This window comes from Euphorbia lathyris, chromosome 2 (genome assembly GCF_963576675.1).
Source record: "Euphorbia lathyris chromosome 2, ddEupLath1.1, whole genome shotgun sequence".
Taxonomy (NCBI): domain Eukaryota; kingdom Viridiplantae; phylum Streptophyta; class Magnoliopsida; order Malpighiales; family Euphorbiaceae; genus Euphorbia; species Euphorbia lathyris.
In genome coordinates this window covers 24,740,017-24,812,105 of record NC_088911.1, presented here as the reverse complement: position 1 = coordinate 24,812,105, position 72,089 = coordinate 24,740,017, and the positions used below count along the sequence as shown (strand labels likewise).

Below are 72,089 nucleotides of genomic sequence, written 5' to 3'. Positions count from 1 at the left end.
TAATTCTTATTATGTCAATCAGTTTAAAGATATATTGAGAATGTCAAATAAGAATACATACTGAAAATTAAGATATAAATGGAAACAAAATATGCATCACTTCCATTCAACTCACATTTGAAAGATTTTTGTTTTTTTATTATCTAACATCATATCATGAAACCTTAACTAGCAATAACTACATTGTTTGAATTTTTGGTTTTGTAGACTGCAGAAAATCATGAAGCTCCAAAACTCTAATGAATTTTTGGTTTTGTGGAGTCCATTTAGTTACCTTCTCCACCAAGCTCATTTAGGGGACAAGAGCTGCCATCCAATAATTACTGTTTTGACATTAAAATATTTACTTTTCTACCTTTAACTCTTTTTACCCTTTTGCCATTTACACCTTTTACTCTAATCTATCCCTATTCTCCCCTTCCTTAGCTGTAACCCTAATAAGGATATATTAATATCTTCACAACATAAAGAGGAGTTCCCCTAACATAAAGAGGAGGTATATAAGGTCCTTATTCTGTAATGAACACAACTTTTGATTAATATGAAATTCTAGCATTCATTATTGTGAGCTTTCTATGTTTGTTTGGAACTCTTTCAAACTTTGGTTTGAGAAGAAATATTTTTGTAGATTTACGATTAAAATCCTCAACTCGTAACCGATCAATTCTGTAAGAAAAAACTATGATCCAGGAATTTACAATCGTATTAATCAAAACTAAAAACAATCTCATAACTTTGTCCAACATTAAAAAAATATATATAACTCTTTCATCTTCTACTCCACCTCCTATAATCCATTTCTTTTCAACTGTCTTCTATAATTCTCTTATTTCTCTGTAATTGTTCTTTTAATCATTCTTTTACGGTAATCATTTTCTTACTTTTTTTTTTTCCTTTTATTGGTTCAATTTTTTTACTACATTGCATTGAATATTGTTTATCTCGATTGGTGTTATATAAAAAATCCTTCACAACCATGTTTCTGTATTTCAAGTTTTAACTATATTGTGCAATAAGTATGATTGTTATAAATGACATGTTAATAAAAAAGAAGACGTGAACATGGAGGGGATAGAATTTTAAGGTTTGGGCTGTTGAATGTATAGTTTGATATACGAGAATATTATAGAGATAGAGAGAGATAAGTAATAGCACAATATTGATTTGAATCACCTTAGTGATTATGGCTCAGAGACCTTGTATTTATAGTGAGCTAACAGTAGTTTGTATAGGAATACAATACACAAATATAATAGTATTGAGACTCTACCTAGCTAGGGATATAGACAAATTGAAATTCTAAGTAGATAAGAATCTATTTATAGAGATAATAGGAACATTATCTCTAACACCCCCCTCAAGCCGATGGCGGGCACGAACAAAGAGGCGAGAGCGTAGCATCGTGAAGCGAGCAGGAGCTAGCGGCTTGGTGAGTATGTCTGCAACCTGATCATCGGTTGGAATAAATCTGACACTGAGAAATCCTTTGTGAACTTGTTCGCGAACAAAATGATAATCTAGCTCAATGTGCTTCGTACGAGCATGAAAAACTGGATTTGAAGTGAGATAAATTGCTCCAACATTGTCACACCATAACTGAACTGGGGTGGGTAGAGGAAAGCCCAGATCCGAGAGGAGTGATTTGAACCATAGGAGTTCTGTCGTGGCATTTGCTACTGCCTTGTATTCACTTTCTGTGGAGGATCTGGCTATTGTTGGTTGCTTGCGGGTCTGCCACGCTGCAATGCTGGATCCAAGATAGACACAGAAAGCACCCGTGGATCTTCGATCATCAGGACACCCCACTACAAGAAATCCTAATATACGTGACAATAATATAATTGTCATACAAATTGTTGTAACAAAATACTTATTATTTGTTATAATATTTTTTTAATTATCACAAAAATTCATTTATGACGAAAAAATGTTTAATCGTCACAAATAGATTCATGATTTTATAACAACAGTTGTTTACTTGTAACTAAACTTTTACATGACGATTAAAATTGTAACGATAAATATAAAATATATTACAACATATTTATAATTGTCATAAATATTAGCTTATAACAAATTTAAATAAATTGTCACAAATATTTGATTAATTTTGTGACAATAAATTTTAGTTATAACTAAAATATTTTTGTAACAGTTAATAGTTGTAATTAAAAATTTAAAATATATAACAATATATTTATAGTTGTCATAAATATATATTTATATGACAATCTAAAATAATTGTCACAAATGATTTATTAATTTCGTGACAATATTTCTATTTGTAATTGAAATATTTTTATTATAATATTTTTTAAACGAAAATATTTTTACTATATAGTTGTTGTCACAAGTATAGCTATAATTGTAAAAAAAAAAAATTAATTTTGCAAAATTTTGTTAGTTTAAATTTGTGGAAAATTAAAATATGTTTATTATAATTAATAATTATAACTAAAAATTTAAAAAATTTAAAATATTTTAGTTCAAAAAAAAATATTTAAAATATTTTACTATATTTTTAATTAATATTTTAATTTCAATAATGATTATACCTAAAAAAAATGATCAAATAAATTTTTAATCCGTTAGAATTTTTATTTAATTTTTACCTTTTTGAGTAAGCTTTTGTCTTTTGATTATCTTAAATATATTTTTATATGGTGCACATCCATTTTTTCATAAACCCACCATCCCTAATTTTTCTCCATTAGAACTCCCTCTCTCTTAGGAGCGGCCTCTTGCCAATTAAATTGGCAAGGGAAGGCTTGCCCCCAATACACCCTTGTGGTGGGACCCCTCCCCGGACCCTCGCTCAGCGGGGACGCGTAATGCGACCGGACCGCCAAAAAAAAAAAAAAAGAACTCCCTCTCTCTCAACTACCTCTCCATTTTCCCGAATTAGTTATAATTTTCTAATATATCAGCGCCCAAGCAGCGCAATTCCCTTGTCTTCCGTGGCGATTTCCTTTTGCGATTCGGATCACCAGTCGTTCTCGCTAGAGGAGAGAACTTTTGCTGCTAAAGACTTGAAGATTAGGGGTTCGATTTTTGGAGATGTCTTACCTGCTTCCTCACTTGTACTCAAAATTGGTCGTCGATCAAACCACTCACCGAGGAAGAGTGCCTCATTGTTATCCGTTTCAGCCAGGATTGATATGAAGCCTTCATATAGTTTAATTGTTCATCACTTTTGAATTCTGGTTTCTACTGATAAAAAAAATGTATAGGTCCAATGATAGTCAATGCAACAGCCCCAAATAAGAGTTCTATGAATGGCCATTTTCTATGATTCACTATGATTTGTAATGTTACAGTGCAGGTTCTATGTTGGAAAAACTTGGTGGTTGCTTTTTGTGTCATTAGAGTTGATCTTGAATATGATCACCTCATTCAAGAGTGTTATCCTCCTAGGCTTCTAAGAGTTAAAGTTGAGAAGAGTGTATAGCAGAAGAAAAGAGTTAAGGCGCCAAGCGGGTAGAATCATCAAGTTGGAGGGCAAAGAAGAGTGCATAATAGAAGCTTGGTCTACAGATTGATATTCTTGTACCTGTCACATATTGATGCGAAAAGGTGTTTTAGTACCAAATATGTCATGAACGTTTTAATTTGTTTTCATTTTATAGTAATATATTTTTGTTTTAATTACAAATTTGTAACAAAACAATTATTGTATTATTTCAATTTTAATCAATAAAAATATTTATTATTTTATATAGGTATATATTTACTTCATTTACAATTAAACTAGCTAATACAAAAAAATAATATAAAAAAAAAATTCTAATACGTGACAATATAAAATTGGCACTCATATATATTACTTGTCTTGTCACTGCATTTTAATATTTTGTGATAACTAAACAAAGTTATAATAGATATACTATTGTTATAATAAAAAATAGTGTTACCGATATATGTCACAATTTTAATTGTCACAAATATGATTTTTTGTAACAACTAAGTACAGTTGTCACACGGTTTTAGTTTTAATTGAAAAATAATTTGTGACAACAAACTCTGTTTGTGACAATATTTTACTTTCTAGTTACAATAAAAATTGTAACAGTTAAAAGCAGGACCGATCTTGAGATTTTAGAGGCTCGGGGGCGAATTACCAAATGGGACCCTAATAAATAAGTGGAAATAAAAAAATAACTAGAAAAATAAATTGTATAAAAGAAGATTACTTAAAAATGACACTTTTCTTATTACATTTAACAAAATATCTAATAAAAACATTTTATATTGCATGATAACAACATTTCTTATACAAAATGATGTCTATCAACATTTCTAGAAGTAAATTTCTTAAATTTAATAAATTATAAAATAGTTCTAATAGATTTTATGCTCTTTACGATACAAAGCATGATAACAGAAAAATGAAAACCCAAATTGGAAAATCACATCATTTAATGAGGTTTAACGCCTAAGTTCTTGGAAAATTTGAAGATTTTGATACGTTTTTCCCAAATTGTTTTTGAAGACCGAGTAAATCAGAATGTAATAGAGTTACTCAAAGACAACAAAAAAGACTATTAGTAATTGGAAGTTTCACACTGAGCTGATTAGAAAACAAATTTGATTATATAGCCGATGAATTGAGAAGATGAACTGACGATGTAGGATAATATTACTGTTTAATATCCTTTGGGATTGAAGTGTGATTAAAAAAGGGAAAGATAAATTTTAATTTTTGTTGGGATTGATAGGTGGGAAAGATAATTATAGAAATACTTTGAGATAAATTAGAGAATTGATGCCCAAAGTTTTTATTAGGAAATTTGAAAAGAATCCGAGATAAATTAGGGAATTTAGAAAGACTATTTAATAACTGATACCAATGTTTTTTATTTGGAAAGAATCTAATGCCAACGTTTTTAATCAACTATAATTTTTTTTTTTGAATTTAATCAAGTATAATTTAATAGGTACTAATACATTACTATAATTGGGCCCTTTTCATCCTTGGGCCTTGGGCAGACGCCCCTCCTGCCCATGCTCAGGGACGGACCTGGTTAAAAGTAGTGTGACAACAAACGTATTATCACAAAAAATAATAATTTTGTGACAATATTTGAATGTTACATATGTCAAAAAAGTATTAGCAACGGAGTTTTACGTGACAACTCTCGTGACACCTTCTTATTGTCACATATACTATTATGTGACAACTTTTTTAGAGTTTGTGACAATACTTGTTGTCATAAACAACCTGATTTCTTGTAGTGCCTTTCCCAATCACTATCTGAGTAACAATGAATGTGATCTATTGGTTTGATGGACATGACTATCCCAAAGTCTGATGTGCTCTGATACCATGTTGAATGTATAGTTTGATATACGAGAATATTATGGAGATAGAGAGAGATAAGTAATAGCACAATATTGATTTGAATCACCTTAGTGATTATGGCTCAGAGACTTTGTATTTATAGTGAACTAATAGTAGTTTGTATAGGAATACAATACACAAGTATAATAGTATTGAGACTCTACCTAGCTAGGGATATAGACAAATTGAAACTCTAACTAGATAAGAATCTATTTACAGAGATAATAGGAACATTATCTCTAACATGGGCTTCATATATGTTGTACAATACGTAAGATTGACATAAAATTATGTATTTTGCAAATATTAAAGATTTATTTTGGTTACTTTTTAACGAAAACAAGTTTGTTAAGCAGTATCATATTATTCCGCGCAATGCGTGAGTCTTCAACTATATCTATGAGAGAAATCGAGGCACAAACACAACTATATCTATGAGAGAAAGCGAGGCACAAACACAACTACAAAATTAAATCAATAACTAGAGAAAAATACAAAAATAAAACTTGTGATTTGACCGATTTACAAGACAGTCCATATGGTTTAAAAATTTGTAAGCAGGGTCTGTACTTTGTGAATTTTCAGTTAAAAGATATGTGAGTTAATTTTTCGGTAAACAATATTTGTTGTTTAGTTAATTTGCAAAGTTAGACCATGTACTATAGATAATTTACAATGTCAATCTTTTTAATTGCTCCAAATCGCTCCATTTTGGGGTAAATAATCACGACAATAATAAAAAAATAGTATTAGTTCCCTTGAATCAAATCAATAATTTGATTGATTCAAGGTAAATTCATCAGCGAAAGATTTTCAATCTGTGAAATTCATTCTCAAGTGAAAACATTCTTCCAGCAATAACCGAGTTTCTAAAATGCAAAAAGCACATACCACTGTTTGTAAATTTTTAAAGTGAATTTACAAATTATATATCAATATCAGGAGAAATTACAGATTTCAATGAAAATTTGAAGTGAAATTTGCAAATTACATACCAATAAAGGCGAACTCGAATCTCAAATCCAATAAGCATAGACATCAACTCTAGATGTTTATTACTACCAAACGGCAACTAGATATGCAAAATTCAATTTTATTATTCCTCATAAAAAATAAAGAAATGAAGAAAATTGCAAAAGTGTGACAAGTTAGGAAAAAACTTTGTTTTCTCTTAACATTTTAAGATGCTCTAGAAAGGGTTTACTTCTTATCTTTTCCTTTTTGCTATATTAAGTAAGTAAGAAATCACACACTAATTTTGTTAAATCCTTCTTATTATAGACATTTCCTCATATTAATTCAAGACATTTCATTTCGTATGGGTATCAACCTTCCTATAACATTTTGGGCTAATGTTTAATTTCAATTATTAGCTCCTCTTTCTAACTTTGTCACATAATTTTATATTGATGAACCATGTTTCCCATTAAATATATGATAAAAATCCAATATCCTTTCCATTATTGTTTATACTTTAGGACAAAACAAAATATATTTTTTTTAGGAAAACAACATATGTATAAATCAAATTAGATGGATATCAACAGATAGTTTGGGTCACCATTATTTATTATTCCTTTATTCAAATACAAAAGTACACAAATTAGGGATTTCATATCCATTGGATAGCACCTAAAGCTTCTAAGGGCATAATACGTGGAAGTTGAAAGGTACAAACCCTAGCATTCTTATAAATCTTACCAGGTTTGCAGAAATAGCCCTTGCTTGGGGTACAATGAACATCCTCCGAACAAATACACAATCCTTCCAAAGCACAACCTTCCTTTATAACGCTAACTTTGCCTTTCAATCCAAGGACTTGATCCGTCCACTCATTAGAAAATAACCCATTTGGATCATACTTCTCTTTCACCTTCAAAAACTCATATGCATTTCTATATTTCTTAATAACTCTATCAAATGCCACATTCCTATTTTTTCCCCAATGTGGTAATGCTTGGTACTTGAACACACCAATTTGCTCAATTTCTTCAAGTATGTCTTCATAAAGTCTAGGTGTCATAGGGTCTTTGCTACGGTAATATGTGAAATCAAAGTCTATTCCATCTTCTTGTTTGCCCAAGTAGGCTGAAGATGCTTTAACATAGCGCATTAGGATACCGTTATACTGCTCTAGAACACACAATGATTTAGGTTCTAATTTGACTAGTTGTTGCACGTCTTGGATGAAGCTCTTGACATCTGGCATTCTTATACTGAATGCAGTTTGGAAAAAATATGCACAGTTGATTCTTGGATCCCATGGACAGACCGTAGATAAGTCATCTTCTGGACTATCAAGGCAGCTTCCTGATGATTGGAGGTTGTTTTGGTATCCAATTACGGGATATCCCGTAAATTTGGGACCTGTAAGTAAAACCATCTCCAAAACTTCAATATCACAATATCCGTGTCCGTGCACCAGACCAATTATTTGATGTCACTATCTCAACCAATGAAATATTAACCTTGTGTAATTAACTAATTACATATTTGTTAGTTAATTATTTATATAAAAAAAATAAATTACAGTAGGTTTACCATTCATAACATTGTTCTGTAATCCATAAGCATTAAGCTTGAACTCAGTGGTAGTCAACTTTGCAATAAGACATTTGCCCCATGAAAAGCCCCATGATTCTTCTAAATCCTCTATTTGACAACATTAAACATCCCAACACCATTAGAGGCAAAATGTTGTTAAAGAAAAATAAAATATCAAAATAGGTCTATGGTTTTTTTAGGAAGCATCGATTTAGCTCTACTTACAAAATAGCATCAATATATACTTAACATTTAAAAAAAGTACCAATTTAGAAACGAGACACGTTATTGATATTACTATGTTAAGTTCTGTCAATTGTATATGGAAGTAGAAATCAGAACTTAAAAGTAATAATAAGAATGACTGTCCAACTAGTTTCTAACCTGTGGCTCTAATGATTTTCAGCAAATGTGAAGATGTAGAACGGAATGGCATAAATTCATAAACACCATCGCCAGAAGTATGAGAAGAGACACGATCATCGCGTCGATAGATTGCCTTTCGCTGACTTGGGTACCACATTATATCGGCGAACTCGTGTTCTTCGCCAAAGCTAGCCGCTTTATCTCCCAAGTCACTGTCCTCCTTCTCCTCGAACCATATGGATCGCTTGAACATTGGTTCTAATTTCAAAGTTACCTGTTTAAATACGAGAAATTCTATTATAGTCCCGGTACAAAGCAAGACACCGATACCTAGCTAGCACATATACCTTATAAATAACACCAAGAACTCCAAGTGAGACCCTAGCAGCATCAAGTTCAGCATTAGTCTCATCAAGAGTCCTGACTTTAGCATAGCCATCCTCATAGCTTCCCGGGCTAACCATGGTTAATTCGGCTACATAATCATGAACCGAGCTCCCTTTTCCTTTGAGAGTGCTACCATGAGCACCGGTGCTAAGTAAGCCACCAATTGTCAAACCATTCCAGTAAGGAGTATAAGGAAGTGCAAGATCAAACATGGCAGCCTTTTCAATAATCTGTCTCAATGTGACACCGCTCTCTACAGTTATTGTCTTAGCTTTAGAATCAATACCTATTGAATGGTTGAGTTTAACTGTGCTTATGAGCAGCCCATCTTCACCATCTGGACAAACTAGCTTAGGGATGCTATGAGAATATTGAGTTGCTACTTTGATTTTCCTTTTCTCCTTTGTTGCTTTGGCTACTACTGCAATTAGCTCTTCTTCTGTTCTTGGGTACTCTACTTTTGCTGCTTTGCATATGCTTCTATCAGGAAATGTTCTGTAAGAGTTTGTGATGGTGCAATTTGTGTTTCCTGAAGTGCATATGATTGGATTCTCTGGTGGTGAGGAATTCACTATAATTACTAGCAAGAACAAACTCACTGTTGATAAAAGAATAAATGGCTTGAATTTTCCCATTTGGAGGTTAACTGTGAACAAGGTTTCAATTTGCAATGGTTTGCTTTCATATATATATGAGGAAAAATTCAATATCCTGTACTCCCTCAGTAAAAAATGACCAACTATAAACGATTTCAAAGTTATCATTATCACACAAGATAAAACAAAGTTTAAACGGTGGATTGTATTAGTGGTAGGTATATATTATTTTGTGTGATTTATTTGTTGTCTTTTATTGATCCAATTGAGAAGTTCATTTATATTTTTAGATACATCATTTTATTAAACTAGATATTTTTATTGTCTACTTTTTTTGAGGAGCAACGAAAATGTACACTCTCTCTTGTCACCTCTTGAAGTTGATTTTTATTGAAACGAAGCAACTTCAATTCACCATCCATATATATATATCATGGCGCTTCTTTCTATTTTTTCGTTGGTCGTTCCACATGATCACACACAAAATATGGTCGGTTGATATACTACTACTATTGAGAAACAAGCACATTGTCAAAATTATATTTAAGGAAAAAGAGTCAAAAGTATCATATCGTTTTCGCAATTCAAACAACTGCGGGAAATACCAGAAAACTGCAAAAACAATTTGCTTCACATTCAAATTAACTGCGAAGTCAATTTTCTTCGCAGTTAAATTAATTGCGAACCCTTTTCCTATAAATCTAAAACATCTTCACTCTAGAGGTTTTTGCTTTTCACTTCACGATTTTGTGGAGGTTTTTGCTTCGCAGTTTACGATTCTGCAGAGCAAAATCGCCAACTACGAACCCATCGGTAGGGGTGGAGCCAGTCCAGGGCTCGGGAGGGGGGAGGGCAGAGCCCTCCAGCCACCGACTCTGCCCTTGAGTACTTGTTGTTTTGTCCCCTGTAAGCCCCCTAAAATTAGTATACATTGATTCTATGTAGTATTTTTTCAATATTTAAAGATGGGTGACATGGTTAAGGATGCATGCTTTTATTCAAGAGGTCCTAGTTTCAACTCCCTCCAATCTTATATGTTTACTCTTTTCACGTTGAACACACCGTCATTTTTACAGTTTAACGCGTTGGAGGCTAAATTTTTTTTAACTCCCTCCAACCTCATCATTTTATTTTAGAAAGTTTTTATTTATTTTAACTTTATTTTTATTTTTAATTTATGAAAAATATAAAAAAATTAAAAATAAAAACCGTAAAAATGTTATAATTTTTTAGAAACTAGCATTAAACTAATAGAAAATTAAATATGTTTACTCTTTTCAGGTTGGACACTTTTAATGTTTTAGCGAACACTCCGGTTCAGTACTAAATTGAAATACTGAAATATAAAGGGTTAGTTACATGATGGGGTTCAAACCTTAGACTCTTCAACTACACTACACACTGCTTACCACTGAGCCAATTGCTTTTTTTTTTTGTATATTATGTTGCGCGCTGCTTGATATACTACTGCCCTTTTAGCTTCTATTGTTTAATATTTGATGCATACACTTATTAATATCAATTAAATGTGCATAATAATGAATTATTAATAGAAAAAAAAAGAAATATGCATAATAATGAATTATTAATAGAAAAAAATCCAAGAATATGCTCTAATTTCTTATTTATTTAACTCATCTATATTTTTATAATTTATATTTTAAAATGTTAAGGACGATGTTCTAAATATTGTTACGTGGTAAAGGCTATGGTTACTTTGTTTTTTTACAAAGTAAGTCTTACTTTGTGTGTTTTCACCGTTGGAAAATTATATATGTTCTAAACTTTATACTTTGTGTTCTAAAAATTAAGTATAATGTTTTAAAAAATTAGTAAATATATGGAACATTTTTGCATTTGTTCTATAATATAGTTTATAACTCATATTCTAAAAAACATAACGTATGTTCTAAAGTTTATATTTTGTGTTCCAAAAATTAAGTATAATGTTCTAAAAAAATCAGTAGATATCTGGATCGTTTTTTCATTTGTTCTATAATATATTTTATAACTCATGTTCGAAAAAACATAACACCTGCTCTAAAAAACATAACGCATGTTCTAAAAAATATGTCGTACGTTCTAAACTTCATAGTTCGTATTGTCAAAGTTAAAATATATGTTCTAACGTATGTTTTAAAAAATATATAGTTTATGTTCCAAAATTTAAGTATAATGTTCTAAAAAAATCGGTAGATATCTGGATCGTTTTTTCATTTGTTCTATAATATAATTTATAACTCATGTTCGAAAAAATATAACACATGTGTTCTAAAAAACATAACGTATGTTCTAAAAAATATGTCGTACGTTCTAAATTTTATAGTTCGTATTGTAAAAGTTAAAATATATGTTCTAACGTATGTTTAAAAAAAATATATAGTTTATGTTCCAAAAATTAAGTATAATGTTCTAAAAAAATCGGTAGATATCTGGATCGTTTTTTCATTTGTTCTGTAATATAATTTATAACTCATGTTCGAAAAAACATAACACATGTTCTGAAAAACATAACGTATGTTCTAAAAAATATGTCGTACGTTCTAAACTTCATAGTTCGTGTTTTAAAAGTTAAAATATATGTTCTAACGTATGTTTTAAAAAATATATTTTCTTATATAATATAAATTACAAAAATATAAAGGAATTAAATAAATAAGAAATTAAAGCATGTTCTTGGATTTTTTTTCTATTAATAATTCATTATTATGCACATTTCTTTTTTTTTTCTATTAATAATTCATTATTATGCATATTTAATTGATATTAATAAGTGCATGCGTCAAATATTAAACAATAGAAGCTATTAGCACAATGATATATTAAGCAGCGCGCGTGATATAATGCACAAAAGAAGCAATTAAGTATAATGTTTAAAAAAACCAATAAATATATTGATCATTTTTGCATTTGTTCTATAATATATTTTATAACTCATATTCAAAATAACATAACGTATGTTCTAAAAAACATAACGTATGTTTTAAATTTTATAGTTTGTGTTCCAAAAATTAAGTATAATATTCTAAAAAATCAGTAGATATCTGGATCGTTTTTTCATTTGTTCCAAAAATATAATGTATAACTCATAGTTCGTATGTTCTAAAAAATATGTCGTACGTTCTAAACTTCATAGTTCGTGTTCTAACATATGTTTTAAAAAATATATTTTCTTATATAACATAAATTACAAAAATATAAAGAAAATAAATAAATAAGAAATTGGAGCATGTTCTTGGATTTTTTTCTATTAATAATTCATTATTATGCATATTTAATCGATATTAATAAGTGCATGCGTCAATTATTAAACAATAGAAGCTACAAAGGCAGTGGTATATTAAGCAGCGCGCAACATAATACACAAGGGAAGCAATTGGCTTAGTGGCAATCAGTGTGGAGTGTAAATGAATGGTCCAAGGTTTGAACCCCAACAATTGCAATAGCGTGTTTTTTATTGTTTTTTATTGATTTTCATACTCAAAACGACGTAGTTTTGAAACCCTACTACTAGAACCTTTTCTCTCTCTCTTTCTTACACCCTGGGTTAGTGACCAAACTCCATCTGAATCTGGGGTGGTAATGGTTTAGTCTAGGAAATATGGATGTCAAAATGGATAATCTTGTTATGTGGTCTATATATTTCACACCATTATATATGATATAAATGACAAAAATAATAATCATGTCAACCGGGTTGTATCAAACAAGTTATCCCTACAAATCATGTTTTTGTGTTAGAAATTTTGGTTCCGGTCTATATGGATTCATTAATTATGTTTACTTTTGAGCAGGTGGGTTCTTGAGGAGAGATCCGAGTGTGGTGGAAAGGAAAAAACCAGGAAAGGCAAAAGCAAGAAAGAGTTTCCAATGGGTAAAGCGTTGAAGAATGGTTATAAAAAGGTCGTCCTGCTGTTTTGTACAATAAAATTTTGTATGGACATTTGTTTTTCACATGATTACCAATTAGATTGCAGGTTTTTTTTGGCTGCCCTGGGATTTCATTTTATAATGTAACCATTTTGTTTATTTTTAGATGTGTTGGCAATAAGAATGTTTTGACTTCTTTGTAAATGTATGTGCCTGGATAACCAAGGGAAGAAAAGCAGGATTCTTCCTTTCTTTCTGATATAGAGATTACATTTGTTGAAATAATAAACTTATAATTAATAGTCTTTAATTTGGTTCAGTGTATTATCCAAGAGTCATTACTGTATCTGTATTTATGGAGAGCTATTGTGTTTATGAATAGTCATGTCTGTAATCTATAAATACCTATCAATACATGTAGTAAGGCAAGAGAATTTTCTTCCAGCAATTATACTCTTCCTCTGTACCTCTAGAAGTTTATTTATTTGATCCAACAAATTGGTATCAGAGCCAGCAAAAATTCTCTACAATGATGAATGGAATGATCCCATACAAATATCCACAATTATCAAAGGAAAACTATGATAATTGGTGCATTAGAATGAAGGCTTTATTGGGTTCTCAAGATGTGTGGGAAATGGTAGAAGTGGGATATGTTCAAGAGAATGAGGCGGAATTGTCAGGTCCTTAAAGAACAAATTTGAGGAATTTAAAGAAGAAGAACCTGTGGCTCAGGTGTTGCAAGAGAAACTTGATTTGAACGATAAAGAAGAAAAGAAGCAATTTGTAGGTGGATATGGAAGAGGAAGAGAAAGAGGAAGATCACGAGGTAGAGGCCGTGGCTGGAATCGTGGATATAATGGAAGAGGTAGAGGTGGCAGAAATTTCCACAATAATGAAGCCACAAATAATCAGCAATGGAATGCAAGAGGACGTGGTAGAGGCAACAATTTCCAAGGCCGTGGAAATAATTGGCATGGTTGTGATAAATCTCGTGTGCAATGTTACAATTGTCAAGAATTTGGGCATTATGCTGCTGAGTGTAAATCTAAACCTTTTAAAGATGAACAAGCCAATTTTGTCGAGGTTGATGATGAAGAATCAACTTTGTTACTGACATGTAGCGAAGATGAAGCAAGGAGCAAAGAGTCTTTGTATCTAGACTTGGGAGCAAGCAATCATATGACGGGAAATAAAGAACTTTTTTTATAAACTTGATGAATCTAAGAAAGGAAGTATTTCTTTAGGTGACAAAACAAAAGTTCCAGTTGTGGGCAGCGGTGACATTCTTATCAAACTGAAGAATGGAGATCATCAATTTATTTCTCATGTTTATTATGTTCCAGCTTTGAAATCCAATATTTTGAGTATTGGACAACTTTTGGAGAAAGGTTATGAGGTGGAGATGAACAAGAATGGGCTAGTTATGAAAGATGGAAAGAAAAAAATGATTGCAAAAGTTCCTATGTCTGCAAATAAGATGTTCAAATTAAAAATCAATAGTGATCGTCCTATGTGTTTGAAAGCTTCGTCAGATTCTACATGGTTGTGGCATCTCAGGATGGGTCATTTGAATTTTGGTGGACTGGAGCAAATGTGCAAGCAACAAATGGTGCAGGGTGTATGTACAGGAAGCAATCCAGAAGGAGATTTCCAAAGGAGTCTTTGTCAAGCACATCAAAGCCACTTGAATTGGTGCATGCAGATATTTATGGTCCCATTAATCCGAGTTCACATGGAGGAAGCCAGTATTTCTTATTATTTATTGATGATTATACTCGCAAAACATGGGTTTATTTTTTGAAGGCAAAATCTGAAGCATTTGAAGTGTTTAAAAAATTCAAAGCACTAGTTGAGAATGAAAACGGCTTGAAGTTTCAATCATTGCGAACTGATCGAGGAGGAGAATTCACATCTGAGAAATTTAATCAGTTCTGTGATTATAATGGTGTTCGTTGGTGTGTTAAATACGGATGCTAGCAAGTATACTAGGCCGTGTGTAGTGTTGGCAAGACCAAGTGTCGTATTCCACAGGGATTGAACGAAACTAAGAAGAATAAGTTACCTTAAGTGTTCGATGCAAATTCTTGAGTGTGTGGTAATAAAACTTTAACATAAACAGAGACTAAACAAACGAAATAGTAAATGAAGTCAAGATAAACAAACACATGCCTAACCATGCGCCTAACGAACAACTGTGCCTATCCCTTATCTTGTGAAGAAGTAAATCTATATTCATGAGTTGGGTCTCTCTCTCATCGGTCACTAAGGTCCGGTGTCCCATTTCCAAAGATCCTAAGTAAATGATATTAGCCAAGTGTCATTGTGCTAAACCACAAACAAGCATTAAGTGAAGGGGAGCATTCATAAGGAAACCCCAATATGTGGTGATTTTCGTGTCCGTCTATCACAACATATGCCGATTAGCTATTTCCATTATGTCGGAGCACCGTCGTGTCATCCTCAACAACTAGAAAATAGATTTGATCCTAATCTATTCATTAAGCATGATAATAACACTCAATCATGGATAAACATACTTCATTCATTGATAAGGAATACTTACAATCGCCGTTTAAATGGCTGGCTAGGCCTGCAAAGGGATTACTCACTCATTGCCATGAGTGAGCAGTTTGTTCTTCCCAAAATCATTCTTCCGATCAAAATAAAAACAAAATAGAACTAAAAAAGGGTGGCGGTAATGTCGAGGTACCTATTACAATAACATTCTCCCTATTTATACTCCCCTTACAACAACCCTAATTACAAGAGCAAAAAGTCACAAAAAGGTAAAAACAAGGACAAGTAAATAATCCTCCTACACTTGGCGCAAGATGGAAATCTGTCTTGCTTTCCACGTTTTTCTCTCTCTTTCTCTCTCCTGTAACTTATTCGACCCGCGCGTTTATCCGTTTTCCTTCCAAATGACCCGTTAGATGCTGTTGATTAAGCTGTTCTGTTCTACTGAGAGGTTGTTCGTGAAGATTCCTGCTTGAACTGTGAATTCTGGCTGTTTCTCCCATTTTTGGTTGAAAACTAGGACTTTGAAGCTCTTTTCCATGAATGATTGTCTTCATAATTTTGCTCTTTTTACTCGCATTATTCGTCGATTTCTTACTGTTCCAAGATCTCCTCAACAAAATGGTGTCGTGGAACGGAAAAAAAGAAACCATTCTTAACATGACTCGAAGCATGATGAAGTGCAAAGGTATGCCAAAAGAATTTTGGGTAGAAGCAGTAACATGTGCAGTCTATTTAAATAATAGAAGTCCTTTAAAGAAGCTTTTGCGAAAGACCCCTAATGAAGCATGGTGTGGAAAGAAACCAAATATTTCTCATGTAAAAGTATTTGGTTGTTTTGGTTATGTTCATGTTGCTGATGAATTGAGAAGCAAATTGGATGATAAAAGTGAGAAGATGGTGTTTATTGGCTATGCAAAAAATTCCAAAGGTTATAAATTTTATAATCATCGGAATGGAAAAGTTGTGAAAAGCAGAGATGCAGAATTTCAAGAAGAAAGCTCTTGGAATTGGGAGATTCCAGAAGATGAAAATTATGATTTTCTTCCTGTATATGATGATGATTTTGCAGGTCAAAATGAAGATGTAAGTATCACACCACCGAATTCACCTTCCACATCTCAAACAAATATGACAGACTCATCCCCAGAAAGTTCATCAGAAAGGCAGCCTCGAATGAGAAGCTTGAGTGAGATTTATGCAGAAACTGAAGAAGTAGATAATGCTACTTTATTCTGTTTGTTTGCTAATACAGAACCTGTGCAATTTGAAGATGTTGTTCAGGAAAAGAAATGGAGACAAGCAATGGATGAAGAAATAAATTCCATAAAAAAGAATGACACTTAGATATTGACAACATTGCCAAAGGGGAAAAAAACAGTAGCAGTGAAGTGGATTTTCAAAATAAAGAAAAATGCCAAAGGAAAAGTGGAGAAGTATAAAGCTCACCTTGTTGCAAAAGGTTTTTCTCAAAAGGCTGAAATTGATTATGAAGAAGTTTTTGCTCTGGTGGCTCGAATTGAGACAATTCGATTAGTTATTTCTTTGGAAGCTCAATAAGGATGGAAAATTCACCAAATGGATGTCAAGTCAGCATTCTTAAATGGAACTCTTGAAGAAGAAGTTTATGTCAATCAACCATTGGGTTATACAGGGAAAGGGCAAGAAGATAAGGTGTTGAAGTTAAAAAAAGGCTTTGTATGGCCTTAAGCAAGCTCCGAGGGCTTGGTATTCTTGCATCGATGACTATTTCCAGAAGAATGGCTTCACAAGATGTCCATATGAGCATGCTTTGTATATCAAGGAGAATGAGGATGGAAAAGTAATGTATGTATGCTTGTATGTTGATGACTTAATTTTTACAGGATGTGATCACAAGATGATTGGAGATTTTAAGAAGTTGATGACAAACAATTTTGAGATGACTGATTTGGAACTGATGTCATATTATTTGGGCATTGAAGTTAAGCAAAGTGATGCAGGTGTCTTTTTTTGTCTCAAAAGTCTGATGCAGAAGCTATTTTAAAAGAATTCAAGATGGATAAATGCAATTCAGCTTCTACGCCAGTGGATTGTCGAAATAAGTTGTCAAAGAATGATGATGAAGAAAAGGTGAATCCAACTTTGTTTAAAAGGTTGGTTGGAAGGCTGAGATTTTTAACATGTACAAGGCCAGATATCTTATATGGAGTTGGACTCATTAGTCGTTACATGGAGGTTCCAACTTTGGCTCATATGGAGGCAGCAAAACGAATACTTCGATACATCAAAGGTACATTGGATTATGGTTTGTTTTACTCTTCCCAAAACAATTTCAGATTGTATAGATTCAGTAATAGTGATTGGGTAGGAGATGTTGATGATAGAAAGAGCACAACTAGTTTTGTGTTTTTATGGGAACTGCTGTTTTTGCTTAGAGTTCTAAGAAACAAGCTATTGTTACACTTTCAACATGTGAAGTGGAGTATGTTGCAGCAGCTTCTTGTGTTTGTCATGCAATATGGTTAAGACGGATGTTAAAAAGTTTGAAGTTTGCTCTAGATGGAGCAACTGATGTTTTTATTGATAATAAGTCAGCTATTGCGTTGGCTAAAAATCCGATCTTTCACGATAGAAGCAAACATATTGACACCAAGTATCACTTCATTAGAGAATGGATTGGAAGAAAAGAAATTCAACTCAAGCATGTACCATCCAAAGATCAAGTTGCTGATATTTTTACTAAATCTTTGAAGTTAGAAGATTTCAGCAGATTGAGAGCTATTCTTGGTGTTACTAACTAAGGGATAAAAAATTATAAGTTTAAGGGGGTGTGTTGAAATAATAAACTTATAATTAATAGTCTTTAATTTGGTTCAGTGTATTATCCAAGAGTCATTTCTGTATCTGTATTTATGGAGAGTTATTGTGTTTATGAATAGTCATGCCTGTAATCTATAGATACCTATCAATACATATAGTAAGGCAAAAGAATTTTCTTTCAGCAATTATACTCTTCCTCTGTACCTCTGAAAGTTTATTTATTTGATCCAACAATATTGAATTTTTAATTCCTCACAAAAATTTGCATTGAAGTTTTTTTATTTAGTTTATCCTATTCAAAACTGGTGATTGAAACACATGAATACTATTTCATGTGAATACTATTGTGTTGGCATAGAATTTGGTGTCCATTTATCTTTTTTTTTTCTCTATTAATGGACTATTGTATATGAAAATTTGATATAGTAATATTTGTAGCGATTTAATCAAATATATGGATGATTTACTCCAAATTATTAAAAACTTGTTTTAAAAACTACGTTTTGAGTTTTTTTTTTTAATTCTGATCATCACAAGTAAGATTTTTAAACCCTCTATTGCTTGTCTCATTTAAAATGTGAACTGCTATATACCGTTCCTAATTTCCTTTTCACCGCTCCCTTTTCACATTTATGCCCTTTTCATATTTTCAACCTAAAACTCAAATCCTCCCAAATCCTCTCTAACTTTTTAGGAATTTCAAAAACCCGACCCAAATCAACATGCAACCAAAGCAAGGAAAGGGGAAAGGCTTCATGAAGGTTCCGGTATGCTAATTTTTCTAAAAATTCAACGAAAACACGAGTTCCGCCTCCGAAATCGGAGGCGGAAATCGCAGAAATAACCCTAAACGGGTGCGGATCCCGTTTCCACCGTGGGTGTTTGGCATTTGGCCAAGTGATTTATCACTGTAGATTAGTACTTTTATTATATGTGTACGGATTAGACATATTGTACGGATTAAACTTACTGTACGGATTTAAACTTATTGTACGGATTAGACTTTTATTATAGTTGTACGGACTAAACTGTAACATTCCAGTTCCTTTCAGCACTGTTACACAAATCACCTATAATACAACTGTAACTAAACTGTAACATTCCAGTTCCTTTCAGAACTGTTACACAAATCACCTGTAATACAACTGTAACTAAACTGTAACATTCCAGTTCCTTTTAGAACTGTTACACAAATCACCTGTAACTAAACTATAACATTCCAGTTCCTTTCAGGACTGTTACATAAATCACTTGTAACTAAACTGTAACTAAACTGTAACATTCCAGTTCCTTTCAGAACTGTTACATAAATCACCTGTAATACAACTGTAACTAAACTGTAACATTCTAGTTCCTTTCAAAACTGTTACACAAATCACCTATAACTAAATTGTAACTAAACTGTAACATTCCAGTTCCTTTCAGAACTGTTGCACAAATCACCTGTAACTAAACTGTAACATTCCAGTTCCTTTCAGAACTGTTACACAAATCACCTGTAATACAACTGTAACTAAACTGTAACATTCCAGTTCCTTTTAGAATTGTTACATAAATCACTTGTAATACAACTGTAACTAAACTGTAACATTCCAGTTCCTTTCAGAACTGTTACACAAATCACCTGTAATACAACTGTAACTAAACTGTAACATTCCAGTTCCTTTAACATTATAGTAATTTACAAAATATATAATAACTATAACTACAAATTGCCCCTAATGTTAACCAATCTGATCCACTGTGCTGCCCTATCTTCATACAAGCGCTCCCATCCTACAACGCTTCGATCACGGTTCTGAAACCACCATGCTAGTATAGGGGGTATCGGAAAATTAGGAGTTAAATTTAACTGTATATAGTGTCGGCAGTGATTCCCTAAATGAGCTATACATATCTCTCGTGCTGGTCTTGTAGCAGTTGATGCGGCATACAAGGGTAAGACAGTACCACAAAACTGCAATGTCTTCCCACCAACAAACCCGAAAAATATGACTGCAGCATTATACGCTGTAGCAATCAGCCACAAGTCATCCTAAACGAGCATCTAATATGCTGGTGGCCAACCTGCACCGTCCCAACCTAGCCTATGTATAGCCATATCAACACTATCAACAAACACTCGTTTATATGATTGTGCTTTCCAGTTTCCCCAGGCTTAGTCTGTATCCCCCATCCAGAAAGGTCTGTATATTGATAGGCTTTAATCTAAAATTTACATCTACACGCTTTAGTTTTACTTTTTCTTATTGCAGGATCTTCATCAATTCTCACAACACTTCAATAGCGTTCACCCCGTGAACATCTCAACAGCTTCTGTTTTCCTCCATGTTTATGTGAAGATATTGTAATCTCAAAGCCATTCTGAATAGCAACCTTTTTTGCCCAATCAATAGCATCTTGACATGAAGGAAAAACTGTATCCGTTATGAAACGAGGACTGTAATCAATGCCATCGGGATTCTAATCTTCCATCGGTACCTGAATATATCAAAATTGCATAACAGGTTAACATAATCTTTATGAGAATTAAAAAAAGAACAGTTCAGGGGCATTTCTGCCCCAATTTTTGCCTGAACGGGCAGGCTGCCCGTTCACCCATGGGTGGGAACGGATAGGATACCCGTTCCACCATGGGTGAAAACAAGCAGCGTACGCTGCCCGTTCCATAGGTGGAACGGGCAGCGCGTACCACCCGTCCCCTAGGAGGAACGGGCGTCGCATGCTGCCCGTTCCATTGGCCGAACGGGTAGTTCATCTGTTCGGCCTACAGAACGGGCAGCATGCGTCGCCCGTTCAAGCAAAAATCATAAAAAAAATTAAAAAATTTAAAAAACGAATAATTTCTCAATTTTAGGTTTGTAGTATTACCTCGTGTTCGAAATCATAAGTTTCGGGAACGCTCGGATCCATTTTCGTAAAATGCGGGTTTTTGGCTCGGGAGAGAAGGAGAGAGAGGTTTTAAGGTTTTGGATGAAAAAAAAATGAGAAGGGCGATATGGTAAAAGAGGGGGCAGTGAATAGTAATACCCTTTAAAATCGGCACAACCAAAGATATAATCCAATGTCTAAGCAGATGTCTTAACTTTTTATTAAACAACTACGTAATATAATTTTTATTAAAATTTGAATAGTAGTTGTAGTTTGATGATATTAACATGGCAGAGTTTTAGAGTGAATGAAACACCAAAATATATAGAACTTGAAGTTGGTAATATTAACTGTTTTTTTGGATTGTGAAAAGTTAATCAATTATTCCAGTTAAAAAAAATCAATTATTCTAAAATTTAAATATAGAGTAATGAAGGTGGATTAAACCTGTATTTTTTGTTTTTTTAGACAAATCATGCATTTCTTTTTAATTGAAATTTTAGAATTACATTTATCATTCTCCCACCTCTAATGTACTTCTGACTCTAAACTTAATTTTACTATTGAATATTCAATGTCTAACATTTTTTTTCTCTCTTAAGTAAAATTATTTTTCAGTATTTCAACCCTTACGAGGGAGAATCCAGAAGCAAAGTAAGTTAAAACTATTATGGGAGAGTTTAATATTTTGTTCTCAACCTCTGAATTTTTGCCAACATCAAAATGGGGGGGAGTTTGTTGAAACACAATTTCCACACTAATTTTGATTATAACAAAAAATATTCAATAAAATTAATATTCCCATAATTAATAACACATTAAAATTAAATGTTGATTTATTTGGACTAATGTGTTTGTTGAAGTGTATGTTTAATTAAAGTATAAGTATGAAAGAAATAATCAAAGTCCTTAAGAATGGATCAAAGGCCCAATGATCAACTTCAGCCCAATAGCAAGAAGGATCCAGAAGCACAAAGTCATGCCTATATGAAGAATCATTTCGAAAGACAGAAGATCAAGGCACAAGAGACAAGATCAAACGTTGACTCTGTCCAACTGACAATTCATCAACAAATAAGGAAAGAAGCAGAAGCTCCAGAAGGCCTGTCCCCTGGTCAACTTGGAATCTTTGCCTCATTTGGTTAGACAATCAGTCTGCCTTTGTCAAGATGCAAAAGCGTGGCATTTTGAAGACAAAACGGAAAAGAGAAGAACAACCATTGGCTAAGGACACTGTCTAATGAGGATATTCGAAATAATCAGCCTCAAAGTATCACTATAAACGCCCCATCAATTGCTTCATTGATCATCAACACTGAATTCAAGAGAGAATCATTATTGAAGTTCCAAAAGCAAAGCAAAAATCATATACACACTCATTGTATTCATTTGTGTAATAGCTCTAAGTTCATTCATTGTGTTCTGACTTAGAACAAAAACTATCAATAGCTTAGAAAAGTTCAGAAGCTCTTCTGTTTGCTTCGGTTATAAGTAGACAGCAAAAGAGGAAGATAGATAGCTGAGTGTTGAGTGTAAAGGAAGGTACTTTACAGAGCCTATATATCTATTGTAAGGGTTTGTGCTCTACCTATTGGAAAGAGTTCACTAATTGGATTAAAACTCAGAGAAAGGTACTCTGGGGACTAGATGTAGGTAGGAGGCAGAACCAGTATAAATCATTGCGTAACAATTTCTCTAACCCTTTCCTTTTGATATACTTTATTGCTTGCTTCTGTGCTTAAAATTGTTTAACTTGCGCTTCTGACTATTGTACTCATAGTATATTTAATCAAGTCACACGGTGGCTACCCCCGTTGTGTAGCCCAAGTGTTTAACGTTCAGAAGCAGAATCAAGCCTAGTTCCTGTTAAATACAACAAACAAAGTTTTCCTCTGATTCCGAGCAGTCTTGTGCTATTGAATTAATTGTGAGAAAATTTTATAAAATCTTAAATTTATATATAGTTCCATTCACCCCCCTTTGAACTAGATTCTATCTCACACGGGACTAACAATTTCATCATATGTAATGAGTGTAAACAAAAACGCGTTGCAAAATGTAGTTAATAGTAAAAAGAATCAAAGAGCAAATGCATTCTATTAAAACACATCCTTTTTGCTTTAAAATGTGCATACTTCAACAGTTCGTCGGGTAAAGAGTTCATCAACTGTGATAAACTAGATCAACTGTAGTAAAGGTCTACATTTCCATCAAAATGATTACCCATCCTCTAAATAACACATTGAATAATTGAGCCATGAAAATAAATCCATATAACATGATTAGCTTATGTGTATTTCATTAATAAAAATGACCAAAGAAAACACGTATTGCATATAAATAATACATACATTCGATAATTGAATTGTGAAAGCATGTAGTCTTTTCTATATAAACACATGCTTTTGCATTATATAGTGCATACTCCAATCATTCATCAACTAAATAGTTCATCAACTCTGATCACCTTAGCCAATTATAAGGTGGGGTTCAAAATTCCCTCAAAGTAAATTTCCTATAATTCCAGAACATAATGTGAGATCCAAATTTTCTATATTTCTATACACTTAGCTTTTTTTAGTATGGAAAATTAGTTGGGTACCCTTTGACATAAAAAAAACAAAATCAATCATCCAGTTCAGCTGATACAATGACAATTAGGAAATATATATATATACCTCTTCATACCCGATGTTTTCATTATGTGCCATTTGCCTTAGTTTGTTACATGTTCATTCACCTCTTCCTCCATGATTCACCTTTTTTGTTGTTTATTTTTTTTTACTACTACCTCTTCTCTGGTGGAGATTCTATTTTCCCTTAGCCTACCACGTGATCGAGTCACTAAAGGATCACCGATAGGTCTCCTTCATTGCCACTATTGTTTGCATGAACATTTGCTATCGCTGTGTGTTAAGCCCAAAATATACCTAAAATATCATTAATATTTACATCAATTTTGCTAAAAAATCGTGCTGATTATATCTATTTAGAGTACTTTTATGTCCGAATATGTTTCTGTCATGTCCGAATATGTTTCTTTCATGCTAGGTACCTAAATATTAGGTAAAATCCAAATAGGAACGAAAAGAGGTCAAAAACGAAGGAAAAACCCTACGAAAAGAGCGAAAGATGAAGAAAATCAAACACATCGAAACGAAGACGGGAAACGAAGTCGACACCGGGAAATTCAACCCTTGTCGTGACCGAGATTCCCTAATCTCGATCGCGACATACGTCTCCCAGACATCCTCCCTTGCGTTCCGAAGGCTGAAATTTTACTCCTCTCAATCTCGGCTGAGATTCTTGAATCTTGGTTACTTCATATTTTCTGTCAGCATGGATTTCACATGTTTTAATTCAAAAAAACGCGTCCGTTCAGGTGGATAGAAACGTCTCTTCACAACGGATACGACTCTTCACAACAGACACGACCCTTCAACCATGACTCTTCAACATCTATAAATAAAAAGTTGATTTCAGAGTTGAAGAGAGAGTTAGATTTATTAAGATTAGTACATAATTTATGCAGAAATTCTGAGTCAGAAATGATTCAGAGTTAGAAGTTCGATTTTGTAAAAGCAATCTGATATACACACATTGTTTACTAATTAATTACAAACACAGTAGCAATTAGATTTAGATTAAGATCTGTTCAAAACTAGTTTACATTTCAGTAGTTGAAATACCATCTCCATTCCAAAGATTCAGCGAGAAAATTAAGTAGCGGATTTGACCCTAGAGCCTGACAAACTCATACGAGGTTTGAGGAAAGGATTGACAACCCACGACTCACTAATCCCTCTTGAATGCTTCCATGCTTTCTTTTCTCTGTAAACTTGTATCAATTCACAATTCATCTAATAAAAGTTCATGCAATTCAATATATTTTTATGTAGCACTTCTGTAAATGATCCGAAGTGAGTTCTGGTGTTTTCATTAAAACGTAGTTAAATTCAAAATCATTACAAGGAAACTTTATTGAACACTTAGGCAAATTCATTCTTAAGGACGATATGATCGTTAAGTCGGCTTATCGGAAATAACTATTAATTTGGTTAAGGTAGCAATCTTGCCCGACCGTAGGAGGATTGTCTGCGGTTCAAAGCCTTTTAATTGAAGGAGTTTACGTTTATTACACATTTATAATTTTTACAAAGTTTAAAGTTGTTTTCTTTGCTTAATGCAAACGAGTATAATTATTCTCTTATTTTAACACTAAACGTTTCTGTTTTGTAATTCATACTCAAAACAGAATTGATTTCTAAACATTCTACATATATTCTAAACTGATTCTTAAATAACTTTAATTACATCTCAAAACCAATTTCAAATAACGATTATCTATTTTATAAACCTTAAGTCGTATTTAAACTACATTTAAATAAGTTTTTGTTGAAAAACGTTCCATGTGGGATCGATATCTTTTTATTACTACAAGCGAAACCGTGCACTTGCGGGAATCGCTCAACACTGTGTCGTTCCAAGCTAACAAATTTTCCTTAATAGTTTTCTCTCACATGATCTTCTTTGCAACAGAACTCATACACAAATATGTGCAATCATGAAATTCACGTTCTAGTTCTTTGTACATTTTGTATTCTTCAATCATGTGCATATAACCTTTGAAGAAGCATATCTTTGTGTAGCACTGAATTACATCCTTTCTCCATCGAGAACTAATATAACTTTCATCAATTATACTTATGTTTTTTTAAGAACCGTGAATATAATGGATACAAGGATATCCCCAGACTCGAATGGCTCACCAACTTGTATATACTCAATAGTAAATTTGATTTCCTTGTTATTTACATATGGTATGTGCCTCTCCAAAACTGTGATATTTCTTCACTCTAGGTTGTAATACATTAGGATAACTTTGGACACAAAAATAGTAGTAGATATGTTGTATCTCATTTTGCACTTTATTAAACATTGCATTAGTGAACACTTGTTGAAACTATTTCTCCTATTCATAATCAGTCATGAACTTTAGGAGTTTGTGTTTACTTTCATAATCGGCTTTGAAATCTTTATCCATCTTGTTGGTCATAGCAATATTGTATTGCTCGATGAATTTCTTGAGTCAAATGTATGTAACCATCAATATACGTATGGATAATCTCGAATCTCTGTGTTCAAACCATCCCAATCCAAAAATATATCCTTAAGATGCACTAGGGCCCAACTTTCCCTCTTATTGTACATCTTCTTTAACAATTGATTAAGCTCTAACCACGACTATGCACAAACTCCTCCCATTCTGTTTCGAATACTTCTTTAGAGTAGCAGTTATAGACTATCGCCTTAAACTCACTGCACACTTTATCAAACTCAGCAAAGTTCTTAAACTTTACATGCAATTTGGACATGATGTGCCACAGTGAGAATCTATGAGTTGCATTAGGAATTAAATGTTTAATAGTTGCTCTTATACTCTCACATTGATCTATAAGTATTGCATAGGGTTGTCATCTCATTACTGCTATCCAAGTGGAGAAAATCCACTTGAAAGTATCAATATCTTCATTAGACAACAAGGAACAACGAACAACCTAATAGAATCGATTGCCCATGATGATTGATGCCCATAAATGTATCAAATTGGATTTTATATCGGTGACAAGATACATTGTGTCAAAGCTCATAACATCATTAAATTCTTCAAAAGCTACTCTTGAATGAGGATGAATCAACAAAACATTCTTCAAAATTCCTTTATCATCATTCCAAATCAGATGGAAAAAGTCCTTATCTTTCTCCTGCATATTCAAGAGCATTCTATTTATTGCCTCAACATCATCATCATCGAGCCTTAAACTCCTCATACTTTCAATGAAATTTCTACAATCTCTTTGTGAGAAACGTGTATTTTCTGGTCAACCATTTTGAACTTCCAACAATCTATGGCTATTGCTTGTCCTTAACTATGCTATATCAAACACTTATGATTGCCTTTTATCATGAGTAGTCAAATTCCTTTGGCTAGGCATCATTATAATCATGTCTAGAATCAACTAATTGTTATGGTCATATACTACTTGAGTAACTTTCCAAACATCATTGTTGTTTGATGCTCTTATTCTTTCTAGGCATTCTATCGTTTTAGCATTTTTCTAACCTTCTGATTTTCTACCTCTGTCACAATAGAGTTTCCTATATATGATGAACCAACCTCTATATTTACTGCAAGATGATCTAAAAATGTAGAAACCTTTTACCTTACCATATTCTTTGTATGTATATTCCAAAGACTGAAAACTCGGATATTTCGTACCTACAACTGGATGCACTACCACATTTGGGTTGTTATTTGCTTCAATGTAATCTTCGCATATCAAACCACCATCTTCCAAGTTTTCATGATTAACATCTTCAGTATCATCTTCATGGTATCCTGATTCACCATAATTAACCTCGTCATTATCACTTATACATTATGCATTGTAATACTATATTGATGTTCTAAACAAGTCATGCATTGAAATATCCATTGTAGGTTTCTCATATTCCTCCTCCATTGTAGGTTGCTCATATTTATGGTGTCCTGAATCATCCATTTCCATTATGAATACAACGAACTAAGCAATTTGATTTTCACGAAAATAAATCTTCTAATTAACAAATCAGATATTAGCTGTTTGAATTGGTTAAGAGGAATTACTTATAGGTTTATATAGAGGAAGTTCGAAAGATATTCATTCATGCATATTTTTTAAGAGTGATTGCAATTTTTGAGAATATATTGATTGCACATTACAATTTACCTAGATGTAACTGGTATAAAAGAAGCATATTGTAATTACATTACTAACTTCTAGTAAGCTTACAACGTTTTGTCGAGATGTAACAACATAAAAGAAATGCATTGCAATTACATTACCAATATGTAATGGGCATAAACTAAGCCCGTTGCAAAATCTATTTTTTGGTATCGCATACTTTGACATGCCTATTATTAAAACATGTTGTTTTAATGGCTTTAGTAACTTTCCACAGTTTGTAATGGCCTCATACATTAGTTAAACCCCCATTTTTTTTACCGTTATTGCTTTCTCAACCCCTTCTTCAGGATATAAAGCCTCAAAGAGATAATGTAGTTTGAGGTTAACATGTTAATCTGTAATTTGTTTTCGGCCAATTATAGCTTTTCTTCAAGAATAAAGAGTATTAATTGGAAGAATTTTTTGGTGACCGTGGTTTTTAGCGAGGGAGGAAGCTGTGCAAAACGATAGTGAGAGAAGTTGGAGTTTCCTGCCACAAAAATGTAATTTGGAGGCTTGGTTTAATTAAGGGGTAAATTACACCAATGGCCACTGAACTTTATCAATTTTTATGATATGGCTACTGAATTTTAAAATGTAACATAAAAGCCACTGAACTTTACACTTTGTTATACCTGTGGCCACTAAACTTTAACTAACTTCAATTTAGCTAAAGGGGTTGCGTCAAACTTAATTAGCAACTTGTGCCAAATATCAATACTCTTTTATTATATGGATCAACCAAAACATATATGAAAAACATTTTGTTTTTGAATTTTTGAAAATTCTGTAAAGCATTACATATGTTTGTAAACATCATAATAAAATCAACACTCGTTATGGGTATGGTTGTATCCAATTATTAGTCTTACACTCTTTAAATTGCTAAGCACCATATAATTATTATAGAATACATGTGTATTACACATACAATTAAAGGAAGGATTTTGGCCACCATTGCCTCTATGAATAGTCTAAATTTTCTCTTTGATTGGAGGGACAAAAGTGCAAACTCTTGCCCTCTTATAAATTTTTCCATGCCTACAAAAATAACGTTTCTCCGGAGCACAATGAACATCTTCTTTTATAACACTAACATTGCCTTTTAATCCAAGAACTTGATCTATCCACTCACTAGAAAATAACCCATTTGGATCATACTTCTCTTTCACCTTCAAAAACTCACCTGCATTTTTATATCTCCGAATAGCTCCATCAAATGCCATGTTCTTATTCTTTCCCCAATGAGGAGATGCTTTATACTTGAAAAAGGCAATTTGCTCAATTTCGTTAATTATGTCTTGATAAAGCCTAGGAATCATTGGGTCTTTGCTTTGATAATATGTTATATCAAAGTTTATTCCATCTTCTTGCTTGCCTAAATAGGCTGTTGAGGCCTTCACATATCGCAAGACGATGCCATCATACAAGTCTAGTACACATAAACTTTTAGGTGATAATTTGACAAGTTTTTGCACATCTTTTATGAAGAATTTTACTTTTGACAACTTCACATTGAATCCGCTTTGGAAATAATATTTGCCCTTGATTCTTGGATCCCATATGCAGGTCACAACTTCACATTGAATCCGCTTTGGAAATAATATTTGCCCTTGATTCTTGGATCCCATATGCAGGTCATAGCTAATGCATCTTCAGGACTATCTAAACATGTTCCGGTCGACTGAATCCTATTTTGATATCCTATTATAGGGTACCTTATAAACACAATACCTGTAGTAATACAATGGTTAGTAGTAATAGTATTTTACCACAACCTTATAAATTGTATAATTATACCCCTAAATTTTACTCGTAAATATAATTATATTTTATAAAGTTATGAATCTCGTTTTGTTCATTACACTTGTATGTCATTTTAATTATCACTCATCAATAATGTTGGCAAATTAAATTAACACAATTATATTGATGAGTCATGTTGTTTAATGAAGAGTCAGTAGGGGTGTTCAAAAACCGAACCGGACCGAAATAACCGACCGAACCGATGGATTTCGGTTTTTCGGTTCGGTTTTCGATCTAATAGGTTCGGTTTTAGATATTGAAATATATCGGTAATATCGGTCTGTTCGATTTTTTTTTATAAAATAACTGAAATAACTAAACTGAACCGAAATATGACTATAGTTAAAAGATATATACAGATTAAGTTTTAGATTCTAGATGACTATAGATAAAAATATATATACTAACTAAGTTTTAGAGTATATAAGTTCTTTCAAAAAAAAAAAGATTTTCATAAAAAAAAATCTTATATAATTATCAAAAATAAAATCTATGATTTTTTTTTTTTAAGAAAAAATCTATGATTCTTAATATTATATACAGTAGCGTAGGGTACTAGATGGCATTACTATTTTACATGTATTTTTTTAATTTTTACATTTAAAAAACCTAATTTAGTAATTTTTTTCTTAAATTATTATAATCAAATTAATTAGTAAATTGTTTATAGTTGTGATTTAAACTTTTATTTATTTTATAAAAACTGTTTGAAGAAATGCTATAACCGAAAACCGAACCGAAATACTCGATTCGGTTAGGTTCGGTTTGTAATATTATTCGGTTAGGTTTGGTTTTAATTTTAAGGCTTATTCGGTCTTCGGTCTTCGGTTATTTCGGTTCGGTTCGATTTTTAGAGCGAACCGACCGTTGAACACCCCTAAGAGTCAGTGAAGAGTCGTGTGTTTAGTGAATAGTTGTAGGGTTTAATAAAGAGTCGTAGTTTTTAATAAAGAGTCAGGTTGTTTAGTGAAGAGTCATCTTAGACTATAAATATCTATATTGTATTTCAGTTAATGTACTGCAAAAATTACTATAGAAAACAATCCATTTTCCTCCTTAATTCTACTTTGTTTATTCTCCAAAATTTAATTTATCTTTAACAAATTGGTATTAAAGCTCTGTTCGATTAGAATCAACAAATCTATTCCTCTCTCTTGTGTACCTTAATTAACCAAAGAAAATTATGGTAAATGGAATATCCAAATGAAGGCTCTTCTTGGATCTCAAGAAGAATGGAAAATAGTTGAAAAAAGGTATACTGAAGTTGAAGATGAAAATGAGGAAAGATTAACACAAGTTTAAAAGGAGAGTTTAAGAAAACCAAGAAAGAAAAACCAGCAAGCTTTGTTTTGGATATACCAAGGAATGCAATCATATGAAGCAGTTTGGGAGAAAAATAGATTATGCCCCTTCGGCAAAGCAAGCATGGGAAATTTTGAAGAATTCTTTCAAATGAGATGAAAAAGTAAAAAGGTTTCGGTTGCAAACTGTTCGAAGGGAGTTTGAATGATTGCGCAAACTGGAGTCGGAATCTATTTGTTATTATTATTTGCGGGTATTGTCTATAGTCAACCGGTTAAAAGGAAATGGTGAAACTATGGATGATATTTGTGTCATTAAAAAAATCCTCTGATCTTTAGATTCTAGATTTGACTACATTGTGGTATCCATCGAAGAATCTAAAGATTTGAATGTCATGACCATTGATGAACTCGTTGCAAGCTTATGAAGAAAGATTAAACAGTAAGAAAAAGGAAGTAGTTTTGGATCAAGCAATTCAGTCAAAGTTGTCTCTAAATGAGAAAAGGAAGATTTTAAAAACCAAAGAGGTAGAAATCGTGGTTGTGGAATAGGGGGAAATTTCAGAGGAAGCGGTTTAAATGATTATAGGAGAGGCTATCATGCAAGCAAGGATAATGGATGGAATGAAGAAAATCAAAGTCATGATTTTAGAGGTTCACAAAGAGAACGTGGATATGGAAGTCAAAGAGGAAGGGCTTGTTTTATTTTGAATGTTATAATTGACACAAACCTGGTCATTTGGTCTATGAATGCTAGCGCAAAGAAGAAGAAAAACATGAAGCTAATATGGTGTAAAAATCAAAAGCAAAGTTAAGACACTTTATTGCTTGTATCTCATGGTGGAGATTGTGAAGATGTTTGCTACATAGATAGTGGTGCTAACAAACATATGACAGGTAAAATAAATGTGTTTTCAAAGTTATTTGAATCTGATTTGGAGAAGTAAGGGTAGGAGATGGAATAACATACAAAGTTAATGGTGTTAGAGAGTTGGAGTTCAAAACAAATCAAGGAAGAATTGAAACAATGTCTGAAGTCTATTTTGTTCATGGTCTAAAATATAATTTGCTTAGTGTCAGATATCTTTTGAAGAAGGGGTTTGATATTTACTTCCATGACATGGCTTGAGATAGTGCATATCGGAAGGGCAGAGAAGGATTTGCTTACTCTTTAGGTAGGTTATTTGTTAAAGAAAAATAAGATTATTGCTAGAGTTGGAGTTACTTCTGTGACGTAACAATTATTTTTTCTCTTTTATTGATGATTACTCACGGAATGTTTCAGTGTATTGTCTAAAAGAAAATTCAGAAGCTTTCTAGAAATTCAAAGATTTCAAGGTAGAAATGGAGAATTTTATTGGACTAAAAATCAACACATTGAGAACTGACCATGGAGGTGAATATCTCTTAAATGAATTTGAGACATATTTTAGAGATGGTGGTATTTGGCATGATAGTCTTCCATACAGCACAACAAAATGTTTGTGAAATAAAGAATAGAACGATTATGGAGATGGTTATATGTCTTCTTAAAAGGAAGCGATTATCAAGAAGTTTTTAGGCTGAAGCTATTTCTTGTGCAGTTTATCTCATAAACAGGTCACCAATAAGGAGTCTAGAGAATTGCACACCACATGAAACATGGTATGGCGCAAAGTCTAGTGTTCATCATCTAAAAGTATTTAGGAGCGTTTCTTACTCTCATATTCATGATGCAATGAGAAGGAAGTTGGATGACAAGTCAGAGAAATGTATTTTCATTAGCTACAGTGAAAGAAGCAATGCATCCAAGTTGTATAATCTGGTGAGAAAGAATATTGTGATAAGCCGAGATGTCCGGTTTGATGAAAATTCCTTGTTTAGGGAGAATGAAGTTGAGAAAGAAAATTTGTCATTTTTTCATTTGAAATTGAAGAAGAAGAAGAAGAAGAAGAAGAAGAAGAAGAAGAAGAAGAGGCAGTGTTTGACAATGCTGAAAATAATGCTCAAACATGAAGTCCTCATACTTCCCCAAGTTCTTCATCAAGTTCGCCAAGTTTATCTTTCATCTACTCTAATAAAGAAAATGAGAAGTCTCTAGGAGATATATGAAGAAACTAATGAAGCTGAGAAAAATGATGCTGTATTTTTTGCTTTTTTGTAGGAGAAGATCCAATATCTTTTGATGATGCTTATCAAGAAGAAACATGGAGGAGATCCATGAAACAAGAAATTGACTCGATGGAAAAGAATGATACGCGGGAACTTATAGATTTGCCACCACACAAAGACTCTATTGGAGTAAAATGGATGTACAAGACAAAGATGAATCCAAATGCCTCTATCAACAAGCACAAGGCAAGGTTGGTTGCAAAAGGGTACAATCAGAAAGAAGGAGAAGATTTTATAGAGGTATTTTCTCTCGTTGCTCAAAAGATTAGAAGTTGTTCCAAACGGACGGGAAATCAGCATTCTTGAATGGTGTTCTAAAAGAAGAAGTATATGTTGATCAACCACCTAAATTTGTCAAGAAAGATGAAGAAAATAAAGTGTACAAGTTGAAGAAAGCTTTGTACGGATTGAAGCAATTTTCGAGAGCTTGGTATAGCCGCATCAATTCTTACTTTGAGAAATATGGATTTCAGAAATGTCCCTATGAGCATACTCTCTACATCAAAGATGATTCTCAAGAACGATTCATGATTGTTAGTCTTTATATTGATGATCTTATTTTCATAGGAAACGATGAGACGATGTTGAATGAACTCAAGCCCTCGATGATGGTAGAATTTGAGATGACAGATTTGTGAAAACTTCATGATTTTCTTCGCATTGATGTTCATCAATCAAAGAAAGGTATATCCATTTCACAACAGCGTTATGCAAAAGAAGTTCTAAAGAAGTTCAAAATTGATAATGCTAATCGAGTTTCTACTCCATGCATGAAAAGATTGAAGATATCTAAGGAAGGTGAAGGAAGGCTTGTTAATTCTACCATGTTTAGGAGTCTTGTTGGAAAATTCATGTATCTTACTTCCACAAGGTCTGTCATCGTGTATGTTGTTAGCATGATGAGTAGATTTATAGAGAAATCTTATTCCAATCAATGGGAGACTGTTAAAAGAATTTTGAGATGTGTTAAAGGAACTGTTGATTATGGAATATTTTATGAAGCGAATGCACCTGTTAATCTCATTGGTTATACTTATATTGACTCAACTGGTAGCATTGATGATAGCAGGAGCACTTCTAGATATGTATTTCATCTTAGTAGTGGTACAATTTCATAAAGGTCGAAAAACAACCAATTGTGGAGCTTTCTACTACAGAGGTTGAATATATAGATGCCTCTTATCCAGGATGTCAATTGATTTGGTAACTTGGCATTTTAGAAATTCTTAAGTATAAGTAGAACAAGCTAACCATTTTATTTTATGACAATATACTTCTACTATTTTGGTAACAATGGATCCAATTCTTCATGGAAGGACAAAACATATCCGCATTTGGTACCACTTCCTCAAGGAACTTCTAACTAAAGGTGATGTTCATATTGAGTATTGCAAGACGAAGAATCAAATGGTAGATATTTTCACAAAGCCACTTAATAGACAACTGTTGGAGAAAAATGTAGAAAGTGTGGGAGTAAGGAGCAAGTTTAATTTAAAGGAGGCATTGTTGGGGGATTAAATTAACTTGAACACGATTATATTAAAGAGTCGTGTTGTTTAATAAAAAGTCATAGTGAAGATTCGCTGCGTTTAATGAAGAGTAATGTTGTTTAGTGAAGAATCATGTACTTTAGTGAAGAGTCATTGTAGATTATAAATTTCTACATTGTATTTCAGTTAAAATACTGCGGAAATTACTAAGCAGAAACAATCCATTTTTCTCCTTAATTCTGCTTTGTTTATTTTTCAAATTTTGGTTTATCTTAAAAAAAATATAACACATCAAAGAGACATTATACGTGAACAAAAATAATCAAAAGTTTTTTAAAAAAATCTCATGTGTACACGTGTCTTTGATTTAGTGTAGAAGATAAAACATATTTTTGGCTTAATACATTAGGTGCTTTCTGAACTTGTCCCAAAAAACTGATTGGCCCTCTAGATTTACAAAATATCTTGTTAGCATCTTGAACTTTCTTAATATGACATTATTAACCCCATAATGTAAGAATTTTGGGAACTTAAAATGTATATTACTTTAAGCAAGTTTATGGGCTAATAGCATTGTAAACAAGTTCATAGGGGAAATAGCTCACTTTAAACCAATTCAAGAGGCCAGTAGATCATTTCAAACAAGTTCGGAGAGTTAATGAGACACTCTATAAGTTCAGAGAGCCCAATCAGTTTAATGGACCAAGTTTAAGAGTCCTCAAATGTACTAATCGTATATATGTTTTCCACGTATATATACATTTCTTTTGTCAAATTGAACTAAAAACTTAAGCTGATAGGTGAGGCACAATAGTAGTTTTTATATTAATCTCTAACACCATCCACACATAAATTTTTCTAAAGCTTGAAACGTGTACAACACAAGCCCTTCTTACCATGTGTTGAAATTTAATCAATAAATGGGGTTGTCAGGATTCAAACCCTCGACCATTTGGTTTAAGAGTCTATGATACCATACCAAGGAACTAATTAAACTAAAACTTTAAGATAATAGTTAAAGACCAATGCTAGTTTTTATATTATAGTCTCTCACATCTTTGATATGTTGTAGAATAAAAGGTATTTTTTTTTTACTTTTTAAAATATTTTTTTGACATATATATACACATGTTTTTGGTTTGTTATTGATAGTTATAACATGACGTACAAGTAAGGTAGAGATAACGAGATTCATGACTTTGTTACTAATTACTGAAAATTGACCAAACCATCCAAAATCATGCTTAAAATTGATCTAACTTGCAAACATTACGTATATATAATTGTGTCATTTATTATGTTAGAAGTAAAATTGGTCTTAGTTGATAACATTTGCCGTCTTTATGCAACTTATTCCTATATTAAAAATGTTATCTCATGTTAAACGAATTAAATAAGTTAAATGAGTCGTGTTATTTTTGACTCATAATCATGTGGACCTATGATAACACTCCCTACATCACAAAAACAATTCCTTTTATATTCTTTTGGGAAAAGTACAAAAATAAACCTTGTGGTTACACCTGTTTTCGAACAACACCCATGTGGTTTAAAAATTTGCAAAATGGTACCTTGAGGTTCATTCTGTTAGCAAACACATACCAAATTGACTAACGGTGTTAAAAGTCAAAGGAAAAAAAGCTAATTTGGTCCTTATATTTATTTCTTTTATAAATTAAACCTCATTATTATCTAATTATCACAAAAAAAATCCCAAAATAAAAAATAAAAATCAACATAACACCATCTTCTCTATCTCTCTTTACATTTTTTTCCTCTTTATCGCTCCTCTCTCTCCTCTAATTGCTCTCTAAAATCATTGTTAGTATTCATCTGAGAAAGGTATGGCTGTTGAACTTAATAATGCATAAAGCTTTCAAATATTCATCTGAGATATTACTATCAAATTCAAGGAAACTCAATCATTTTGGAGAGAAATTAACAAAGAGAAGAGAGGAGAGAGAAAGAAGAAAAAAAATAAAAAATTAAAGAGAGATGTAGAAGATGGTGTTATTGATTTTTATTTTTTATTTTGAGAGTTTTTTGTGATAATTAGATAATAATGGGGTTTAATTTATATAATAAATAAATATAAGAACCAAATTAGCTTTTTTCTCTTTGACTTTTAACACCGTTAGTCAATTTGGTATGTGTTTGTTAACGGAATGAATCTCAATGTACCATTTTGCAAACTTTTAACCCACATGAGTGTTGTTCGAAAACAGATGTAACCACAATGTTTATTTTTTTACTTTTTTTTTTTTATTGTTGTTTGTAGCAGCCAAACAACAATAAAAAGCGAAATCCCCTACATTCTCTATAACTATTTTTTTATATACTAATGACTCATACCCTAAATACTAGTACTAATGTTTTATACCCAAAATGCCCCTATCCCATAAATCTCACACCTTTCCAGAATGTTCCTATCATTAGTCTGGGCCGTTCTCTATCGAAATCAGTGTTGTTAAAAGCGCCAGAGGTGCTCAGGCGAGACACCAGCACTTCAGACCACCAGGCGCCTTCAATGGGGCGCTGCCTAGGCGAGTGCTTCAGCCCAGGCGCTGGGCATGGAGAAGGCGAGCTTCTGCAATTTTCAAACTACTTCTAGAAATTTTCAATGCTATTCTTGAAAGGAAAGTAGGAAACATTAATGACAGGAGGGATTTGGAAAGAAAACACATAATTTAAAGGAAATAGTATTGTTACTTTTGGAGAAAACTACTCCAATTTATATGTTGAAAAGATAAAGACTTTATATACAAGAATGAGTATAGGAAGTGGACAAATATATTAATCCCTATAATTCTTTTTGTTGCTCCTGAAATTCTTCTATTACAACAAGCTATGTTCACATTTGTTCATACTATAACAAGTATCATAAATATTGATTTAGTTTTAAAAAAATATTCTAGTTTCTGAAACTAGAAGAGTCAGATTGCATAACATTAATTGGGGGAAATAAAATAGCTGTTTCTCTCTATAATTAAGAAAAAAAAAGAAGATTAGGAAAGAAAGCTGCAAGATTTCCGTAGCTTTACAAGAAACATAAAATACAGGGAAAAAAACACACCAAACACTTCCGACATTTGGCAAGAGACCTGCAAGGTTAGTGAAACTTTGCAAGAAACAGTAATATGAGGAATAACAAGGGGAAAAAACCAGAACTAGCTTTGCAAGTAAAAGGGAACATTGATTGGAGAAGATCAAAAGCAACAAGTCTTATTTCTTAGATTGTGAATGCAGATTTTTCTTGGCTTTGTTCATTTTATTTTCATTTTCTTTTGTTTTTTGGATTTTCAGACCCAGAAGTAATCATAATAACTTATGTGATTCAATTTTTATTTCATAAAACTTCAATATTGTTTCCATTTGTGTTTTTTTACCCTTTATTCTTTTAAGTAGTGCCCCACTTCATTGAGGCCAGCGCCTGAGGCGATTTGAGATCTCATCGCCTTAAGAGGGCCTAGCGCATCTGGCAAGAATAGTTAGAAAGTAAAGAAAACTCCATGCCGTTGATTTTGAAACTCTGATGATTTTAAAGCTGGAAGGATTACTAAGATTTATACATAACCCTCCTCTATTTCAATTTTTATGCTTGGTTCATAGACTTTGTTGGTTGGATTAGATTAAATAATTCAATTCATTTTTTTAATCACACGATGGCTTCTGTTAACTGACTTTTCAATTTTTCACTAAATGATGATGCAAAGAGTTTCATATGTATTTAATCCAGTATGTATTGATGTGTGTTGTGTTCGGGGAATTTGATTAAGTTGCTAGGTGATATATTACTAATTGACTCATAACATGTTCACCTACCGGAATCTCAAGGTTCCTATTTCATTTTTCGTTTTCTTTTCTTTAGTATATACATGATTCCTGAGTTTAGATATTATAGATGGTTAGACAGCTTCATATGTGTTTGACTCCTGAATCTAAGTTGTATTAAAATATACATTTATCTGTTATTCATTTGTATTATTGATATAGTCAGTTCCTTATCTATAGCCTAGAATATAGGTTCAGTTGTTACAGAGTGAACTGTATCCTTGTATATATACTACATTACTCATTAATAACAATCACTGAGAATTCACATTGTTAAAAGTTGGAGCAAAGTTATAGGCTGATAATTTGTCAATGAAGCTTCTGCATGGCGATGAACTTCACAGTGCTTATGAGTTGGAAATTGATGTCTCTGTGTAGATAGAATGGAATGTTAAGGGAGGTACCTTAAGAAACATTGAGTCTGCTCGGATATCTGTGCCTACCACTTTAAAGTACGATGATTCAAAGAAATGGTAAGTACTTCTGCTCGGATATTCTTCCTTGAAACTTTTGACGACATGCAAGAATAATATTATCTAGTTTGTAAACTGTTGTCGAGTTTCAAATGGTTTAAATATGTTTGATACATAAATTTAATCTTGAGGTCTTCTCTTTACAATCTAAATCTAGAGCTTTTAAGTTGCACAGTTTTCTTCAAAAAAAAAAAGTTGCACAGTTCTTTGACATCTTTTAACATTTTTTCAAACCAAATTCCAAAATTTGTCTTGGCCACCCTCATTATTATGATTCAGATCAAGATAAATAGGTGTGCTTGTCCACCCCTCTTGGCCAACGAGCAGTGACTTTTGTCCCGATATCCTCACTTACTAACTGGAATTAATTTTTGTGTGCTGCAGTTATGTTTATCGAGCACGTTTGGTGGAGACAGAACAATATTGGAAAGGATGGTATAAGTTATTCTGCAATTAATATCAGTTTCGGTAAAATGACATCACAAGGATTCACTTCTAGAAACTAAACCAAATGCTCTCTAATGATCTTTTGTCTACAATACTGATTCTGCTTTTACTTATATTGCTTTATTAGTTTTTCAACATGTTTTTCTATACGATAATAATTTAAAACCTACAAGTTCAGGGCCAAACGTAGGAAGTTTGGGCTTAAATCTACTTGTAGGGGTTGCTTTTAGTCTGAGCTTTAATGTTCATCTTGATTGGGGTTTGGATTTCCCATTTGATCGATTCGTGACAGACATTTAAGATTGATAGATCGATGACTTAGCTATTTGTATATCTTGCAGGTATGAAGGCCTTTCAGAAAAATTTCTGTCATCTCCTGTTCCGAAACTCCTGCTTCTAGCTGGGACCGACAGACTAGACAGGTGATGTACATGAACTTACCCCAAATTTTTAACAGTGTTATTATGCAAATACTTGCTTTAGCGAAATCGAACAGATCAGAGTCCGTTACATGGAGCTTTTGTTCTAGATCCAGCAACGAAGTGCATGTCGTTGTGCAAATTTTAATTCTTCGGTTATCGGCTGCTTATAAACATAGCATTTGAGTAATTGACTCTGCATATTTAGAAGGTGTAGCTTAGATGGCGGACTAATACGAAAAAAGTAAGTCCATTATCTGAGATTTTCTTTGCATTTTTTCACTACAGAACTCTTACAATTGGTCAGATGCAAGGCAAGTTCCAAATGGTGGTTGTTAGACATACAGGGCATGCTATACAGGTCGACATTAGTAACCATAAGGCGTCTTTTCTTTGTCTTTACTTTCCCGGATCTATCAAAGATCAGAACTGATATAATCTTGAATAACTGCAGGAAGATGCACCTGATGAATTTGCAGCACTCGTAATTAATTTTATATGCCGCAACCGTATAGGCCCTCATGGAGTTGAGGTTTGTATTAATATTCGTCGTAGAAAATCAAGTCTATGGAAACGAAGTTATTATAGAGGCACCATCTAATAGATAATAAATATTGTTGCAGATACCAGTACTTCGTCGGCCTGTACAACCACAGCATTGAACAACATTTGTTAGCATGATAGCCGGTGGATGATGAACCGAAAATGTGCACCATACTTTCTTGTGACTTAGTTTTCGGGTTCTGAGCTTTCCTTTGTGGAATTTTGCCAAAATTCTGACATAATAATCCAGGCATGTAGCTGTGAATCTTGATACTACAGGCAGTAATATAATACTCTAACTTATGTAGTTCTTTTGTGTGATGGTTAATTTATGATCGATATCATAATAGATTTTTTTTTCAACGATAGATTTATCACTTGTGTGTGCTGTGGTTTGTACACTGCTTTTTTTTTTTTTTAAATCAATTTTGTACACTGCTTTGGTATCAAAAGTTTGTCAATTTTGCACCAAAAAAAAAAATCAATTCAATTTTTTAATTTCATGGTTAAGTACAAAATTTGGGAAATTTTAAGGCAAAAAACCATAATTAAGTCTCTAAACTTTGCATGTTTTAAGGATCAAGTCTTTTATCAAATTATTTTTCTATATTGAGCCCTTGATCATTGATCCTGTTATGGATCGGGTTCTTATTTAACTTTTCCGTCGAGCTTGGGCTTCAAGTATTGTTCGGGCGATTCGGTCTATTGATAAATAAAAGTAAGAGTTTTTTTTACTAGGATAGATAAAAATTATAAAGTAAAAAAAATTTATAGAAATTAATATCCAGTATTCTTGCCAATTTTGCGATTTTCAGCATTAGAATCGCCAAATCGATCTTCTTCTCTAGCACCAAAATCCATTTCCAATAAGTTCTTTCAAGCTCGATTTACAGTTTAGAAAAACATACTGGAAATTGGTTTCTGAAATTTCTTTTTACTTTTTACTATCTCCTAACTTATTTTTTTATTTGTTCACATGGAAGTAAAAATGTCCAAATCAATAGGTCCAATCGCCCCAACGATGTATGCAACCCAAATTTGACGCAAAAGTTAAATAAGAGATGAATCCATAATAGAATCAATGATGAAGGGCTTAATGTCAAAAAATAATTGATCAAGAACTTCATTTTTGAAACAGAAAAAGTTCTCACATTAACTAATAAAATATTAACATGTGTAATGAATTCATTAAATATTTTTCAATTAATTATTTACATAAGATTTTAGATTTTTAAAATATGGAACATTATCAAATTATCAGTCCAACGCACCATATTATCTATGCCGAAACTAAAATTTCTCAAAGATTTTTGAGCTTCATCTTAGTAATAATCATACTATTTATGGAAAAATTCTACTATGGTTTCAATTTGACCCGACCAAAGAACTTGCGTGTTCTAAACACAAAACGTCGAAGTACATGTATGAAGTAAGCTTCAACTTCAACTACCAATTGCCGCAAAGCTGATCAGACTGCCCGTGAGCTCAATTACAGTAGCAATTTTACTTTTCCAAACATATATTAACAGTCAAATGGTTGAAATGGCTATTCATTATAAATGGATAATCAGAAACGTTTCATTTCATAAGCTCAATGAAGAAGAAAATAGTTTCCATTGTTAGTCAACTGACTTGACTACTTCTATAAATACTTGCAATGCCCACCACACTAGGCCTCAAGTTCTTTCCGTATCAGTTTTCACGTCTGGCAATTTTGATCAAAACACTCTCAGGATCTGTTTTTCTTCTTCATTCTTGGTTCACTTCCATATCTTCGTTGGTCTCAGGTGCTGCTGGCTCAGCTTCTTCGGCCTCAGGTGCCAGCTCAGCTTCTTCAGCTTCAGGCGCCGCCTCAGCTTCTTCATCTTCGGCTGCAGGAGGAGGTGGAAATATATCCGTTACCAGCTCTAGTAGTTCATTCATATGATCTTCTCCCAAACGCGTCTCCAATTGCTCTACAATCTGTCAAAATAAGAAGCAAAAATCACTAATCCATCCATTAAAGATCATAACTTTTTTCCTCCTAGTGATCACTACAAATTATAAATTGAACATCAACACATAATTCCACAGTTCCCTCGCAACCTCATAACGGTTATAATTACTAGTTATGCGGGATCAAATCATCACATTCCGCAATCATATCACTACTACTGATCCAGCTCAAGTGTCTACATTATCATCACATTCCGCAATCAGTGAGCAGAAAATAGAAATAATTAGTCAGCAGAAAATATAAATAATTAGAAACTGTGGAATATAAATGATCATCAATTAAGAATTTCCAACTAAAGAGAGTTTCAATTAGCTAGAATCGAAAGTGGAATTGGATTGTGTTTGCTGGCGGAAACAGTTTCCCAGACTATAAACAGGTTTCCTATTTTCAATATTCCCGGAAACATATTCCAGGAGTTTCTGTTTCCGAAACGGACATGAAACACGGAAACTCTACCGAAAAGGAGTTTCCGTACAACATAATTTACAAATTGACTTCCTACCTCGACATTTTCAAAATCCGGTACAGTTATGAGACTACTAGAGGAATACAGAAAAGAATATTATGACTATGAGGAGCAGACACTGAGGGAATTGATTTCCCTCTGCACCATGTTTATGAACATTTTCTCCATAAAGAGACAGCTACTCAGGTTCCAACCTTCAAGCAAAATACCTAAAGAGAAAGTTTCAATTCATAGTTTGAATCGGAATTGAATTATGTTTGCCGGCAGAAACAGTTTCCTAAACCATAAATGAGTTTTCCATTTTCAATATTTACAGAAACGCGCCGGGAAACATGTCATGCTGGTTTCCAAGAGTTTCCGTTTCTGAAACGGACACGAAAAGCGGAAACGCTACTGAAAAGGAGTTCCTGTGCAAAAGACAGATTCTTTCACTGAAACAAGAGAACTGGGCACTGCAACATCAGTGGATAATCATAGGAGGAACGGAAATGAATCTTTCAAGAACCAAGTCCATTTTCTGATCTAAATGTAAAACAATAAAAATATGCAAAAAGATTCATATAACAGTTTATAACTTTCATAATTCATCGTTCGCTAATTTCTCTCATCACCCTAAATTAATGATAAGAGGGCGAGCCTTGGCGCCACGGTAAACGTTGTTGTCGTGTGACTGATAGGTCAAGGGTTCGAGTCTTAGGAGCGGCCTCTTGCCAAAAAAAAATTGGCAGGGAAAGGCTTACCCCAGTACACGTTGTGGTGGGACCCCTCCCCGGACCCTCGCTTAGCGGGTACACGTAATGCACCGGGCCGCCCTTACCCTAAATTAATGATAAATTCTTGAACTTTTCAGGCCCTCAACACACCATAACATACTTGAGAGCAGAGCAGTCACCATAAATCAAATGACGAAAGTAAACACCCTAATAAGAGCTATCTTACAATTAAGAGGTAACCTCATAAGCAAATCGAAGAAATATCAGAAACGAAACAAATTGTTGAGGCAACGAATCTATAATTGAAAGGAGAGGCAACGAATCTATAATTGAAAGGAGAGAGATGAATAATGGATTTACCGGATCAATGCCTGTTAGTTCATAAGGCGTTAGGTTAATGATACTCAGGATCTCCGCTTTTGCAAGGCTGTATTTCTTACATTTCAACATGAACTCATTGATTTGCTCTCTTGTTTGCCTGAAAGCAGGAGTCCCAACCAAATAATCATAAACCTAGAACAAAAAAAAAAACAGTAGATGCAATCAAAATTCATATGGTTAAGCTAAATTTATCGAAGTAGAAAACTTTAAAAAATGAAATAAAACCTTATATTCTGATGGTGCTACTGGAGCCATAACCCTTGAAATATCGTTTCCTGCACCTCGGGACTTTAGAAAGTCGAGTACTTCAAAATTGGTAAGCGCCCCAGCGTTTGGATTCTTTCTGCAAATCAGTTTAAAATTATAGAACATGTCTAATCAAGTGCTAAGAAATAAAAACAAGAAGCTACATACATCTTCATCTTAACGTTTCTTTAATTCCCACACCAAGGTGTCAAATGCCAATCATGTACAATTTGCTCCACTGGCAATCCTGCAAAAGCAAAAGAGTAACGTTATAGCAGCCGATTACGGGTGTTTAAAGCAACCAAGTCTGGTTCAAACTAACACAAGAGTAGGGCTGCAATCGATAAAAACTCGACTGTGTTCGGCTCGATTTATAAACAAGCGGAGCTTGATCACGGTGAAACTCGGTTCAAAACCTTGCAAGTAGGCTCGGTTCTAGGTTCATGAACACGCTCAGGAACAAGCTCGATTATAATGTTCAGGCTCATGAGTAAACTAGGTTTGATTATTTTTCTAATAATAGTATTTCTACAAAGGCGAAACAGAAAACTACTTAGTTTTGTGCAAAATTTTAGTTTTGTAAGCTTCGAACCATGTAGTTTGTGTTAAATAAATTTCAAATGAACATAATTAACCAGTTGTTTACAAACAAAGTTGAACTGGTCGGGAGCAAAGTTCGTGAACAAATAAATTAGTTGTTTGCGAGCAACTCATAAACAGATGGTTGAGTTCGAGCTAGTCCATTTTCTGTCGAGCCAAACACGAGCAGGCCAAAGCTCGCCTCGACTAGACTCTTCACAGCTCTAAAAACGAGCCTAGTCGTTTCTATACAGTTGAGTTTCTAGGAAAATAAAAAACATATTTTTCTTTTTCTACAATTTCATATAGGCATTTAATAATCTTTTAGCCAACATATATTTAGTGTGGAAAAGAAAAAAATTATGAAAGCCGAGCATAAAGATGGAAGTTTGAATCATTCAGCTGTTGAAATAGTCACCTCCAATCTGACATAAAAATTAGAATGATAGTTCTTGAATATTCAAATGTTAATAGTCCATCAAAAACCCCATAAATCAGGCATTCTTCAGATAATATAGTAAAACCAATATTGATACTAGGACATAAGAGGCCTGTGATATTCGAAATTTGGCAGCTTACCTTAGAATCTCAGTGACTGAGCACTGAGAAGTTGAGCTGAACAACCAGAAGTCTAGAACAAGCAGTGACGGAGGGCAGACGGAACTTCCGATAACAGAGACAGTCGACGATTTGAGTTCGGAAGGGATGACTAATGAATTTCCGATTCCAGAGAGAAGGATTCAAACTCGATAACAATTTGGGAAGAAGACGGATAAAACTTAACCCATTAAATAAATAGGGAAAAGTTGCCGCCAAGGATTTTAGTATTAGCATGAACGATGTCGTTTAGGCAGGCTTCTTCACGGGTAAATTACATCCATGGCCACTGAACTTTAACCATTTTCATATTATGGCCACTGAACTTCATTTCTTCCCGGTATGACCACTGAACTTTACACTTTTTAACACCGGTGGACACTTAACGCATCAAAACGACCATTAACGGCTAAAAATAAAAAATCCAAAATATTAATGATATTCTAAGGAACTTTAATTCTTGAAAATATTCGTTTTGATGTCATTTAGGTGTTGTTTGGTTAGGAGAGAGAGTGGATTTTTAGAGAGAGAAAGATCCAAAAAATGTGATTTTCGAAAATAAAAAATGTGGTTTCATGGTAAATGTCGTTCTGAACAACTTTAATTTTTGAATATTTTCATTTTGAGGTCATTAACGATCGTTAACTGTCATTTGAAGAAGTTAATTAAAATTGAGTGGCCACCGATGTTAAAAAATGTAAAGTTGAGTGGCCATATCGGGAAGAAATGAAGTTGAGTGGCCATAATATGAAAATAGTTAAAGTTCAGTGGCCATGGTTGTAATTTACCCGCTTCTTCACTCAATTCCTCATTTTGTCTTCTTCACCATGAAACCCCCCTCCCCGTTTGATGTCTTTTGTGTTTGAGAAATTCCACAGACGGAGGGAGCTCTTATTCACCATGAAAATCTCAAGTTTTTCGACCTCCAATTTCAGGTACTTTTCAACTTCTGTTTTCTCGTATTCCACTCTTACTTGTCCTAGTGAAAACTTAGCTTCCATTGAGCCGTTTTCTGGAAATGCAATCCGCTCTAAGTTAACATACTAAATTTTCCCTAATTTTTCTATTTATGTAGGTATCAAATACGCAGGCATGTATGGCCTTCTCTTAGTTCTATAATATACCCTTCAATTTTTTTGAGTTTCAGCAGTTATAACCACAAGTATGATGGTTATACGGGTCAAATTTTGAATCTAATCTTGTATTTAACTCGACCCCCTGTTGGATTTCGATCTTATTCAGCGTTATCTGGTCCTTCCTCTCAGTTCATAAAATTGCCTACTGATAAGTATAGACCAGGAGTGAGTTCAAAGGAAGTCTTAAAGATTGTAAATATACTAACTGGTGATGAAGGTGCTGTAGAATCTAAGTTGAATTTGCTGGATGGAAGACTATCTATTGCTTTAGTTGCTCGAGTTTTTCAGGTTTTAAATAGAAAGAACAGGCCTGCATTGCATTACTTTTATTGGATTAGACATAGACACCCGGATTTGGGATGTAACCCCGAAATCTGTAGTCTTGTTATCGATAATTGTGGGCGTTTAGATGATTATAATGCTATGCGAGGTCTTCTGAATGATTTTAGGTTGAAAGGATTGTCCCTAACCAGGAAGGCATTTGAGTATTTACTTGTTATGGCTGCTGATGAGGCTAAGCTGAAAGAATCAACACAGAAAGTGATTATTATATTGAAAGAAGTCGGGGGAATATGTTACTTTACTGGAGTTCATTCATTGATTGAGATATTCAGCGTTTTAAGATCCTTGGCCATGGAAAAATTTGTTATCGAGAATACAGAGAAGAGATTGTCTAACTACAACCTTTTGTTTAAGGAAATGTGTGGAAGATGTGAGTTTGGGGAAGCGAGAAATCTGATAGATGAGATGAGGAACGAAGGCTATCCATTAGTGCAAAATTACAATCGATTAATTAGTACTTTGCTAAAGAATGGTGAAATTGTGGTTGCATACAAAATGTTTCAGGAAATGAAAGAGAAAGAGAAAGATTGTCCTCCTGATGCATTAACATATGAAGTGTTTATATGTCACTATTGTAATGATGGCAACTTGGAAATTGCTTTCGAGTTTTTTGCCGATATGATGTCAAGGGGTCTTCGACCTAGGCTTTCGACACATGCTGCATTTATCAGAGGATATTTCAACTCGAACAAGTATGAGGAGGCACACAAATATATTGTTGAGTCGGATGATAAGTATTCAAGATCTGTGAATTACAGCTTGCTTGCAAGGCTTCATCTGAAAACAGGAAATGCAGTTAAAGCGGAAAATATTCTTTCTGAATTGATTGAGAAAGGTCTTAAACCAAATCATAAAGTCTACATGGAAGTCAGAGAACGTCTGCAGAAAGCAGGTATGGAAAAGTTGGCTACAGATTTAGAGATGAAGTTGTGCCAGCTTGAACATAGACCTTAGTACAGGTAGCTTTCTGTGTTTTTTCCCTTAATTTTTTCTTTCTTTCTCCTAACCATGTAAAAGAAGCAATTAGGAGCGTCTTCAGTTAAAACAATGAATTTTATACAAAGTACAAGTGAAAGAAAGATGAAGCATACCTCTTTTGACCTTCTAACTCTATAGTATTTGCTTATGAACTTCATTATTTTAGATGTTTACCCCTTTAAATTATATCAAACCTCAAAATGCTTGCAAGTTGTAACAGAGTAGTTGCCATTTATTTGCTAGATTGAGTCTTACCATTCATTTTTGGATTCCTATATATTGCCTAGGTTTGGGATTTGCATTTAAGTTGAGTTTAACTCGTGTTTGTATAATTGTTTGTCCCATCGTGAAATTAATTTGAGATTTATCACACTAATAATATTTTTCTCGTTGTATACTTTCACTTTCTTTTTGTTGTCTTCCCATTTGTGTTTGCTTGATACTTTGAAGAAATAAGCAAGAAAATGATTGGCTAATGGATCCGTTTTTTGGTTCAAAAATTCTGACAGTTAATACTTGAAGAAGAAGATGATTTTATTTATTCAAACTATATGGAATTCATTTGTGAATTTTTGTTTAGGATTAAAAAAAATCAGGGTAGATTCAATTCAACAAAGGATTGTTCAAGCTCTAGTATGAGTATATGCACTGTGTGGTAGAGCACTGTAACATAGTCTTTGGGTCTTTGATTTGAGGGATAAAGTGACAAAGGAGATGAATATTATCCAAAACATGACTTTGTATATATATATATATATGTTTTGTTTTGTAACTTTTCCTTTGTTATGAGCTTTTCATTACATAGTATTCGAGATTTCGTATGAAGTGTATGATATGCTAAAGAAGTTGGCTATTGTTACACACCACACAATCAGCAACCTTTACCAAATGATGAACGCAAAGATAAGAAGCCATTGAATCTGGCAGACAGAAGTTGCCAGTGCTCTAAATTCTGCCTGGAGGAGCTATGGGAGACAGTAGATCGTTTTTTCGAATGCCAGGAGATGATGAATTTGCCCAAGAATATGCAATATCCAGTGAGGGATTTCCTTCTTTCTTCACAGGATGCCCAGTCAGCATCCGTGAAGCCTTTGATGGTTGCTGTGTTATGAACTGGGAAGAATAGACCTTGTCTTGGGGAGCCTTTGAGGTATCGAAGAACACGATGTGCTCTTTGAAGGTCCTCACTGGTGGGAGCATTGAGATGTTGAGATAGTTGTTGAACGATAAGCAAATTTCTGGGCAAGTGTGTGTTAAGTAGAGCAACTTGCCTATGAGTTGTCTATAAGTTGGAACGTCTGCGAGGTTTGGAATCGGGTTGATGTAGCTGGTGTGCTTGCTGGCTTGAATCCCAGAAAGCCTGTTCTTGAATAAGTTCAAGGCAGTATTTTCATTGACAAAGGTGTATCAGACTGTTCCCTCGCAATTTCAAGCCCAGAAAGTATTTGAGGGGGCCAATATTGATTTTGAACAACTATGAAGATATGACTTGATCTTAGTGACCGTGCCTGTGCCTCTGCAATTGCTGGTGACTAAATGTCATCAACGTATACTAAGACATCAAGGAAGGTGTTATCTATGATCTTGATGAATAAGGACGGATCAAATGTGGTCTGTTTAAGACCAAAATTCTTCAAAGCTGTGGATAATTTGACATTCCACTGCCGTGCAGCTTGTCGAAGACTATAGGGTGACTTTCTCAGTCTGCAAACTGCTTAGCCTTGCATAGGAGGAATTGTGCAAGTATCAAGCTGGTCAAGTATCCAGCCATTCATACTTGCTAGAGCAAGGAATAACCTGATTGTTGTTATCTTTGCAACAGGTGCGAAGGTCTTAGTGAAGTCTATGCCTGCTTTCTGTGTGAAGCCTTTGGCGACCAGCCTCGCCTTGTATCTCTCAACAGTACCATCAGCTCTGTGTTTGATTTTGAAGATCCAGCGGCAGCATATTGCCTTTTTGCCCTGTGGCAATGTGGTTATGTACCAGGTATTGTTATCATGTAATGCATTCAATTTTGTTTGTATTGCATTTCTCCAGTGTTCATGTTTGATGATCTCCTCATATCTTGCAGGTTCAGCGTGGCAAGATATATTTATTGAAAATGCTCTCTTGGCTGGGGATAAGTGAGCATAGGAGAGGTGTTTTGACAATAAGTGTGGTGTCTTTGGATATTTGCTCAAGAGAGACTGTTGATCCTGCAAGCTACTGGTGCTAATCCTGAAGATATTTTGGAGGATGTCTAGGTCTGGATGACCTTCTGAGGTGATGTAGTTCGTGTGCTTGTTGCTGCACAGGTTCGGGTTGGTCATTGTCTGTGGCTGTATTTGATCATTTTCATGTATATCTGTATTTTGCTCTTTTGGCTCCTCTTGTGTTTCATCAAATTGAATTGTCTGTGCCTGGTAATGTGAAATATTCTGATGCATCTAGTTCTAGTTGAGTTGGGAATAGGGTATTGGTGGCAGACAGTAGTGTTCACATGGACCCTGGTGACCAAATGAATTTGGTTATTCACCGTTAGATCTAGGCTTATTAAATCTAAGCCTTAGGATGCTTTAAATCTCCACCCTAGGATTCTGATAAGCGTAGATCTAACAATGAATGACCAAATTCATTTGGTTATTAGAGGGTCTTGTATTTGGTATACGTGTTTTAGGTTGAGGTTGATAGGGAAAATTTGTCTCATAGAACTATACAATTCTAGAGACAGATATTCTGTGTGTTTGAAGGTCCATCACCTTGTAACCTTTTACTCCTGTTTTGTATCCCATGAAAATGCATTTGCTGGCTCTAGGTGTGAATTTTGTTTTGTTTCTGTCTAAGGTAGATGCATAGCACAAACAGCGGTAGGGTTGTAAATATGCCGAGCTGCTCATGAGCAGCTCGATAAAAAGCTCGATCGTATTCAGCTCGATTTGTAAACGAGTTGACATTCAACACGGTGAAACTCGGCTCGAAAGCTCGATTTGTAAGCGAGTTGACATTCAACACGCCGAAACTCGACTCGGAAGCTCGTGAGCAACACGGCTAAACTCGGCTAGAAAGCTCGCGAGCAGTCTCAGTTATAGGTTTATGAGTAAGTTCGATTATAATCCCTCCGTTCCACAATACATGTCTTTCTAGAGAAGTTTTTTTGTTCCACAATACATGTCATTTTGTTTCAATCTATGCATATTAATTTACTTTTACCAAATATACCCCTATTTAAGTTGACTTTTTGTCTTGGGAATAGATAAAGTTATTAGTGGATGCAATTAATGCAAGGGTAACAAAGTCTTTTACTTGAAATTAATTGCATTTTTAATTAGTGTGCATTAACCTTAAAAGACATGTATTGTGGAGCAGAGGGAGTAATATTCATGAATGCGCTCGTGAGCAAGTTTGATTTTATTATTATTTTTTAATAATAGTATTTCTATAGAAGAGGAAATATTTGTGTAAATTTCAAATTAACATAATTAATAAGTTATTCGCGAGCGAAATTCATGAACAGAATTAATGAGTTCCGCGTGCAAAGTTTTATTGTGTTTGACTCGATTTATAAACGAGCCGAGCTTGAGTACTATGAAACACGGCTTGAAAGCTCGTGAGCAAGCTCGGTTATAAGTTCATGAACAAGCTCAATTATAATGTTCATTAATGGGCTTGTGAGCAAGCTAGGTTCGATTATTTTTTTAATAATTAGTATTTCTACTATTCTATAAAAGGGAGAAATGTAAAACAAAGTAGTTTTCTATAAAACTTTAGTTTTGTAAATTTCAAAACTAGGTAGTATTTTTATTATGAGCTCGTTCTCGAGCACAATAAATAAGCCATAAACGAAATGTTCGTGAGCAGCTTGTTTATTTGTTGACGAGCTTTACTCGTGAGCTTGCTTATAAATATAATTAATGAGCTGCTCAAGGGTAAAATTCATGAACAGAATTAATGAGTTGCTTGCAAGAAAGTTCATGACCAAAATTAATGAGTTGCTCACGAGCAGCTCATGAACAGGATTTCGAGCTCGAAGCTCAGGTCGAGCTCGTTAATTTTCTGCCGAGCTGAGGATGAGCAGCCAAAGCTCTCGGCTCGACTCAGCTCGATTACAGCCCTATAGCATTAGCAGGAATGGCTAGTATGAGCTTAGTTTGCCTGTCACTGGATTCTAGGGTATGCAATTAGCAGTGACAAGGAAATTGTACATAATCTTGCAGATATGGCACCTTTTCTTTGTCTATCAGTTATTACAGACAGCTTACAATCGGTATTCTCATCTAGGCGAAGTTTCTGTTAAGTTCATTCATTTACGGAAGATTTTTTTAGGTAACATATGATTGCAGGGTTTTCTTGTCTGTATCAGGAATTGCTAGGGGAAGCGGATGGCATAATATAGGAGGTTATGTGAATCTTGGTGCATATCGTGTTGCATGAACACTTCTCGTTACTAGCTTTTCTGCATTTAATGTCCGTGTCTATTTCTGTTTATGTTTTAAAAATAACGTTTCCCGTGTCTGCTTATAGGGTGCATATTATCTTGTTGGGACTCCAGTAGCTGTTGTGCTAGCTTTCGTTACACATTTAAGAGCGAAAGGGCTTTTGATCGGATTGGGGCAACAGGATCATTTTACTCGCTCTCCGGACACTCTTTACAGACTGAGAAAAGCAGGTTGTTCTTTTTAATTAATTCAAAATAAAGGAACCAGATTTTTAAGTGATGATTCCAATTTTTATGTCAATGTGCAGGCAATCAAAGCAAGAGAGAGGGAAATACATAGATCAGTATGCTATCAGTTCTGTACATGAAAGCGAAAATCTGGAACAGTAAGAGGCTTTTTCTTATTCTTCTTTATGCGAATTATGTTACAAATGTGGTTAGATTTGAACGGGACAAAATTATCGTGCCTTATCATTTGGCATCTTTTAAGGGTAATATGAACATTTTATGATTTGCATCATCATAACAGCAATGAATCTCTTAATTCTGGAGCGTCGCCGAAATATGATACTTCAGTCAATCATCTCAGGACTTTTGTCTCATCTCCAGCCTAGCTCCTTCTGTCAATGTACATGAAATGTGTAAGAGGTTAATACAGGATCTATGATTGGGCCTTAACTTTTAGTTCAATCGATTCCATGACAAAATGACTTCATAATAGTTGAAAAAACTGCAGTAACTATGTTTTTTTAAGAATCCATGCTTTCTAATTAGCTTTATTTTTATTGAAACTGTATTTACCTTTTTTTGTTTTGAGAGCCTGGGAGAATTGATTCTTTCCTCAACCTCAGGTCCGATAGCTTGTTTAGATTTGTTATCAGCTGTAGGTTTTATTGTCCTGGAATTCATTGACATATCATTTCCAATTTCAAATTTTCGCACTCGGGGCAAAATAGAGAAACTTGTCAAAATTTCTTGAATAGATCAAAATGGGATATGAATTACATTGATTTTGGTCTTGGGGACTTGGATTCTCCACTGTTTGATCTTCTATGGTGGTTGCTCAATTCCTGAGACTTCTTTACTACTCCAACTCCGGAAGTCCTGAAAAAACACTCTGAGTTATAATCCTAGGAGATTGCGAAAGAGACAGAAGGATGAAGGAGATGAAATCAGGATAACCAACCTCTTGTCTACACTCAATTTTCTCAAATGAACTGTGTTGATGATCTCTTTTGAATTGCTCTGCACAAATAAAGAGCCGTCATTGATAACGGAACCACAACTTTAATGTGATTGCATTAAAGAACCACTTGACCCAAAAGCTTAAGCTGATAGGCGGGTTTGAAGTGTGTTACAAACATAAGCCTACTCTACTCTACTCTACCTTTATGCTGAAATTTCAATTAATAGTAGAGTTGTCTGGATTCGAGCTCTAGACATTTTGGTCTAATAGGCTCGAATACCATGAAAACGAAGTAGTTTTATTATCTCTAGCTGATTGCAAATGTGATGGCCTACCTGAGAAAATTGAGTTAGGACTGATGTTGTTGTTGTTGTTGATGATTTTTCTGCTAAACCTCCATTAATCAAGCTAGCCATAGAACTTGAAGAAAGCGAGAGTCTCTTGTTCTTCGTGAACGAAGAACAAGTAGTTGTACTAGCGCATTGGACTTCTTTTTGTTGTCTATGGGACGAAAATGGGTTAGATGTTGTGTTTCTGGCTGACTTAGGAGTAATGCTTTTGGTGGAAACAAAACCATCATCTACTTCTCTTGTAATTACCCTTAGAGCAGTTAGTTTCGGCTTCTCAATCGCCTTCACCGCATCTTTCCTAATCCTTCCATCAGACTTCGATTTAGGCGAAGAAGTACTCCACTGGTTCAGAGAACAAGTTTAAACTTAGTATGAACAAAATGATCATATGTTTTAATGAATACTTTAAACTTTATAGCTACTTTACCTTAGGCTTTGGAACAGGTGAGAGTTTCTTCAACCGGCACTCAATTCTGTTGACCCGAACTCTGAGGGAAGTATCTGAGCATCTTCTGAAAGATGGAGAGAGTGGAGTCTCTCTTTCTAATACGGACTGTTCTACTAATACGGAATCCCTTTCGCAGCATGTTTCTGATTCTTGCTCTAATCTATCCGTACTTTCTGCTCTCTGCAGGTTATTATGATCATCTGTAGGCCAAATTTGACAGGTTTCGTCGTCTTTTCGGGTTGTATCCAGTATTAAGGCTTTTAAAGTTCTTTTCTTTTTATAACGTTCCTCAAAGTATGCCTTCTTTTGAGCAACCAATCCGGGTTCCTTGAACTTCTCTATCTCCTCTTGAAGCCTGTTGGGAGTAAAAACTGAATATTTTTCCCAAGCAATAGCGTCGTTTTCGTATCTCCCCAGAGAGATTGATCCCTGAACCAGGCTTTCAGAGATGTCCATACCCTTTATTTCAGGAAAATGAAAAGAAGGTCAAAGACTGGAAACACACAAAATCAAGAGGTAATGAAAATACCGACGGATATCTGTTGTTAAACGTATAATTTTCGTCGTAATTTGATTTTTGATTATATTATGTACCTGGGAGTCTTTGCTGTCTAAAGCAAGGTCTGAGCATGACCAAATGCTGCTGGAACCTCCATGATAATAATTGTAATCAGTTTGAATTGCCATTTTTGTTGTGGTTAGAAAAGGTCTCGGATTCGAGTTTCGTATAGAGCTAAAAATAGATGTTCGAAAAGCTTTATCCTCGTAACTCGAATTCGGATTCAACCGGACAGTAAAAAAACCGAAAGAATTTGACCTGTACTAAATGTCACAAACAGTTTCATTCATTTGCAGAATCTCAGAAGTAAAATAAACAAAAATTGTTAGCTAGAAACAGAATTTACATATAAAGCTGTAAAAAAACATGTTCGAGTAAAAGTGAACTAACTTGATCAAAAAGTTTAATTTGAACTTCTTAACCATTGTAAACATTTTTACTCAATCCATTTCTAAAATCTGTAAAATAAATAAATAAAGGAATAAGGTGTAAAAATACCCCTAATGTTTACTGTTAGGAAACTCCGCCTGTGAGGGTCACTTGGTGGCCTTTACAGCCGGTCCCAAGCCCGGACAAAGGAGGAGGGTTGCGGTAGGTTTGTGGCGGCCAGCGTAAAACTTAGCCACATCTTATGACATGAACCATAATATAAATACCGTTGGGGCGTTCCCTACTCAGCGATGCGCTGCACTTCCTAGACCCGGGTGTAGTGATAAATGTGCAAGGGTTGCTAGGTCGTCGCCCCGAAGCGGCGCGCCACCCCAGGACCCGGGGGTGGTGTCAAATATGCAAGGGTTACGCTTTGGGACATGGAACATAGGTTCTTTGACAGGAAGATTAGCTGAAATTGTAGATGTTATGAAGAGGAGGAGAATAAATATATTATGCCTACAAGAAACCAAGTGGGTTGGAGCCAAGGCTAGAGAGATAGCTCCTTGGGGTTATAAGCTTTGGTACTCAGGAAAGGATAAGGGTAGAAATGGAGTAGGTATTCTTATTGATAGGGAGTATATTGATGAGGTAGTAGCGGTGTCTAGGAAGAGCGATAGAATTATGAGTGTTAAGCTAGTGATAGGGGATGAGGTTGTGAATGTCATTAGTGCATATGCGCCACAAATAGGATTAGATGTGTCTATAAGACAAGCTTTTTGGGATGACTTAGAGGAAGTGGTGCAACAGGTTCCTAGGGATGAAAAAATGGTACTAGGGGGTGATCTCAATGGACACGTGGGTTCTAGGCGAGATGGGTTTGAGAGTGTTCATGGAGGGTATGGTTTTGGAGATAAGAATGAAGCAGGAAATGATATTTTGGAATTCGCATCAGCCTATGACTTGAGTATCATGAACACATGGTTTATGAAGAGAACATCCCACTTAGTGACTTATCGGAGTGGCGGTAATGCGAGCCAAATTGACTTCTTCTTAGTAAGGAGTGCTTGGAGAAAGAGTTATATTGATTGTAAGGTGATCCCTGGTGAGAGTACGACAACCCAACATAGAGTAGTGGTGCTAGATTTTCGAAGTAGGAAATGTATAAGAAAACAAACACCTCAAGTAGAGACTAAGATTAAGTGGTGGAAATTGCAAGGGGAGAATCAACAAAAATTTGTGGATGAGATGACCAAAAAAGATATTTGGACTTGCAATATGGATTCAGATATAGATTCAATATGGAATAAGATGGAGCATAGTATAAGGGAAGTAGCGAAGGAAGTTCTAGGGGAATCTAAAGGTAGCATGCCACCGGGTAAGGACACATCTTGGTGGACAGAAGAAGTACGACAAGCAGTAAAGAGTAAGAGAGAATCCTATAAACTATTGGGGAAATGTAGGAGTGACGAGAACTACGAAAAATACAAAGAGGCTAAAAGGGAAGTAAAGAAGGTCATACGAGATGCTAGAGCAAAGGTGAATCGGGATCTGTATACAAGATTGGATACGAAAGAAGGGGAAAGAGACATATATAGAATTGCTCGGATGAGAGATAGGAAGACGCGAGATCTCGGAAAAGTTAAATGTGTGAAGGATGTGGACCAGAAAGTCCTAGTTGGAGATAAGGATATCAAGGAACGATGGAGGTCCTATTTTGATGACTTATTTAATGGAGATCGCCAACAAGATGTTGGAGATATAAGTATCCATCACGATATGATAAATCATGAATGCCTGCGGAGAATTCAAAAGGGTGAAGTCAAAATGGCATTAAGTAAGATGAAGTTGAAGAAAGCAGTAGGACCTGATGGCATCCCTATTGAGATTTGGAGATGTTTGGGAGAAAGAGGAATCGAATGGTTGACGACGTTCTTCAACAAAATTTGGAGAAACAATAAGATGCCATCAGAATGGAGGAAAAGTACCTTAATCCCTTTGTATAAGAACAAAGGCGATGTCCAAGATTGTGCCAACTATCGGGGAATCAAATTAATGAGTCACACTATGAAACTTTGGGAGCGAGTGATTGAACAAAGGCTAAGGAGGACGGTGAAGATCTCGGAAAACCAGTTTGGCTTTATGTCGGGAAGATCAACTATGGAAGCCATCCATCTAATGAGACAATTAATGGAGCACTATCGAAATAAGAAGAAAGACTTGCATATGGTTTTCATTGACTTGGAGAAAGCATATGATAAGGTACCAAGGGAAGTACTTTGGTGGGCCTTGATAAGGAAAGGCATTTCGCGGAAATATATTGACATCATAAAGGACATGTATGAGGGAGTATGCACGAGTGTACGTACTAGTGTTGGGAAAACTGAAGAGTTTCCTATTACGATTGGAGTGCATCAAGGTTCCGCACTAAGCCCATTTCTTTTTGCCATCGTTATGGATGAACTAACAAGTTCACTTCAAGATGGTATACCATGGTGCATGCTGTTTGCAGATGATATTGTGTTGGTTGATGAGACGAAAGAAGGAGTGGAGATGAAGTTGGAACTATGGAGGCAAACTCTAGAATCTAGAGGCTTTAAGTTGAGTCGAAGTAAGACAGAATATTTGGAGTGTAAGTTTAGCGGCCGTAGGAGTAGGGAGGCAGGGACAATCACCCTAGATGGGAGAGTTGTTCAGGCCTCGGATTGCTTCCGGTATTTAGGATCTATTATCCAAACGGATGGAGAAGTAGATGGAGATGTTGCCCATAGGATTAAAGCTGGTTGGTCGAAGTGGAAGAGTGCTACGGGTTTCCTTTGTGATCCCGGCATGCCTAATAGATTGAAGGGAAAATTCTACCGGACGGCAATTAGACCAGTATTGTTATATGGTACGGAGTGTTGGGCAGTGAAACACTGCCACATCCATAAGATGTCGGTGGCGGAGATGCGTATGTTGAGATGGATGTGTGGTCACACGAGAAAGGACCGGGTGCGTAATGAAATAATTAGGACAAAAGTAGGGGTTACATCTATTGAGAATAAAATGAGAGAAAACCGACTAAGGTGGTTTGGCCATGTGAGACGTAGAGCGCTTGATGCGCCGGTTAGGAGAACCGAAGAGTGGCAAAGGGATGTAGTGGTGAGGGGTAGGGGAAGACCTAAGCAAACTTGGAGGAGGGTGATCGAGAGTGATATGAGTTTATTGGGAATTGAGGAAAATATGGTAGTGGATAGGACGGAGTGGAGGGAGCGAATCTGTGTCGCTGACACGACTTGATTTTCACGGTTTTATATGATGGTTCATGTTAGCCGACCCCGAATCATTTCGGGACTAAGGCTTTGTTGTTGTTGTTGTTGTTGTTGTTTACTGTTAGGAGCAATTTTACCAATAACGTCTAAAATGCTGCAATTAACTTTGGCAAGTTAAGAGCAATTTTACCGTAACGTTGACAAGATTTGAGAAATTATTCAACAAACTGTCTCTCGGTCCTGAATCTTGTAATCTAAGCTCCACATTTGTGCCATTTTCACAAACATATGATCAGACATGAATTTTTTTAAAAATAAAATAAAAAATATACTATTTTTTTTACAAGCGGACAAAAAAATTAAATATTTAGCCAAATTTATAAATATTAATCTAATATGAAATATTTTTTTAGAACCAATTAATATGCAATTGATGAAGAATAAGGAACAAAATATATGTGTTTTATAATAATGTCATTGCGAACATTAGGGGTAAAATTGCTTTGGCTGCCAATGTTATGGGTTCAGACATTAGGGTAAAATTGCTCCTAACCCTAAACGTTAGAGGTATTTTTGCACCTTATCTCATAAAAAAATAAATAAATTCTCTAGAAAGACATCTACTGTGGAACGGAAACAATATATTACTGCTACAATAATAAATGATCAGTTTTTTGCATTACTGTACCTTAATGGTCTTTAAAACTCTTGATTATGGTACCTTAATCGTCTTGAAAACTCTTGATTATGGTACTAAATTTATGTTTTCTGGGTGGACATTGTTCTTGTGAGTTTAATTAATGCTAAGCAAAATTAAGTGGAGGTATTAAAAAGGGAAAAAAAAGGAAGGAAAAGGAACAGAATTTGGCTGGGTAATGTAAAAAAAAAAAACGGAAAACCAAACTTTGAAACCATTAATGGTGGAGATTATAAATAAATAAACATGATTAGTGGGTACTTAATTTCTTAATTACATTTCTGGTAGGAGAGTGAACGCGTAGAAGAAAGTTTGTAAAATAAAATCAATCAATCAAAATCAACTATTTAACCACTCTAAGTATAATATTACATTTTTGAGTTACAAAAGTGAAAAGTAAAACAATATTTACTGTACTTCAAAAAAAAAAACTATATTTACTGTCTTACTTTTAAATTATTACTCTTATTAAGATTATAGTTTAAATTCTCTCGCCAAATTCTTACCTAAAAAACAATTAACATAAAAAATTTTACCAAATTGAAATATAGTGTTGAGATTCAGTATTACTATTAAGGGAAATAATTTATTACTTTCTACATTTATCTAACATAATGTTTGTTCCTGGTATTTTAATAATATATTGTAGTGTTCTAAAAATTGGCTAAGGCAGCCGTCTAAGTGGAAATTTTTAGAACATTGTTCCGATTTTTTCAAGTCGGCTGGCATAAACCGATTTTTGCGGTCCCAGGCGGTCCTTTTGAAAAAATTAGCTCTTTTTTTGTAGGAACAGGAAAGAAAAAACAAAAACCGAGCAAAAAACCTAACCCGGGATTAACTTAGGGAAGCTAACCCCCACCACATCATTCAAAAGGAGCGAAGAAAGGTACTCAGGAGGAGAAGAGAAGGTTGTGACCCCCCACATCTCCTCATGGCCAGCAGCCGCCAGACGATCCGCCACCCGGTTCTGCTCTCTAAAAATATCGCTGAAGTTGATGGAAATAAAGGAAGAACACATCCTCCTAATTCCTTTAATCAAATTTTGGCTATTTAAGCAAATAGCATTATTATCGGATATCATTTTGATAGCCTCCAGATTGTCAGATTCCACAAGCAGCTTATCCACACCTGTTAGGCATGAATATGACTGCATTTAAACAGCATGTTAATAACAATTTGTGAGAGTTTTAGGCGAAATATTCCTAAATAAAGAGAACTTATAAGTGTTTTATGCAGATTTGTATTGATTAAGTCAAAGGGCTACCACACAACCTGTTTTGCAACGAACCTTGAGGAGAAGAGCAACTTTTGATCCAGCGGATCTCCGCTGCGTACCTGATGACGGATAGCGATTGGACAAGTGGCAAGAGCGGCGTGGCAGTGGCAGCAGGCAAAGAGAAGGCAGAAAGCAACATGATGACAAGATGGATCACCCCCTTGAGTGTTTAAGGGTCAAATTAGAATTAATCATTTCCTAGTATCTTAGCTAGTGAAAAACAATCTTTTGTAATATTTTGGTGGTACGGCTCGTATTTCTTCCTTTATATAGACATAGTGGAAGGAAGGAGAGCGGTACACCTTTTTGACTTCGGATAATCGTTTAACTAGAATTTTGGCTTCTTTGAGAGGGAAAAAAGCTCTTTAAGGAAGATGACTCCATCAATGGAGGTTTGTGGAATTAGCTCAGGCTGTTCACTCTATACTATGAGTGAGTAGTCATTTTGAATGGGTTTGGCCAGTTAGGGCCGGTTATGTAAGTTTTCTATTACCTTATTTATGAATGAATAATGATATATTATGTTGTGCATGGTGAAACTTTAACTCCATTGCTAATGCATGTATGTTAGTGTTAGATGCATGATAGGAAACTGCTTTCATCTTCACGGAACTATTTGTCAAGCATTCAACCCCGAAACAGAGATGTCAGGAGGTTGTATCAAGGGTTTTCTTAACAGAAATGTTGTTTCGATCGTAATGCAAGAAAGAACCAACTTTAGGGACGCTTAAGGTTGTAGTACGTCTTAGAATCTTAAGAACACACGAGAGTTGACTTAAGTGAGCATTAAAGCAGAGACCTTGACTTCACTTTGCGTCATTCATGAATAAATAGGGTGTTTAGAGACTGAAAGTAACCTGTTCCGTTGTGCTTAACTTGTTCTGCCTTTTACCATCATTAAGTACTTCGTTTAATCAACTAAATCATTGATTGTGCTACTGTTTAAACAACATCTCTCAATTTAAAGAATACACGCACCACGAACACCCTGTGCTACAAAGTATTTCGCATAAGCTTTGGTCCTCAATCCCTGTGGATACGATACTTGACTTATCACTTTATTACTTGTATCTAGTACACTTGCTAGAGTGCATTTTGGAGACAATAAGTTTTTGGCGCCGTTGTCGGGGATTGAAAGCAACAAAGTTTATACGAACTTTTCTGTGAAACAAGGTGTTTTTAATCTGTTTGCTAAATAGTGCAGCCAGAAGGAATCTTTATCGGTTTATGCGCAGAGCTGGACCTCCTGTTTTTCCTATCGATCTCGAATTGGAGAGAACATGTAGACGAAACAGAGCAGGAGCTCGACGTGCAAGATAAAGAGAATGACAAAGAGAGAGAAAAATGGCTGGAAGGGTACCACCCGAACAACCAGTTCAGCCAAACCATGAAGAAGAGGGAGAAAATAATAACCCTCCTGTCATGTGAATCAGAGATTATTCGAGACCAACTACTGAAGAACATTCATCATGCATCGTGCTGCCCAACGAAGGGAACAACATGTTCGAGGTGAAAGCATCTATGATACAAATGTTGCAGGCAGCCGTACAATTCAATGGATACCAGTCGGAAGATCCCAATGGGCATATTCTTGAGTTTATCACGTTGTGCAACACTTTCATATCAAACAGAGGCGTTGCTGACGACATAATCCGACTAAAGCTCTTTCCTTTTTCTCTAAGAGATAAAGCGAAGAATTGGTTGAAAAACTTGCAACCAGGAACGATTACTACTTGGGAAGAAATGGCCAGCGCTTTCTTAATGAAATATTTCCCACCAAGGCAAGCCATTAAGCTCAGAAACGAGGTTTCCCATTTCGTGCAAGAAGAGCATGAATCCTTAGCCGAGGCATGGGAAAGGTACAAGGAATTACTAAGGAGAGTCCCCAATCATGGCATCCCTATGTGGATGCAAATGCAGAACTTTTACAATGGGGTAACCAACATTTATAAGATCCAGATCGAGTCCATAGCCAATGGAAACCCCGAAGATCTGGAACCACAAGCCTTGTACGACCTTATTGAGAGAGTGGTGAGCACAAGTTATAACTGGCACTCTGCCAGAAGTGAGGGAAAAAAGAGCGGGAAATGAAGATGTTGTGTCAAAATTGACAAGCCAGGTAGAACAGCTTGCTAGACAGCTCGGCAAGATAAATGTGTCCTCGATCCACAACGAACCACCATTCAATGACATTTGTGATTTTTGTGGAGGCCTTCATTTCAGCATCAACTGTCCCGGAGTTAAGCAGGGAAAGGGTGCACAGGCAGAGTGTGATTATGCAGGGTATAATCAGAGGAATCCACCTAACTCGTATTCTAACACGTATAACCCTGCCACAAGAAATCATCCGAATTTCGGATGGACAGGCCAGCCCTATCAGCAGGAACAACCGAGATATCAACAACAGCAAGGAGGACACTACCAAAGGCAACCTCATCAGCATTATAAACAACCTGTTCCACCAAAGGAAGATATAGAGCCAGATATGAAGACGATGATGATGCAGTTCATGAAACAGACACAAGTATCAATTAAAAATCTGGAAACACAAGTCCACCAATTAGCTGCGTCTACGTCAAAAGGGAAGGGAATAATGCCAAGCAACACAGAGCCAAATCCAAAGGGCGATGTCATGGCAATCACCCTGAGATCTGGTAAGCAAACTCAACCCATTATATCTACTGATGAAAATGCTGAATGCGCAGAGACATCCGAAGAAACTGAAGGAGAGCAGGAACAGACTATTCCTAGTCAAGAAGAAACCAGGAAGACGAAATCTACTAGTGAGCAGGATCAGAGGGAAAGCGGAAAGATATACAAGCCACCTCCGCCTTATGTTTCGCCTGTGCCATATCCAACACGGTTGATCAACAAAAAGCTGGAAGAACAGAATTCTAAAGTGTTAGACACCTTAAGGAAATTGCACATCAACATTCCGTTCGTAGAAGCACTGGCACAGATGCCGTCGTATGCGAAGTTCTTGAAAGATCTCCTGTCGAACAAGAAAAAGCTGGAAAACATATCCATGATCCAACTCAACAGAGATTGTTCCTCAATACTCCAAAACAAGCAGCAGCTACCGAAAAAGTTAAAAGATCTAGGGAGTTTTTCTATTCCTTGTTCAATTGGGAAGCTAAATATTGAAAATGCACTATGTGACCTAGGAGCTAGCATAAACCTAATGCCTTATTATGTATATACTAAACTTGGATTAGGAGAACCCCAGCCTACTCGTATGTCAATTCAGTTGGCCGATCGATCAGTATGTTACCCTAGGGGAGTGGTGGAAGATGTGTTGGTCAAAGTAGGAAAATTTATATTGCCTGTTGACTTTATCATAATGGACATAGATGAAGACCTGCACGTTCCTATTGTCCTAGGTCGACCGTTTTTAGCCACGGGTAGAGAATTGATAGACGTGGGAGAGGGGCAACTATTCTTAAGGATTAATGGGGAGGAAGTCATTTTCAAAATGAACGAGGCGATGAGATGAGCTAACAATAATGATGACACATGCTGTTTCTTGGATGAGTTTTAAAGTCTTTCTACTTTGCAGGAACATGACACTCCGGTGACTCTATTGGGAGAAGAAGTGAATTTATGTGAAGGAACAGGCTGTTCCATTGAATCCAACTTACCTACACCTCCTTTCGATCCTACTGTTCCTACTCATCAAGAACCACCGGAGATACCAACTGTGCCAGTATCTAAACCAGAATTAAAACTGTTACCTGCACACCTCGAGTATGCCTTCCTGGAACCACCCAGCGGGAGTCCAGTTATTATATCCTCAAAGTTAACTCTTGATCAGAAAGCACAGCTCATGGAAGTTCTGCGAAGGAATAAGGATGCAATCGCATGGAAAATTGATGATATCAAAGGTATCAGTCCGTCAGTCTGTGTCCACAGAATCTTGATGGGGAAGGAGCACAAGCCATATGTCCAGCCGTAGCGCAGATTGAACCCCCACATGAAGGAGGTTGTGCGAAAGGAGGTGATCAAGCTGCTGGATGCCGGTATTATTTACCCAATTTCTGATAGTGTGTGGACCAGCCCTGTTCACGTCGTACCAAAGAAGGGAGGTACAACAGTAGTACTCAACGAGAAAGACGAGTTGGTTCCTATAAGAACCATAACAGGATGGCGAGTTTGTGTGGATTACAGAAAGCTCAACGAAGCCACAAGGAATGATCACTTTCCTTTGCCCTTCATTGACCAGATGTTAGAACGGTTAGCGGGGTATGCATTCTATTGTTTCCTTGACGGTTACTCGGGGTACAATCAGATTGCAATTCATTATGAGGATCAGGAAAAGACAACGTTCACATGTCCATACGGAACCTATGCCTACAGGCGCATGCCGTTCGGACTGTGCAACGCTCCAGCCACGTTTCAAAGATGCATGATGTCTATATTTCATGACATGGTGGAGCGAACAGTAGAGATATTCTGTAACCCCCTCACTTGGATCACATGATATCTCACACAATATCAGTTATAGACATGCTTTCAATTATCAATCATATAAACTTCAATCTCATATAAACTTTACATATTATACATAAGAGAAAGCATTTACAATTTACAATACACGTTTAAGTCATTATCCTACATAGAGGATTTACAAAACAAAAGTATATCACAAGACTCCAAAATGCCTAGATGAGAATGGACTGACACTTCTGGTGCGACCTTAAGCAAGAAGAACTCCACCTAACCTGTAAAATCTATTGGCAAGGGGTGAGCTGCCTACTCAATAAACATATTACGCATATATGTATATACAAAAGTAATGTAAAGAGCACAAATCAAAATATATCATCAATACCAAGTTAGACTTTATTCACCTGTTTCACTTATTATAGTAATACTTATTTTAGAAAGGCCTTGCTGTACTTAGAAAATATATATAAAATGGTCCTTGGGCCCAATCTGTATTCCGGCTCACTAAATTCGAAATACAATCATCTATGCTACGGAGGAGTTACACTCACTCACGTACTCATATATCTCAACACATGTGCTTCCGGCTCACAATATTCGGATAGCACTCTCAACTTGGACCATTTCACATATCCATCTAAGCAAGCTCATATTCATTTATAATCCAACCATTATTCAGTTCCAGTATGTGCACAAGGCTTAACATGCCGTATTTACGCATAACACTGCAACATACTCAATCATAACACTTTCTTATCAATCATGACGTATCATAAACACTCAAACATTATCCACATCATTCACATCAGATTCAACCACATCTCACACTCAACAAGTCACAAGGCACAATACAGTCATACACATATATAAGCAATATGCTTACCGTCGCACTTGGTTCGATCTATTCAACACGATCGGTTGTGCGTTCAATTGCACCTTGCCCTCCTAATGTCACATAACATTGATCCAATTAGCCTTAACATAAACTTAATGAAAATATAAACTAAGGAATGCTATATGATTTACAAGACACTAATGCCACAAAGTTCATGCAATCTAATCCTTTTGTCTTAGATCATCACATGACCTACTTGCACACATTCTGCCATAACTCTCTCTATATAAATCCAGAAAAGATTAGAAACATATTTGACCATTGAATCTAGTCGACATTCTGTGTTCTCAAGTACATCTTCAATCTTGGCCCACCATTTATCAGCTATATCAGGATCTGTACTACCCTCAAACTCTGTTGCGCCCATCTTTTTAAGCCTTTCAAAATTTTTATCAAAGACTGGCGCATCTCGACGAGCTTGAACACGTGGCTGAGGCTGACCTTGAGCCAAATAGATTCCCATCATTTCTTCAAACTGGTTGTAACCCTGTGGATAACCTGCATGTCCTGAAGCTCCTATATGTTCTGAGCCCCCAGACTCATGAACATGACCAACTGAACCATGACTAGACACATTACCGGATTGTCCATTCTCACCATCAGACTCCATAACCCTACATGAAACATGACCATGTTAACATGCTTTAGAATAAGAAAACATGATTATGTGGTCTTAACCTAGGAATCCAAAACAAGTCATACACAACCTAATCCCTAGGAAAGTAGACCCTCTCTGATACCACTAAATGTAACCCCCTCACTTGGATCACATGATATCTCACACAATATCAGTTATAGACATGCTTTCAATTCTCAATCATATAAACTTCAATCTCATATAAACTTTACATATTATACATAAGAGAAAGCATTTACAATTTACAATACACGTTTAAGTCATTATCCTACATAGAGGATTTACAAAACAAAAGTATATCACAAGACTCCAAAATGCCTAGATGAGAATGGACTGACACTGCTGGTGCGACCTTAAGCAAGAAAAACTCCACCTAACCTGTAAAATCTGTTGGCAAGGGGTGAGCTGCCTACTCAATAAACATATTACGCATATATGTATATACAAAAGTAATGTAAAGAGCACAAATCAAAATATATCATCAATACCAAGTTAGACTTTATTCACCTGTTTCACTTATTATAGTAATACTTATTTTAGAAAGGCCTTGCTGTACTTAGACAATATATATAAAATGGTCCTTGGGCCCAATCTGTATTCCGGCTCACTAAATTCGGAATACAATCATCTGTGCTACGGAGGAGTTACACTCACTCACGTACTCATATATCTCAACACATGTGCTTCCGGCTCACAATATTCGGATAGCACTCTCAACTTGGACCATTTCACATATCCATCTAAGCAAGCTCATATTCATTTATAATCCAACCATTATTCAGTTTCAGTATGTGCACAAGGCTTAACATGCCGTATTTACGCATAACACTGCAACATACTCAATCATAACACTTTCTTATCAATCATGACGTATCATAAACACTCAAACATTATCCACATCATTCACATCAGATTCAACCACATCTCACACTCAACAAGTCACAAGGCACAATACAGTCATACACATATATAAGCAATATGCTTACCGTCGCACTTGGTTCGATCTATTCAACACGATCGGTTGTGCGTTCAATTGCACCTTGCCCTCCTAATGTCACATAACATTGATCCAATTAGCCTTAACATAAACTTAATGAAAATATAAACTAAGGAATGCTATATGATTTACAAGACACTAATGCCACAAAGTTCATGCAATCTAATCCTTTTGTCTTAGATCATCACATGACCTACTTGCACACATTCTGCCATAACTCTCTCTATATAAATCCAAATGCCCTGATTCTTGAACCTACTGACACTAGACATATATGGGTATAACATATCCAAAATTCATGTGAAGATCACTTCTACACAATATATGGCATGCAAAATGATTCTGTCCTGTTTCCTGCGAAGAAACAGACTATCCAGATTTGCATCTACCATAATTCACTCAACCTAGCTCATACTAAACACAATGTATTGCCAAATACTTTTACATACATATACTTCAAGTAGTTAGGAACACTTTTGTATAAATAAACTTTCTCAAATTATGACTCTAAGGTCCTCAAAATGCTACATCAACATGGCTGCCTCACATGACATTCAATTTCGAGGCAGTCATGTTCCATCTAGGTTTTCTTCATCTATATATGGAATTAAAGTCCCATATTTTACAGAGGGTTTCATAACACATATAGCAACATATGTTATTCTTTATGTATCTTCAAATTCGAAGAATATCAATATGAAAAACATGCTCCAAAATGACTGAAAGCAGTACCCTAGATTTCTGTTTAGGGCACTTGATACATATCTTTCATTTGGACAGCCTATAACCACTTTAAACAACACAAAAACTCAACAAACTCCATCACAACTCATCCACAACAAATCCTATGATCATACCTAGGTATTTCAGAATCTCAAACTCATAGAAAACAAGCTAAAACAACATACTAACCTTCAACTCGTGTCTATCACCTAGTATGCTTCCTAACTTGACTTGTTTGACTCGAAAATGGAAGAAATTGGAAGAGTTTTCTTTGGAGAGGTTTAGGGTATGAACAAGGAAGGTTTTGCTGAAGCTTTGGTCGAAATTGTGTCTGGAATAGATAAAGAATGAGTTGTGCACATCATTTGGCAAATGAAGAGGTGTATTTTGTCTTAATATTGGGGTGACACCTCGTGCTTGCTCACAAACCTCAAATTCAGCCCTCCTAAAGTGTAACTTAATCAATTTAGGATATATGAATTCATTCATTCATTCATTTAAGTCCTAACTCAATTAACCAATCGTTACATCTTAACGATACACTAATCGTCTACTAATCGCACGGTAATCGCATTATGCATATGAAACTTCTAATGACAATGCGATGAATCTAAAATGTATGTATTCAATCATGAAAACATATATGAATGTGGGAAGATGTATATGTTAGGGTTTTAGGGATGTCACATATTCATAGACGACTTCTCTGTTTATGGAAACTCTTATGAGAGCTGTCTAAACAACCTCGAAGCCGTGCTTGTGCGATGCAAGGAGACCCACTTGGTCTTGAATTGGGAGAAATGCCACTTAATGGTTACCGGTGGAGTTGTTCTCGGGCAGAAAATTTCAGAAAAGGGGATGGAAGTGGACAAAGCGAAGGTGGAAGTGATAGAAAAGCTGGCTGTTCTGGCCAATGTAAAAGATGTGCGAAGTTTTCTAGGGCACGCAGGGTTTTACCGCAGGTTTATCAAAGATTTTTCAAAGATTGCGCTGCCCTTGTCAGCATTACTTCATAAGGATGCGGAATTTTCTTTTGATGCAAGCTGTTTAAAGGCGTTCGAACTGTTGAAAGGCAAGCTGATCAACTCGCATATACTGGCAGGACCCGACTAGGAACAGCCTTTTGAGATGATGTGTGACGCAAGCGATACATGTGTGGGAGCTGTTCTGGGGCAGAGGGTTGAGAAGAAATTTCGACCTATTTATTATGCAAGCAAAACATTAACCGAGACCCAACAGAATTACACCACGACGGAAAAAGAGCTCCTCGCAGTTGTGTATGCTTTCGACAAATTTCGCCCCTACTTGGTTCTATCAAAAGTCATTGTTCACACAGACCATGATGCACTACGCTACCTGTTCGCCAAAAAGGATGCAAAACCAAGGCTGATACGGTGGTTGCTTTTACTTCAAGAGTTCGATCTCGAAATTAAGGATAAGAAGGGAACGGAAAATGTAGCAGCTGATCATTTGTCAAGAATTCCTCACCAGAGCAACCAAGAACAACCTGAGATTTTGGAGAGTTTTCCAGACGAACGTCTCTATATTGCACAGCCTGCTCCATGGTTTGCTGACATTGCCAATTATCTAGCCAGTTCACTTAAGCCTCATAACATGTCCACTAATCAAAGGAGGAAGTTCTATGCTGAAATTAAATATTATTTTTGGGAGGACCCCTATCTTTTCAAGTTGTGTGCCGACCAAATTATTCGAAGATGTATATCTCAAGAGGAGGGACAGGCTATTCTAAGCCATTGTCATGACCGAGAAGCTGGAAGACACCATAGCGCTAGCAGAACTGCAGCAAAAGTACTTCAATCAGGTTTTTTCTGGCCAACACTTTTTAAAGATGCCAATCTGTTCGTTCGCACTTGCAACGAGTACCAACGAACCGGCAATATCTCAGCTAGAAATGCCATGCCCCTCAATAACATAGTTGTTTGTGAAATTTTTGATATATGGGGCATAGATTTTATGGGTCCATTCCCTACATCTTTTGGGCATAAATATATCTTAGTAGCTGTTGATTATGCGAGCAAGTGGGTTGAAGCAATGGCTAGTCCCACCAATGACGCCCGTGTGGTTGTAAAATTCCTGAAAAGGCTATTTGCCAGATTCGGTGTCCCACGAGCGATCATTAGTGATCAAGGAACCCACTTTTGCAATGCCAAATTTGAGAAGCTGATGGGCAAGCTTGGAGTTTTTCACAGAATTGCCACAACTTACCATCCACAAACAAGTGGACAGGTGGAGATTTCCAATCGTGAAATCAAAAGAATTTTAGAAAAAACTATTGGCAATTCTAGGAGAGACTGGGCAAACAAGCTTGACGATGCTCTTTGGGCATATAGGACGGCTTATAAAACACCAATCGGAATGTCTCCGTTTGGATTGTTGTACGGCAAGTCTTGTCACTTGCCGGTTGAAATGGAACACAGGGCCTTTTGGGCGTTAACTTTCTTAAATTTTGAGCAACAGGCTGTGGGAGACCAAAGAAGACTTCAACTCTGTGACATGGAGGAGTTCAGGTTGTTTTCATATGAGAATGCGATGAATTACAAAGACAAGACCAAGATGTGGAACGATAGAAAAATCCAGATAAAGACGTTTCACGAAGGACAAAGAGTTCTCTTGTACAATTTGAGACTCAGGTTGTTTCCTGGGAAGCTTAAATCAAGATGGACGGGGCCTTATCTGGTGAACAAGGTGTTTGGTCATGGTGCAGTTGAAATAGGCAAGGAGGGTCAGGAACCTTTTAAGGTGAATGGGCAAAGATTGAAACCCTATTTAGAGAACGATCACACAAGGAAGATCGATACAGTTCACTTCCAAGACCCCCCAAGCCAGTAGAAGCACAAACAGGGTGTTCGCTACAAACACCAATTGTAGCACAAGTAACTTTGCATTTAAATTAGTTTGCATTTTAAAATTTTGTTAAAATTTTGTTAAAGGTAGTTTAGATCCATTTTGTGTCGTGCAATGGTCCGTATTATGTGTCTCCGGCTCAAGCAAAGATGTAAAACTTACACCTTTCCACAAGGGTTGAGTTTTACGTTTTTACCTGTTCAAATAGGGGGATGATTTACCTTTCTGTGGAAAGGCTATCCTTGGAAACTGGGAGGCGAACTAAAAGTCTGAAAAAGTGAAATGTCTCATCATAGGTCACTAGGTACTTCTTTCACATGCTCTCCTTTCCTCGATACAATCCAACGGATAGGGGAGTCATAAATTCAAATTTTGAAGCGTGACCGTTCATCGCCCTAGGGTCTCTACATAGAAACGCGCCTTTTGCCAACCACTTATCCAGGTGGCATCCTTTGGACCGCTCTCATAAAGGCGGGTTGGCAACAGGACATTTCACTTCCTCTCCCTACTTAAGGAGACCGACCAAACATACGGCCCCTCGTTCGACTTGTATTATTTTCACACTTTTATTTCACGGTTCACCACATGCTCTGCGCTCTTTATCATTGGGAAACCCTATTTAGACTTGAGCGCAGGATGAGAACTCGTGGATCTAGTAAGCAGGTAAAATTCGAAGGATCAACGAAGAAAGAAAGAGCTAAGGGCAAAATGACAGGAACAAGCTCAGTTGCTTTCATCCCTAACAAAAAATTGGTGAAAAAGCTGTCTCAGTTCAAAGATGCAGCAGTGCAGACATACTACGAGGAACTTGCGCAACTTGAATTCGGGCCTGTGAGAACTGTTTGCTGGGAGACCTTGAAGAAGCTCAAACTTGACGTGCGTGTGTAGAGGCTCATGGAGGCAGGCCATTTCAGCTGTTCCTTTGAAATAACAGAGCCGGCCTACAAAGAACTCACGTTGGAATTCCTGGCTACGTTTAAGCACCATCCCGATATCACAGACCCGGACGAGGAAGGCAAGTTT

The 72,089-nt window shown here is 35.2% G+C and overlaps 5 protein-coding genes and 1 non-coding gene across 12 annotated transcripts; 2 read left to right on the top strand and 4 right to left on the bottom strand.

Annotated features, from left to right (window-relative positions):
* Positions 1-6,877: 6,877 nt before the first annotated feature.
* LOC136220257 (probable L-gulonolactone oxidase 4) lies at positions 6,878-9,448 on the bottom strand. 2 transcript variants are annotated; one of them, XM_066008060.1, is made up of 4 exons: positions 8,596-9,443; positions 8,267-8,522; positions 7,880-7,990; positions 6,878-7,705 (listed from the first exon to the last, which is right to left on the bottom strand). In XM_066008060.1, exons 1-4 carry the CDS (start codon positions 9,397-9,399, stop codon positions 6,951-6,953), a joined length of 1,926 nt encoding a protein of 641 aa, XP_065864132.1. In that variant the 5' UTR covers positions 9,400-9,443; the 3' UTR covers positions 6,878-6,950. The 2 variants fall into 2 exon arrangements, with proteins under 2 accessions (XP_065864132.1, XP_065864133.1); XM_066008061.1 differs by lacking the exon at positions 7,880-7,990 and having other exon boundaries at positions 8,596-9,448.
* A 19,587-nt stretch (positions 9,449-29,035) lies between these two features.
* LOC136216755 (probable truncated L-gulonolactone oxidase 7, mitochondrial) lies at positions 29,036-29,939 on the bottom strand. The gene is given in 3 exon segments (XM_066003320.1): positions 29,036-29,569; positions 29,629-29,795; positions 29,927-29,939. Coding segments are annotated over 3 exon segments (714 nt in total).
* Positions 29,940-34,612: 4,673 nt separating this feature from the next.
* On the top strand, positions 34,613-40,763 carry LOC136216754 (uncharacterized). Its single transcript, XM_066003319.1, has 7 exons — positions 34,613-34,792; positions 39,019-39,113; positions 39,498-39,548; positions 39,902-39,982; positions 40,268-40,340; positions 40,434-40,511; positions 40,603-40,763. Exons 1-7 carry the CDS (start codon positions 34,613-34,615, stop codon positions 40,639-40,641), a joined length of 597 nt encoding a protein of 198 aa, XP_065859391.1. The 3' UTR covers positions 40,642-40,763.
* Positions 40,764-41,896: 1,133 nt separating this feature from the next.
* LOC136217387 (uncharacterized) lies at positions 41,897-45,676 on the bottom strand. The gene is made up of 5 exons (XM_066003989.1): positions 45,483-45,676; positions 44,493-44,571; positions 44,304-44,421; positions 44,058-44,210; positions 41,897-42,484 (listed from the first exon to the last, which is right to left on the bottom strand). The coding sequence occupies exons 2-5, from the start codon at positions 44,498-44,500 to the stop codon at positions 42,272-42,274; spliced, it is 492 nt and encodes a 163-aa protein (XP_065860061.1). The 5' UTR covers positions 44,501-44,571; positions 45,483-45,676; the 3' UTR covers positions 41,897-42,271.
* Positions 45,677-46,338: 662 nt separating this feature from the next.
* LOC136217386 (pentatricopeptide repeat-containing protein At3g48810-like) lies at positions 46,339-60,954 on the top strand. 6 transcript variants are annotated; one of them, XM_066003985.1, is made up of 6 exons: positions 46,339-46,435; positions 46,576-49,942; positions 50,028-50,250; positions 52,457-52,601; positions 52,679-52,756; positions 60,467-60,954. In XM_066003985.1, the coding sequence occupies exons 1-2, from the start codon at positions 46,350-46,352 to the stop codon at positions 47,930-47,932; spliced, it is 1,443 nt and encodes a 480-aa protein (XP_065860057.1). In that variant the 5' UTR covers positions 46,339-46,349; the 3' UTR covers positions 47,933-49,942; positions 50,028-50,250; positions 52,457-52,601; positions 52,679-52,756; positions 60,467-60,954. The 6 variants fall into 6 exon arrangements, with proteins under 6 accessions (XP_065860057.1, XP_065860060.1, XP_065860056.1 ...); XM_066003988.1 differs by lacking the exon at positions 60,467-60,954 and having other exon boundaries at positions 46,576-49,646; positions 49,779-49,942; positions 52,679-53,086; XM_066003984.1 differs by lacking the exon at positions 60,467-60,954 and adding an exon at positions 52,900-53,085.
* A 1,343-nt stretch (positions 60,955-62,297) lies between these two features.
* On the bottom strand, positions 62,298-62,404 carry LOC136221005 (small nucleolar RNA R71). Its single transcript, XR_010684799.1, has one exon. It is a non-coding gene; the product is annotated as a small nucleolar RNA R71 (small nucleolar RNA).
* Between the last annotated feature and the right edge of the window lie 9,685 nt (positions 62,405-72,089).

Coding starts and splice junctions, on each gene's coding strand:
- LOC136220257 (XM_066008060.1), bottom strand. CDS start 9,399: ATGATAACTTTGAAATCGTTTATAGTTGGTCATTTTTTACTGAGGGAG. Junction 8,523..8,595: donor TTCTTGGTGTTATTTATAAG/GTATATGTGCTA, acceptor GTATTTAAACAG/GTAACTTTGAAATTAGAACC. Junction 7,706..7,879: donor ACAGAACAATGTTATGAATG/GTAAACCTACTG, acceptor TTTTACTTACAG/GTCCCAAATTTACGGGATAT.
- LOC136216754 (XM_066003319.1), top strand. CDS start 34,613: ATGGATCCAATTCTTCATGGAAGGACAAAACATATCCGCATTTGGTAC. Junction 39,114..39,497: donor TACGATGATTCAAAGAAATG/GTAAGTACTTCT, acceptor TGTGTGCTGCAG/TTATGTTTATCGAGCACGTT. Junction 39,549..39,901: donor GAACAATATTGGAAAGGATG/GTATAAGTTATT, acceptor TATATCTTGCAG/GTATGAAGGCCTTTCAGAAA.
- LOC136217387 (XM_066003989.1), bottom strand. Junction 44,211..44,303: donor TAGCACCATCAGAATATAAG/GTTTTATTTCAT, acceptor TTTTTGTTCTAG/GTTTATGATTATTTGGTTGG. Junction 42,485..44,057: donor AACTAACAGGCATTGATCCG/GTAAATCCATTA, acceptor TTATTTTGACAG/ATTGTAGAGCAATTGGAGAC.
- LOC136217386 (XM_066003985.1), top strand. CDS start 46,350: ATGTCTTTTGTGTTTGAGAAATTCCACAGACGGAGGGAGCTCTTATTC. Junction 46,436..46,575: donor TTTTCGACCTCCAATTTCAG/GTACTTTTCAAC, acceptor CTATTTATGTAG/GTATCAAATACGCAGGCATG.